The sequence below is a fragment of the Bubalus kerabau genome, chromosome 1 (genome assembly GCF_029407905.1).
Source record: "Bubalus kerabau isolate K-KA32 ecotype Philippines breed swamp buffalo chromosome 1, PCC_UOA_SB_1v2, whole genome shotgun sequence".
Taxonomy (NCBI): domain Eukaryota; kingdom Metazoa; phylum Chordata; class Mammalia; order Artiodactyla; family Bovidae; genus Bubalus; species Bubalus kerabau.
In genome coordinates, this window is record NC_073624.1 from 179,192,865 (window position 1) to 179,255,955 (window position 63,091).

At 39.0% G+C, this 63,091-nt stretch overlaps 2 pseudogenes; one reads left to right on the forward strand and one right to left on the reverse strand.

The window, feature by feature from the left end:
- Positions 1 to 1,870: 1,870 nt before the first annotated feature.
- LOC129624589 (olfactory receptor 7A17-like) lies at positions 1,871 to 2,806 on the forward strand (annotated as a pseudogene).
- Positions 2,807 to 45,212: 42,406 nt separating this feature from the next.
- On the reverse strand, positions 45,213 to 59,791 carry LOC129621671 (olfactory receptor 7A17-like; annotated as a pseudogene).
- Between the last annotated feature and the right edge of the window lie 3,300 nt (positions 59,792 to 63,091).

Here is a 63,091-nt window from a genome sequence, read left to right on the forward strand (position 1 = left end):
TTCTGCTTTGGCCAGTGGATTCTTTGCAATCTAGAACCACCTGGGAAGCCCAAAGAATATCTGTACTTGTGATATTTACAGCTCTGTTTGGGTTGTTTAATACTTTATGTTTATACTAGCAAAATTAGAGTACTGCCTTTGCTACCAGTTTAAAAGTTCCAACCTCAACCATCACAACGGTTCTTAATCCCAGTCTTTTTCCCAGGCTGATAGGTAAAGACGTTTCATGTTTTCTTAAAATATTGCTCAGTTAATCTTCATTTCCAGGGTCAGTCTGTTCCCATGTCCTTGAGGCCAGTTCTTGGAATTGTGGCAGCTTTTATGTCACGGCTACAGTCTGGTCCTCATGTAGTTAACTTCTTTCACCTGGTGAGGGTTTCAGTATCTATAAGACAACTCACAGGATACAGCTCAGAATATTATCTATAAATCTTTTTTTTTTAATCTATAAATCTTGAGAAGGAACTAAAGGTCCTTGACTGATTGTGCTTAATGACTAAACTACTATTATTTAGTCTGTTGGACTGGTTTCCTTTGTTTCTGCATTTTCTCACTGCTCTAAGTTCTTCTCCAGCTGAAGTTTTTCTACACACAGAAGACAGGTGGAACACAAGGTGAAGGTGAAGACCATAGGGCTCTCCTCCATTTCAGTATCACTTGTAACATCTCCTCTTTCAGTTCTGATGTCATTTATTTGAGTCCTTGCCATTCTGTCTGCTGGGTACACACTTACACACATACCTTTGCATCTCCCTCCCATTCTTACTAGAGGTTATGATTCACGTGTCACCATGTTTGCCAGTCTTACCCAAAGCACATGAAAAATAGAATGCTGTACTCTTTCCTTTATGCTTGCTTTCTTGCTCATCATACCACTTGTCCCCATCAGAAGTGATAGATAATCTTATGTTTGTGTATATATTTTTCGATCAGTGAATTGTAGGGAGTGTTGCTTTTCAACATCTTATATTCATAGCCTAGGCAGTGGTGAAAATATGGTCATATTACAATTTACATTCCTGATATAGATGGGTTTCTCATTAAAACTGTAAAATTCATCCTGCCCTCCTAGGGAAAAAGCTGATTGGGAAAGCAATTTCATATCAGAAATGGTACAGGGGGATTCACTAAAGAAAATCAGATACATACAACAAATACAAAAATTAATTTTTATATATATATATATATTTACTTTATAATATTGTATTGGTTCTGCCACACATCAACATGAATCCGCCACGGGCGTACGTGTGTTCCCCATCCTGAACCCCCCTCCCACCTCCCTCTCCATACCATCCCTCTGAGTCATCCCAGTGCACCAGCCCCAAGCATCCTGTATCAAACTTGGACTGGTGATTTTGAATAGGTTCTAATGAGGTGGATGAAACTGGAGCCTATTATACAGAGTGAAGTAAGCCAGAAAGAAAAACACCAATACAGTATACTAATGCATTTATATGGAATTTATAAAGATGGTAACAATAACCCTGTATGCGAGACAGCAAAAGAATCACAAAATTAATTTATTGACTGCAAAGTATACATTATATAATTTAGAATATGTGAATAATGCAAGTTTGTGTGAATATTGGGGCTTCCCTGGTGACTCAGCAGTAAAGAATCTGCCTGAAATGCAGGAATCGCAGGAATCACAGGTTCGATCCATGGGTTGGGAAGATCCCCTGGAGAAGGGCATGGAACCCATTCGAGTATCCTTGCCTGGAGAATTCCGTGGACAGAGGAGCCTGGCAGGCTATAGTCCATAGTGTTATAAAGAGTCAGACACAACTAAAGCAACTTAGCACACACACCCTCACATATTTGTATTAGTCATGTTATTTCCTTCTTTCCTAGAAGTTACTTCCATCATATGCAACCAGGCAATGATACATGGATTTCAAGATTTCTTCTTCTGAGATTTTCACAGGAACCACAAGTGCAGCCTCTCATATTTGGGCTTTTCTTATCCATGTACCTGATCACTGTGTTTGGAAACCTGCTCATTATCTTAGCCATCAGTTCAGACCCTGACCTCCACACCCCTGTGTACTTCTTCTTCTCCAACCTGTCCTTTGTAGACATCTGTTTCACCTCTACCACCATCCCAAAGATGCTGTGGAACATCCAAACCCAGAATAAAGCTATAATCTATGAAGGCTGCATCACGCAGATTTATTTTTTCACACTCTCTGCAGTGTTGGACATTTTTCTCCTGACCGTGATGGCCTATGACTGCTTTGTGGCCATCTGCCACCCCCTGCACTACACAGTCATCATGAACCCCCGGCTCTGTGCACTTCTGGTTCTAATGTCCTGGATCATATGTCTCCTGAATTCCTTGTTACAAAGCTTAATGGTATTGCGAATATCCTTCTGCACAAACTTGAAAATCCCCCACTTTTTTTGTGAACTCAATCAAATGATCCAACTTGCCTGTTCTGACACCTTTCTTAATAACATGGTGATGTATTTTGCAGCTGTCCTGATGGGTGGTGGTCCTTTCACTGGTGTCCTTTACTCTTACTCTAAGCTAGTTTCTTACATACGTGGAATCTCATCACTTTAGGGGAAGTATAAAGCATTTTCTACCTGTGTGTCTCACCTCTCAGTTGTTTCCTTATTTTATTGTACAGTGCTACGGGTGTACCTTAGCTCTGCTGGTACCCATAGCTCACAGTCAAGTGCAACTACCTCAGTGATGTACACTGTGGCCACACCTATGCTGAAACCCTTCATCTACAGTCTGAGACATAAAGATATAAAGAGGGCTCTGAAAGCATTCTTTGTGAAGCAAACTACAAAATGATCAATTGTCAGAATACTGAGGGAATGCACATGATAGCAGAAGACAAAACCCCAGAGTCAGAAATTTTGATTATTTAACCAGATTGTTAAAGTAATATTTTTCTCTATTTATTTCCTAATTTTTTTCCTTGATCTCAACTTCTTTATAAAGTTTAAATAACTGACTTTATCAACCTTTCTGCTTTCTGATATCCAACAGCTTTGCTCGTTGTTGTTTTCATGTTTTCCCAAATTTATTTTCAACCATGGCTCAGAAATATTTGGAAATCCCCATTTACCTAATGAAACAACATTTTAGAATATTTCATATTATGTACATCATATTAAATACTTTTTCTTTTGTTTTACTACTGGAATTGTCATATATTATAGTACTCTGATGGAAAAAGGTACAACTGATGATGAAAGCAACTTATATAACAATAATAGAGGAAAATCTGAGACCACTCTTTGCCTTTTTATCTAACATTTCTTTCTATAGCTCTACCTTAACTGCTCCTATTTACAATGTCAATTTTAACAGAGTAATGTGTTAAAGCTGGCCACTTGGTATTATTCTCCTCATTAGAATTCTGATACTCCTTTCTTATTTTTTTTCTTGTTCTTAATTCAGTGTCCAAAATGCTAACTTTAGTCACTGGCAAAATTATTATCAAATATATTTCTTCAAGAGGAGTATTTATTATAAAATAAACTTTAATAAATATACTGACCTAATATGACCTTAGATTCATAAATGACCTTAAAAAAGATGAAGATTTTTAAATCATATACTGAGCTATTTTGCAAAATATTTACTTTTCATACTGTACATTTATTCATTGGAATATGGACGTTTTGGGTGTTGGTTAGTTGTGTTTGGGTGTTAGTTAGTTGTTTGGGTATTAGTTAGTTGTGTCCAACTCTTTTGTGACCCCGTGGACTGTAGCCTGCCAGGCTCCTCTATCCATGAGATTTCCCAGGCAAGAATGCTGGAGTGGGTCGTCCTTTCCTTCTCCAGGGGATCTTCCCAATCTACATCTCCTGCTTGGCAGGTACATTCTTCACCACTGAGCCACTTGGGAAGCCCAGAATATGGAGAACTGTTGTCCATATAATAGGGCTTTTATATATGGGTGGAAATTTGATTGGTACTTTTTATAGTTTTATTGATGTATCATCTTTTTTTTTTTTTTTAATTTTATTTTATTTTTAAACTTTACATAACTGTATTAGATTTGCCAAATATCAAAATGAATCCGCCACAGGTATACATGTGTTCCCCATCCTGAACCCTCCTCCCACCTCCCTCCCCATTCCATCCCTCTGGGTCGTCCCAGTGCACCAGCCCCAAGCATCCAGTATCGTGCATCGAACCTGGACTGGCAACTCATTTCATACATGATATTTACATGTTTCAATGCCATTCTCCCAAATCTTCCATCTTTTTACCACTTCAAAACGTTTAATGTTGCCTATAGTATGACTCCTTCTATTGCTATAAAGGAAATATGTCCCCTCTTCTACACTTTTTCATGAACACTAAAGTGATGGTGGATGAACATTATCAATGTCACCAATTATATGTTTCCATTATGCACAGGAATCTTTTCATGTTTATTTCCAAAAAGTGACTCAGGAGAGCATGGATTCCTATCAATTCACATGAATGAAGAGCACTAGTATTCCCACACACACATGCATGTCCTTTCAACTGCTTCTGGTGACCATAAGCGCTTTATAATAGAGTCATCAGAAATAACAGAATAATCAAGAGTACTGTCTTCAAATATAAGAAAAATGCCAAGAATAATTAGCAGATTACTGTCTTCATTCTTACTTCTGTTCACTTTGCTCATTGTATCTGTTAGTTTTGCTGCATAACTAGCTATCCTAAGAGCAAATGATATAATATAATTCCTTTCTTACCAAATGATAATATATGATGTGGTATATATTACATATATATAATCGGAGCTCCACTGCTCTATTCTTGAGTATAATAGTGAGCTAGGAGAATTTACATCTGTTTCTAAGGTTTGATAATAATACATGTAGTCAGATTGCACTTCTTTCTACAATCAGTTTATCATATTTTTATACCTAGGCTCATATTTTATTTTAGAAAAGAAAAAGTATCAAATGTGAATTTAATTTACTTATATCATTCCTGTATCTATATGGATACCATTTGTTTCTTCCCAGGTAGAAGAGATACCTCCTATCACTGCCCAGTCTGAGTCACCTACTAGTCCTCTAGATACTACTCTGCTGCATTCATTGTTACATTTTCCCTTCTGTAAAATGTATTGGACTTTAAGTATGACACAATATACACTATACATAATTAAAACATACAATTCAATAAATAAAAAGAGCCATACCAAAATTACAGTACCTACTTCATGTTTCCATTTGTATATAATTCAAGAAAGTCCCCAATAAATTTCAGTCTTTTTATGTGATTCTTAAATATATAACATTTCTGAGCCTGCTGCTGCTGCTGCTAAGTCACTTCAATTGTGTATGACACTGTGCGACCCCATAGACGGCAGCCCACCAGGCTCCCCCATCCCTGGGATTCTCCAGGCAAGAACACTGGAGTGGGTTTCCATTTCCTTCTCCAGTGCATAAAAATGAGAAGTGAAAGTGGAGTTGCTCAGTCGTGTCTGACTCTTTACGACCCCATGGACTGAAGCCCACCAGGGTCCTCCGCCCATGGGATTTTCCAGGCAAGAGTACTGGAGTGGGGTGCCATTGCCTTCTCCGATTTCTGAGCCTAAATTTTCTTATTTCTAAATGTCATGTAGTATTGTAAACATAATATCAGGCAAATATTACATGAAATAAATTAAATGTGAAGACATATTTTCTCAGGCCCAAAGAAAATATTCAAAAGAAAGTTGTGTGCATGTATACGTAAATTCATTTATATAAATTTTTATTGCAAATAAACATATTCACACATATTTGTACACAAAAACAGACTCCTGATCTCATATTTTGTCTTTAAAGGAAACTTGGAGAAGATTAAAATGTAAGAAATTATTCTAAAAATTAACATGAAATTGAAGAGTGTAGAAATTTACACAAAGATTTAAAGTAAATGGTATAAACAAATTTAAATGATTAATGACTTTCTTTACTTAATGTCTTAAAAATGAGAAATCCAAATCACATTTACATTTGTACATGAGAAATATTCTACTGATTAAAGAGACTGAATATCACCAAATTAATTTTTAATTTCTTCTTCTGCTTAAGATGGGGGTCACAACATTAAATGCCTTTACAGGGGAAGCTAAATGAATGAACTGAGACACTTATTATCAATTTCCTCAGCAAACTTTCATTAGTTAAATGCTTATATTAAATTCCCAATGCTAATTTTAAATACCATACTAGTGATAGAAAGCAAACACATGTATATATCTTTTCTTATTTTTGGTAAATGTCTTTATTTTTTTAATTTTTATTGGGGCAGAGTCACTCCACAATGTTGAGTTAATTTCTGCTGTACAATGAACCCCAACTCTAACCCTATACAGTGAAGTGAATCAACCATATGCATATGTACATCCAAGGAACTCTACTCAATGCTCTGTGATGACTTAAATGGGAAGGAAACACATATATGCTCTTACAATTCTAGGGTCAGAAGCCTGAAATGGGTCTCATTGGGCTGAAATCAAGAGGTTTGAGGGGTGTGGCTAAAATGGCAGAAAAGAATGACCCTGAGTTCATTTCCTCCCATGGTAAAACCAAAACTATAATTCACAGAGCAGCTATTGATGAGAACTATCCATGAGAAGACTAAGCAAAATGATTTTCATGACTAAAGATATAAAGAAGGAAACACAGCACAATGAGTAAGAAGGGAGGAATGCAATATATGCCCAAGATTTCATTTCCAAGGAGGTGACTCACACAGGGAGATAATCACAACTTCAAAGGTTCTCCCCAAGAGTGCTGGGTCTGAGCCCCACAACAGGCTCTCCAGACCAAGAATCCTACACTGGGAAGACAAGTCTTCAAACCATCTGGCATTGGAGTCCAGTGGGGCTTGCATATGGGAGAGTCAGAGGGCTACCGAATAAAGATGTCCCTCTTAAAGGGTGCATGAAAAATCTCAGTTGCTCTGAGTGAGACAGCACAGTTCAGTTCAGTTCAGTTGCTCATTCGTGTCCGACTCTTTGCGACCCCATGAATTGCAACACGCCAGGCCTCCCCGTCCATCACCAACTCCCGGAGTTCACTCAAACTCATGTCCATCGAGTTGGTGATGCCATCCAGCCATCTCATCCTCTGTCGTCCCTTTCTCCTCCTGCTGCCAGTCCCTCCCAGCATCAGTCTTTTCCAATGAGTCTGTGAGGCAGCACAGAGACAGTAATTTGAGAAAAGACTGGGTCAGACCCACATGCTTAAATTGACGAGCTTTTCAGATAGTCAAGAAACTCCTGGAACTGACCCTGAGGATATAGACCCCATCAACAGTCATACTGGGGACCTCATTCTAACATGAGGACACTGCTGCTTGCAAACACCATTTTGGAGCCCTCCTTCTAGCTTTCTAGCACAATAATCTTACCTATCTGCCAGTGGACCAGACCAGTCAGCTTCAGCCTCAGATCCAGCCACCCCAGGATTTGGTTCTGCTATCTAGTAGGCCTCACCAACCCTAATAATCACTGGGTTTTAAAGCCAACAGAACTGTTTGTGTTCTGTTTCCCTAGGAACTCTGTACAACTACATGTGCCAGGATCCAGACCTCCACACCAGCAACCTGGTATTAGCCCTTGAACCACACAATCAGTCATGCTGGAACCAGAGCATATAATTCTAAAATTTGTGTGTAAACACAAAAGACCCTACATAGCTAAGGCAATCTTGAGAAAGAAGAAGAAAGTTGGAGGTAACCCGCACTTTGATTTCAAACTACACTACAAAGTCACATATCAAAACAGTATGGTTCTGGCTCAAAACAGACATCTTGATCAATGAAACAGAATACAAGGTCCAGAAATTAACTCACATTGATATGGACAGCTAATCTATGGCAAAGGAGACAAAATGCACAATAAGGAAAAGAAAGCATTGTCAGTAAATGGTGTTGAAAAGTTAGACAGATAAATGCAAAAGAATGAAATTGGACTACTGAGAAATCAGACCATGTACAAAAATGAACTCAAAATGGATTAAAGACATATGTAAGATCTGAAAGTATAAAACTCCTAGAAGACATGGGCTGTATGCTCTTTGAATCTTGCCTGAGCAATATTTTTTTGATCTATTTTCTTGGAAGGCAAATGAAATAAAAAATAAACAAATTTGCACAGTGAAGAAAACTTTCAATAAAACGAAGAGGGGTCCTACTGTGTGTGTGTCTGTTTCTGATTAGTTGTGTTTGACTCTGCGACCCTATGGATTGTAGCCCACAAGGCTCCTCTGTCCATGGATTTCCTGGCAAGAACACTGGAGTGGGTTGCCATTTCCTCCTGCAGGAGATCTTCTCAACACAGGGATTGAACCTGCATCTCCTGTGTCTCCTGCATTGCAAGTGGGTTCTTTACTGCTGAGCCACTAGGTGAGAGAAGATAATTGCAAATGATATATCTGAAGAAGTGTGGATAGCCAAAATATAGAAAGATTTCAGTTAACTTAACATTAAAAAAAATGGGCAAGAAAGCCTGAATTGGCAGTTTTCCAAAAACACACACTGAGGCCAACAGGCATATAAGAATATGTTCAATATCAGTGTATGTGTGCTAAGTCGTTTCAGTCATATTTGACTCTTTGTGACCCCATGGGCTGTGGCCCACCAGGCTCCTCTGTCCATGGGATTCTCCAGGCAAAAATACTGGAGTGGGTTGCCATGCCCTCCTCCAGGGGATCTTCCCAACCCAGAGATCAAACCTAGGTCTCTTACATCTCCTGTCTTGGCAGGCAGATTCTTTACACCTAGTGCAACCTGGGAAGTCAATATCAGTAATTACCAGGAAAATACAGATCAAAACCACAATCAGATACCACTTGACTCCTATCAAAATGGCCACCTTCAAAGAGACAAGAAATAATAAGTATTTTGAGGATGTGGAGAAAAGGGAATCTTTGTGCCCTGTTGGTGGGATTGTATATTGGTACGGCCATTATAAACAACGGTATGAAGTTTTCTAAAAATAATTAAAAAGAGAACTTCTAGGGAGAACAAGATGGCAGAGGAGTAGGTGGATGTGGAGTACATCTCTCTCCACGGATATATCAGGAATACACTTTCAGACACAGAAGCGCACGCATAATACCAGTTGAGAATGAACAGGAGTACATGACCAGTGGGAAAGAATATATAAAACCAATCAAAACTAGGTAGGATGAAGGAATTAGGGGGGGAAATAGGAGTGTCAGTGGGACTGGACCTGCCCTTGGCTAATTGGGGAACTAAAGCAGGGCTCTGATCCCCAAATCAGGACAATTGTCTGAGTCAGAGGAGAAACATTTAAGGCTGCAAGTGAAACAGCTGATCTGTTGCAGCCTAAATGGAATGAGAATCAGATAGTTCTTGCCACAGCCATACATATCCTGCAGAGGGATGCAGGTCCCCTGGAAGGCACAGCAGCTGGGAGCTGGAGTTTAGGGATTGTGGAGCAATCCTTGGGCGAGGGCTGCTATTGACTGCAGAGAGATGGATCGAGCAGATGTGAGGGAGGAAATTGTGGTGGGAAATGCCTGTGGAGGAAAGCCAGGCAGCCATGGAAGCAAGGAGATACTGCTAGTCAAGCGTAGGGGGTGGAGCCATCACCATAGCCTCTCTCTCCCCACATGCCAGCATCGGAGGTGAACAATAGAGAGTCTGGCCCATCAAAAGCCTGACCCACTGAACTACAGAGTAGGACCCCATCCAGGGTGCTCTTTTAAGTGACTGATGCACAGAACTACAGAGTAGGACCCCACCCAAGGTGGTCCTTTAAGTGCCTGATGTGCCAGTCTACAGAGTAGGACCCCAGCCAGGGGAGCCCTCTAATTGCTTAAAGAGTTGATGCTAAGGAGAAAGGCTGGCCAAAGAGGCCTTCTGATTGCCAGCTACAAGAGGCTCAAAAAGACTATGATAGGGCCTTAATTCCTGCAGTGGAGGCAGTCCATGTCGCTGCACACTTGGTGCTGCCAGGGTCCCCGCAAGCCAAGTAGCTGTGCTACCTTCATGCTCAACCCTCACTGGGGCAGAGCTGTCACAGCCAAAAAAAATCTTGCATCTACACATGCAGGGTGGTTTTGATCATGTCAGAAACTTTGCGAACCTGTGGACTGTGGCCTGCCAGGCTTCTCTGTTGGGGAGGTCTCAAGGCAAGAACACTGGAGTGTATTAGCTAATACCAGTTGCCATACCCTTCTAGAGCACTATATTTCCTGCTTCCCTAGCCACCAACTCCTCTGAGTACCTGGTGCTGCCAGAACCCCTGCTACACAAGCATCTACACCACCTCCACTCCTGGCTCTTACTGGGGTAGACCCAAGTCCTCCAGGGAAGCCTCAGGGGCAAACCCCAGTGGATGACCCACATGCAGAGGTGGAAATAAAATCACAATTGAAACCCAGGGGCAATGTGTATAAGGAAGAAGACCCCAAACCTTCCCACCAACTGTACAAGCTGCAGATTAAATCCACATGACAACTAGGCAGACTCTGTGTCTATGGAATATATAAAAGGACCTTGAGAGCTCCCACAAAAGAAAATGCACTAGTTCTGATAGCTGTGGACATTGGAGGCAAGAACACACAGGAGTAGAACAAGATTCGAATCTGAACTGCCCCCCCACAGCAGTTCCAGAGACCAGCACAGTGTTGGAGGGCATTCTAGGGAACTGAGGTGGACTCTGACTCCCAGAGAGGAAAGGACACTGACAGCAATGACTCAAGAAAAACATTTATTATTCTTATGTTTTCACTTGTTCTGTAGAGTATTTTGGATTTTTTTTCTTTTTTTCTTTTTATCCCCCTCTGTTGTAGATACCAATTTTATTGGCACTATGAAATCTAATCTTTGCCTCGGTCACATTTTTTATTGTTGTTATCTACCTCTGCCTCTAAGTTGGGTTTTCACAGTTCTGTAAAGTTTTCCTTTTTAAAAAATTTTCTTTCTTCTTCCTTTTTTCCTTAATTTTAATTTTTTAGACCTATTATGTTTTTCTACAATTATTCCTTTGTTTGCTTTTCCTACTGTTCTTTTCCCCTTGCAGTTAATCTTGAATGTATATAAATTTTCTTCATCTACCTCTATTTATCTTTGCATATCTATTCTCTCTTTCTTTTTTTTCTGTCCTTTCATTTCAATATATTTGTTAATTTTGCTTCATTGCTTTATTCCCAACTTAGCACCTTGATTTAGTTTAGTTCTCCAGCTTGTGCTTTACTTAATTTTTACTTTAACTGATAAATATAATTTTAGATTTCCCTTGATCACCAGGTCAAGCTACTGTACTTTATTTTTGTTGGACAGTTTTGATTTTGCTTATGGGTTTTTATGTATATGTGTATATTCCATTATTTTAATTATTCTTTGCCTGATTTTGTAACTGCCATTTGTCTGGGGTTCATCTTTGGTTTCTCATTTTGGGGCATTTATTTTAATCTCACATAATGCCATAACAAACCAATTGTGGAATCTTTGTTTCTGACCAGAGATCAAGCCCTGAGCCTTTGAGGTTGGAGCACTGTCTCCAAGATTGTAGACTATCAGAGAATTAGCCCTAAGGAATATCAAATAGTGACAACTACCTGGAAAAGAGTTCAGAATAATGATGAAAGATGATAAAAAAAAAAAAAACCTTGAAAACAGAATGGAGAAAATTCAAGAATCAATTAACAAAGACCTAGAAGAATAAAGAATAAACATGCAGAGGCAAACAACACAATTACTGAAATTAAAAATACTCTAGAAGGAAAAATAGCAGAATATCTAAAGCAGAAGAGAATCAGTGAGCTGGAAGATAAAATGGTGGAAATAACCTCTGAAGAGCAGAATAAAGTAAAAAGAATGAAAAGAAGTGAGGATAGTCTCAGAGACCTTTGGGATAATATCAAATGCACCAACGTTTGAATTATGGGGGGTCCCAGGGGGTGGTCTTAAGATGCCGGAGGAATAGGAGGGGGAGACCACTTTCTCCCCAACAAATTCATCAAAAGAACATTCAAACGCCAAGTAAATTCCACAAAACAACTTCTGAATGCAGGCAGAGGACATCAGGCACCCAGAAGAGCAGCCTATTGTCTTCAAAAGGAGGTAGGAAAAATATAAAAGACAAAAAAAGAGACAAAAGAGGTAGGGATGGAGCTCCATCCCAGGACGGGAGTCTTAAAAAGAGAGAAGTTTCCAAACACCAGGAAACACTCTCACTGCCGAGTCTGTGGCGGGTCTTGGAAGCGTAGAGGGCAACATAATAGGGAGGAAAAATAAGTAAATAAATAAAACCCACAGATTATGAGCCCAACAGTAACTCCGCCCGCAGAGAAGCAGCGGAGACGCCTGCACCCGCCCCTAGCAAGCGGGGGCTGGGCAGGAAGTCGTGGGCTGCACTGCTTAGAGTAGGGATTGGGCCTGAATGCCCCAAGGGTAATCAGAGCGAATTAATGTGGGCTAGCAAACCAGACTGTGGGATAGCTACCACGTGAAAAGCCCTAAGACACCACCAGGCCCGCACACAGAACAAAGGGCTGAACAGAACTAGCCGGCTGCAGACCATCCCCCTCTGGTGACAGGCAACCAGAGCTGGAAGGGGGCCATTGCAGCCCCAGAGAGACATTATCTACCTAACTGCAACCAGGCTTCTTTGCTATCTAAGACTTCTTGGGATTCTGGACAGTCATCATCTGTCTGAGAAGGTGTGCTGGTGGTACACCCAGAAAACCGAGCAGCAGGGATGGGAGAGGTGATAAGTCGCAGTGACCATGCTCGCCAAACACCTCATCACCCAAGCTGCTCAGAGCTGGGAGGGCACAAAACTCAGGCCCAATGGAGTCTGCGCCTCTGAGGACTACCTGAGTGCCTGAACCTCAGTAGCTTAGACCTGGGAGGTGCATGCAGCCCAGGGCCGGCCTCAGACTGTTCCTGGCAGAGCAACCTAGAGCCTGAGCTGTGTGGGCAGGGAGGGTGTAAGAGCCATGAGTGGGGGCAGGCCAAGTGTGGCTTAGACACTGGGAGCACACACCAGTGTTATTTGTTTGCAGCATCCCTCCCTCCCCACAGCGCGACTGAACAAGTGAGCCAAAAAAAAAAGTGTCCACCACCGCACCCCTTGTGTCAGGGTGGAAATCAGACACTGAAGAGACCAGCAAATAGAAGAAGCTAAAACCAAGGGAACCACCTTGGAAGTGACAGCTGCAATAGATTAAAACCCAGTAGTTAGTACAGTCTACATAGGAAGGGGCCTGTAGATCTTGAGAAATATAAGTCGGACCAAGGAACTATTCTAGTGGAGGTGATGGAATTCCAGTTGAGCTATTTCAAATCCTGAAAGATGATGCTATGAAAGTGCTGCATGCAATATGCCAGCAAATTTGGAAAACTCAGCACTGGCCACAGGACTCGAAAAAGTCAGTTTTCATTCCAATCCCGAAGAAAAGCAATGCCAAAGAATGCTCAAACTACTACACAACTGCACTTATCTCACACACGAGTAAAGTAATGCTCAAAATTCTCAAAGCCAGATTTCAGCAATACATGAACTGTGAACTTCCAGATGTTCAAGCTGGTTTTAGAAAAGGCAGAGGAACCAGAGATCAAATTGCCAACATCCGCTGGATCATAGAAAAAGCAAGAGAGTTCCAGAAAAACATCTATTTCTGATTTATTGACTATGCCAAAGCCTTTGACTGTGTGGATCACAATAAACTGAGGAAAATTCTGAAACAGATGGGAATACCAGACCACCTGACCTGCCTCTTGATAAATTTTTATGCAGGTCAGGAAGCAACAGTTAGAAAGGACATGGAAGAACAGACTGGATCCAGATAGGAAAAGGAGTACGTCAAGGCTGTATATTGTCACCCTGCTTATTTAACTTCTATGCAGAGTACATCATGAGAAATGCTGGACTGAAAGAAACACAAACTGGAATCAAGATTGCTGGGAGAAATATCAATAACCTCAGATATGCAGATGACACCAGCCTTACGGCAGAAAGTAAGAGGAACTAAAAAGCCTCTTAATGGAGGTGAAAGAGGAGAGCGAAAAAGTGGCCTTAAATCTCAACATTCAGAAAAGAAAGATCATGGCATTTGGTCCCATCACTTCATGTGAAATAGTTGGGGAAACAGTGGAAACAGTGTCAGACTTTATTTTTGGGGGCTCCAAAATCACTGCAGATGGTGACTGCAGCCATGAAATTAAAAGACACTTACTCCTTGGAAGGAAAGTTATGACCAACCTAGATAGCATATTGAAAAGCAGAGACCTTACTTTGCCAACAAAGGTCCATCTAGTCAAGGCTATGGTTTTTCCAGTAGTCATGTATGGACGTGAGAGTTGGACTGTGAAGAAAGCTGAGTGCTGAAGAATTGATGCTTTTGAACTGTGGTGTTGGAGAAGACTCTTGAGAGTCCCTTGGACTGCAAAAAGATCCATCCAGTTCATTCTGAAGGAGATCAGCCCTGGGATTTCTTTGGAAGGAATGATGCGAAAGCTGAAACTCCAGTACTTTGGCCACCTCATGCGAAGAGTTGACTCATTGGAAAAGACTCTGATGCTGGGAGGGATTGGGGGCAGGAGGAGAAGGGGACGACAGAGGATGAGATGGCTGATGGCATCACTGACTCGATGGACATGAGTCTGAGTGAACTCTGATAGATGGTGATGCACAGGGAGGCCTGGCGTGCTGCGATTCATGGTGTGGCAAAGAGTCGGATACCCCTGAGTGACTGATCCGAACTGAACTGAACTGACTGAAGGAACTATCCGAAAATGAACTGACCCCATACTGCCCACAACAACACCACAGAAAGTCCTAGATATTTTTTTTTTTACTATTTTTAATATCTTTTTTTTACCTTTTTTAAATTTTTGAGTCCTATATTGCTCCTTTAATTTTCATTTTTATAACCTACTGCTACTGCTAAGTCACTTCAGTCATGTCCGAATCTGTGCGACCCCATGGACTGCAGCCTGCCAGGATTCTCTGTCCATCAGATTTTCCAGGCAAGAGTACTGGAGTGGGGTGCCATTGCCTTCTACAATAACCTACTACTACGTTTCAAAAATTAAAAAAAAGACTTTTTTAAAGCAAGCCTCATATATATTTTTTTTTTTTATTAATTTTTTTTATTTTTTTTTTTATTTTTTTTTTTTTTAATTTTATTTTATTTTTAAACTTTACATAACTGTATTAGATTTGCCAAATATCAAAATGAATCCGCCACAGGTATACATGTGTTCCCCATCCTGAACCCTCCTCCCTCCTCCCTCCCCATTCCATCCCTCTGGGTCGTCCCAGTGCACCAGCCCCAAGCATCCAGTATCGTGCATCGAACCTGGACTGGCAACTCATTTCATACATGATATTTACATGTTTCAATGCCATTCTCCCAAATCTTCCCACCCTCTCCCTCTCCCACAGAGTCCATAAGACTGTTCTATACATCAGTGTCTCTTTTGCTGTCTCGTACACAGGGTTATTGTTACCATCTTTCTAAATTCCATATATATGTGTTAGTATACTGTATTGGTGTTTTTCTTTCTGGCTTACTTCACTCTGTATAATAGGCTCCAGTTTCATCCACCTCATTAGAACTGATTCATATATATTTTTTTATTAATTTTGGGACTTTTTTTTCTTCTTCTTTTATATAATATTGTATTTTTGAAAATCCATCCTCTAGAATTTTAATCTTTGCTTTTTGTTATTTGTTATCAATTTTGTACATTCAAGAACCCAAACTTCAGTACCAATTTTTACTTAGGAGCAAGATTACCGGCTTGACTGTTCTCTCCCCCTTTGGACTCTCCATTTTCTCCACCAGGACGCCTCTGTCTCCTCCCTGCCCCTTCTCTTCTCTACCCAACTCTCAAAATCTCTGTCTGTTCCAGACTGTGGAGAACACTTAGGGAACTGATTACTGGCTGGATCTGTCTCTCTCCTTTTCATTCCCCCCTTTTATTTTCCTGGCCACCTCTGTCTCCTTCCTCCCTCTTCTCTTCTCTGTATAACTCCTTGAACATCTGTGAGCATCCAGACTGTGTAGCGCACATAAGAAACTGATTACTGGCTAGCTTGCTTTCTCCTCTTTTGATTCCACCTGATCTCATTCGGGTCACCTCTAACTCCCTCCTCCCTCTTCTCTTCTCCATGTAACTCTGTGAAACTTTCTGGGTGTCTCTCACTGTGGAGAAACTTTTCGTATTTAACCTAGATGTTTTATCAACAGTGCTGTACAGAAGGAGAAGTCTTGAGATTACTGTAAAAATAAGATTGAAAACCGAAAGCAGGAGGCTTAAGTCCAAACCCTGACTCCAGAGAACTCCTGACTCCAGGGCACATTAATTGACAGGAGCTCATCAAATGCCTCCATACCTACACTGAAACCTAGCACCAACAAAGGGCCAACAAGTTCGAGAGTAAGACATACCACACAAATTCTCCAGCAACACAGGAACACAGTCCTTAGCTTCAATATACAGGCTGCCCAAAGTTACTCCAAAACCATTGACATCTCATAACTCATTACTAGACACTTCATTCCACTCCACAGAGAAGAAATCCAGCTCCACCCACCAGAACACTGACACAAGTTTCCCTAACCAAGAGACCTTGACAAGCCACCGATATAACACCACCCAGAGCAAGGAGACTCCATAATAAAGAGAACTCCACAAACTGCCAGAATACAGAAAGGTCACCCCAAACTCAAAAATATAAACAAGATGATGAGACAAAGGAATACTCAGCAGGTAAAGGAACAGGATAAATGCCCACCAAACCAAACACAAGGGGAAGAGATAGGGAATCTACCTCATAAAGAATTCCGAATAATGATAGTGAAAATGATCCAAAATCTTGAAATCAAAATGGAATTACAAATAAATAGCCTGGAGACAAGGATTGAGAAAATGCAAGAAAGGATGAACAAGAATCTAGAAGAAATAAAAAAGAGTCAATGTATAATGAATAATGCAAGAAATGAGATCAAAAACACTCTGGAGGGAACAAATAGTAGAATAACGGAGGCAGAAGATAGGATTAGTGAAGAAGAAGATAGAATGGTAGAAATAAATGAATCAGAGAGGAAAAAAGAAAAACGAATTAAAAGAAATGGGGACAATCTCAGAGACCTCCAGGACAATATTAAACACTCCAACATTCGAATAATAGGAGTCCCAGAAGAAGAAGACAAAAAGAGAGACCATGAGAAAATACTTGATGAGATAATAGTTGAAAGCTTCCCTAAAATGGGGAAGGAAAGAATCACCCAAGTCCAAGAAACCCAGAGAGTTCCAAACAGGATAAACCCAAGGCAAAACACCCCAAGACACATATTAATCAAATTAACAAAGATTAAACACAAAGAACAAATACTAAAAGCAACAAGGGAAAAACAACAAATAACACACAAGGGGATTCCCATAAGGATAACATCTAACCTTTCAATAGAAACTCCTCAGGCCAGGAGGGAATGACAGGACATACTTAACATGATGAAAGAAAATAACCTACAGCCCAGATTACTGTACCCAGCCAGCATCTCATTCAAATATGAAGGAGAAATCAAAAGCTTTACAGACAAGCAAAAGCTGAGAGAATTCAGCACCACCAAAACAGCTCTCCAACAAATGCTAAAAGATCTTCTCTAGACAGGAAACACAAAAAGGGTGTATAAACTCAAACCCCAAACTTTACTTTATTAAGTAAATGGCAATGGGGTCATACTTACCAATAATTACCTTAAATGTAAATGGGGTGAATGCTCCAACCAAAAGACAAAGACTGGCTGAATGGATACAAAAACAAGACCCCTATATATGTTGTCTACAAGAGACCCACCTCAAAACAGGGGACACATACAGACTGAAAGTGAAGGGCTGGGAAAAGGTATTCCACGCAAATAGAGACCAAAGGAAAGCAGGAGTAGCAATACTCATATCAGATAAAATAGAGTTTAAAACAAAGGCTGTGAAAAGAGACAAAGAAGGACACTACACAATGGTCAAAGAATGAATCCAAGAAAAAGATATCACAATTATAAATATATATGCACCCAACATAGGAGCACCACAATATGTAAGACAAATGCAAACAAGTATGAAAGGGGAAATTAACAATAACACATTAATAGTGGGAGACGTGGAGAAGGCAATGGCACCCCACTCCAGTACTCTTGCCTGGAAAATCCCATGGATGGAGGAGCCTGTTAGGCTGCAGTCCATGGAGTCGCTAAGAGGCGGACACGACTGAGCGACTTCACTTTCACTTTTCACTTTCATGCATTGGAGAAGGAAATGGCAACCCACTCCAGTGTTCTTGCCTGGAGAATCCCAGGGAGGGGGGAGCCTGGTGGGCTGCCATCTATGGGGTTGCACAGAGTCGGACATGACTGAAGTGACTTAGCAGCAGCAGTGGGAGACTTTAATACTGCACTCACATCTATGGATAGAACAACTAAACAGAAAATTAACAAGGAAACACAAACTTTAAATGATACAATAGACCAGTTAGACCTAATTGATATCTATAGGACATTTCACCCCAAAACAATGAATTTCACCTTTTTCTCAAGCCCACATGGAACCTTCTCCAGGATAGATCACATCCTGTGTCATAAATCTAGCCTTGAGCCATAAATTAAAAAAAAAATTGAAATCATTCCAAGCATCTTTTCTGACCACAATGCAGTAAGATTAGATCTCAATTACAGGAGAAAAACTATTACAAATTCCAACATATGGAGGCTGAACAACACACTGCTGAATAACCAACAAATCACAGAAGAAATCAAAAAAGAAATCAAAATTTGCATAGAAACAAATGAAAATGAAAACACAACAACCCAAAACCTATGGGACACTGTAAAAGCCGTCCTAAGGGGAAAGTTCATAGCAATACAGGCATACCTCAAGATAGAAGAAAAAAGTCAAATAACCTGTGGCGGATTCATTTTTATATTTGGCAAAACTAATACAATTATGTAAAGTTTAAAAATAAAATAAAATTTAAAAAAATGAAATTATTAAAAAAAAAGACAAAAGTCAAATAAATAACCCAACTCTACACCTAAAGCAACTAGAAAAGGAAGAAATGAAGGATCCCAGGGTTACTAAAAGGAAAGAAATCTTAACAATTAGGGCAGAAACAAATGCAAAAGAAACAAAGGAGACCATGGCAAAAATCAACAAAGCCAAAAGCTGGTTCTTGAAAGGATAAATAAAGTTGACAAACCATTAGCCGGACTCTTCAAGAAACAATGGCAAAAAATCAAATCAATAAAATTAGAAATGAAAATGGAGCGATCACAACAGACAACACAGAAATACAAAGGATCATAAGAGACTACTATCAGCAATTATATGCCAGTAAAATGGACAACGTGGAAGAAATGGACAAATTCTTAGAAAAGTACAACTTTCCGAAACTGAACCAGGAAGAAATAGAAAATTTTAACAGACACATCACAAGCACGGAAATGGAAACTGTAATCAGAAATTTTCTAGCAAACAAAAGCCCAGGTCTAGACGGCTTCACAGCTGAATTCTACCAAAAATTTAGAGAAGAGCTAACACCTATCCTACTCAAACTCTTCCAGAAAATTGCAGAGGAAGGTCAACTTCCAAACTCATTCTATGAGGCCACCATCACCCTAATACCAAAACCTGACGAAGATGCCACAAAAAAAGAAAACTACAGGCCAATATCACTGATGAATATAGATGCTAAAATCCTTAGCAAAATTCTAGCAATCATTAAAAAGATCATACACCATGACCAAGTGGGCTTTATCCCAAGGAAGCAAGGATTCTTCAATATCTGCAAATCAACCAATGTAATAGACCACATTAACAAATAGAAAAATAAACAGCATATGATTATCTCAATAGATGCAGAGAAAGCCTTTGACAAAATTCAACATCCATTTATGATAAAAACTCTCCAGAAAGCAGGAATAGAAGGAACATACCTCAACATAATAGAAGCTATATATGACAAACCCACAGTAAACATTATCCTCAATGGTAAAAAATTGAAAGCTTTTCCCCTAAAGTCAGGAACAACACAAGGGTGACCACTTTCACCATTACTATTCAAAATAGTTTTGGAAGTTTTGGCCACAGCATTCAGAGCAGAAAAATAAATAAAGGAATCAAAATTGGAAAAGAAGAAGTAAAACTCTAACTGTTTGCAGACGACATGATCCTCTACACAGAAAACCCTAAAGACTCCACCAGAAAATTACTAGAGCTAATCAATGAATATAGTACAGTTGCAGGATATAAAATCAACACACAGAAATCCCTTGCATTCCTATACACTAATAATGAGAAAATAGAAAGAGAAATTAAGGAAACAATCCCATTCACCATTGCCACGAAAAGAATAAAATACTTAAGAATATATCTACCTAAAGAAACTAAAGACCTATATATAGAAAACTATAAAACACTAGTGAAAGTAATCAAAGAGGACACAAATATATGGAGAAATATACCATGTTCATGGATCGGAAGACTCAATATAGTGAAAATGAGTATACTACCCAAAGCAATCTATAGATTCAATGCAATCCCTATCAAGCTACCAACGGTATTTTTCACAGAGCTAGAACAAATAATTTCACAATTTGTATGGAAATACAAAAAACCTCGAATAGCCAAAGCAATCTTGAGAAAGAAGAATGGAACTGGAGGAATCAACCTGCTGATTTCAGGCTCTACTACAAAGCCACAGTCATCAAGACAGTATGGTACTGGCACAAACAGAAATATAGATCAATGAAACAAAATAGAAAGCCCAGAGATAAATCCATGCACCTATGGATACCTTATCTTTGACAAAGGAGGCAAGAATATGCAATGGAGAAAAGACAATGTCTTTAACAAGTGGTGCTGGGAAAACTTGTCAACCACTTGTAAAAGAATGAAACTAGAACACTTTCTAACACCATACACACAAAAAAAAAAACTCAAAATGGATTAAAAATCTAAAGGTAAGACCAGAAACTATAAAACTCTTAGAGGAGAACGTAGGCAAAACACTCTCCGACATACATCACAGCAGGATCCTCTATGACCCACCTCCCAGGATATTGGAAATAAAAGCAAAAATAAATGAATGGAATCTACTTAAACTTAAAAGTTTCTGCACAACAAAGGAAACTATAAGCAAGGTGAAAAGACAGCCTTCAGAATGGGAGAAAATAATAGCAAATGAAACAACTGACAAACAACTAATCTCAAAAATATACAAGCAACCCCTTCAGTTCAATTCCAGAAAAATAAACGATCCTATCAAAAAATGGGCCAAAGAACTAAATAGGCATTTCTGCAAACAAGACATACAGATAGCTAACAAATACATGAAAAGATGCTCAACATCACTCATTATCAGAGAAAGGCAAATCAAAACCACAATGAGGTACAATTTCACGCCAGTCAGAATGGCTGCGATCTAAAAGTCTACAAGCAATAAATGCTTGAGAGGATGTGGAGAAAAGGGAATGCTCTTACACTGTTGGTGGGAACAAAAACTAGTATAACCACTATGGAGAACAGCGTGGAGATTCCTTAAAAAAACTGGAAATAGAACTGCCTTATGATCCAGCAATCCCACTGCTGGGCATACACACTGAGGAAACCAGAAGGGAAAGAGACACGTGTACTCCAATGTTCATCACAGCACTGTTTATAATAGCCAGGATATGGAAGCAACCTCGATGTCCATCAGCAGATGAATGGATAAGAAAGCTGTGGTACATATACACAACGGAGTATTACTCAGCCATTAAAAAGAATACATTTGAATCAGTTCTAATGAGGTGGATGAAACTGGAGCCGATTATACAGAGTGAAGTAAGCCAGAAAGAAAAACACCAATACAGTATACTAACGCATATATATGGAATTTAGAAAGATGGTAACGACAACCCTGTATGTGAGACAGCAAAAGAGACACAGATGTATAGAACAGTCTTTTGGGCTCTGTGGAAGAATGGGGGGGTGTGGTTATTTGGGGAGAATGGCATTGAAACATGTATAATATCATAGGTGAAATGAATTGCCAGTCCATGTTCAATGCAGGATACAGGAAGCTTGGGGCTGGTGCACTGGGATGACCCAGAGGGATGGTATGGGGAGGGAGGTGGGAGTGGGGTTCAGGATTGGGAACATGTGTACACCCATGGTGGATTCATGTTGTTGTATGGCAAAACCAATACTGTGTCATAAAGTTATCATGGTTTTTAAACTAGCTTTAGATTCTCATTTGTTTCTATTTCATAAAGTTTTTTGGACCTCTATGTTGTTGTTGTTCTGTTGCTAAGTCATGTCTAACTCTTTATGACCTCATGGACTGCAGCACACCAAGCTTCCCTGTCCTTCACTATCTCCTGGAGTTTGCTCAAACTCAGGTCCATTGAGTCAGTGATGTCATCCAACCATCTCATCCTTTGTCATAACTCTGTGTAACTCAATGAAACTATGAACCATGCCATGCATGGCCAACCAAGATGGACAGGTCATGGTGGAGAGTTCTGATAAAACATGGTGCACTGGAGAAGGGAATGGCAAACCACTTCAGTATTCTTTAAGAACCCCATGAACTGTGTGAATCCTCTGTACTTAACCTAATTTCATTCCTACTAATGGTCTTTATTTCATAAATTCTTAGCTTCTTTTAACACTCTCTTTTTTTGTGTTATGTATATATTCATAGGTATGCTGCTGCTGCTGCTAAGTCGCTTCAGTTGTGTCCGACTCTGCGCGACCCCATAGACGGCAGCCCACCAGGCTCCCCCGTCCCTGGGATTCATAGGCATACAAACACACAAATAGCATTCTGTGGCATCACAATTGTTCTTCATGTCTTAGTGCAGTCCTTTTTTCTACATGTCCAGTCTTTCTTTTACTCAATAATACCTCAAAGACTAAACCTCCATTCAACTAGTGTAATGCTAATTCATTATTTCAGTGGCTCCATAACATTTCATGGTGTGACTCTGCTATTCACCTGTGTAAAGCTTGTTCTGCCGAAAGTTTTCACTTTCATCTCAGGTTCAAAGGATTTGTTAACAAAATGAGTCACTCGTTATATGCAAACAAATAATACAAATATTTACTAGAGAATTATCTTGCTTACTTTCAATATACTAACATTAAAAGAAAAGAGAAATAGAAAGAGCAGAGGATACAACACCAAATTGGGTTCTTAACAACATCCAGACTTAAACAGTGCTGGGAAGTCTCATTACAGAGCACTTCTGGAGTCCCAACTGGGAAAGGGTCCCAGGCAGCAGTGTGTCCAATTTGTGGGTGAAACTTCAAAGATTGCAGTTCCAGTTCATTTCAAATTCCAGGAAGCAAACTGATATCATCATCAATCTGTGAGCAAATTTCAGCTCTGGTTTCATGTTATTGCTGTTTGCCTTGTTGTGTAAAACTTGGAGTGTAGTCAAGCCTGGGGCTTGGTTGACCAGGTCTCCTCCAGGGGCTCAAAAATCTCAAGATTTTTCACCCATTTTATCTATGGTGTTTTAGTCTTGCACTCACAGCAGGCAGTCACTCCCAGTCAGGTCAGTGTCCAGGCAGGTTATAAGAAAGGTCAGTGATCTGCTCTGCTTTGTCTCTGAAGCCTAAATAAGACTATCTATTTAATTTCCCTAACAAAGCTTTACATAATTTTTCTCAATTGTTGCTGTTATTCACTAAGTCATATCCAATCCCATGGATATTGCCATTATGACAATCATACAAAAATATTTTAAGATTGCTATGTTAAAACTCTGATTCCCCACCAAATGCAATATCATTCCTTCAAGGGACATTGAGCACTGTCCAGAGACATCTTGAACTAACATCCTACAATGCACAGGATAGTCCCCACCACAAAGAATAATCAACTGGCCCAGGATCCCAATGGTGCCAAGATTGAGAAATCACAATTAAAATATCTGTATTTTAATGTTAACAGTCTCTTCAGGTTATTTCCCCCATGTGTAACATGTCACCTTTCTGCAGAAAAAGTAAAGAATCCTTGTTTACTACCTGTTTAAAAACTCCAACCCCAATCAATGTGAGAGATCTTTAAGTTGTCTCACAGACTGACGGATGTGAAAGAGATTTTTGTTTGTTTGTTTGTTTCTTTAAACTATTAATCAACTTGAATAAATATTCATGTAGTTGATCAGCATGTTCATTATTACATGTCCATTGTTATTACATGTCCATAAATTACATGCCTTCTATTCTTAGCAGCATTTTTAATGATTTTTACAGATCTTTCTTCATTAACTCTTAGTTGAATATATTGTCCATAAAAAGTTTTAAATTTTATGTAGTCAAATATATCCATCTTCTTACATATGATTTTCTTGTTTTAATTATGATGATTTTTCCCACATGTAGCTTTATGTGTATTGTTCAGTCACTCAGTCATGTCTGGCTCTTTGTGATCCCACTGAATACAGCGCGCCAGGCTTCCCTGTCCTTCACCATCTCCTGGAGCTTGCTCAAACTCATGCCCATTGAGTTGCTGATGCCATCCAACTATCTCATCTCCTGTTGTCCCCTTCTTCTCCATATATTTTTATCTGTAGATCTTTACATATTCACCTAAGAGGTCTTCTGTCTGTTTACACTGAGGTCTATAATCCTTCAGAAATTTTTAAGATGTGTGAAGTAGAAACCCACATAATTTCCTTCTAGATGGATAACTACTTGTGCCAACTTCTTTAAAACAATCACGCTTTATCACTTTATCATATATTAAAGGCCCAAATGCACGGAAACCTAATCCCTGATTCATTCAACAAATAGTAATAGAACATCTGTTTCAAGTCAAAGTGGTATCAGTTCAGTTCAGTCACTCAGTTGTGTCAGACTCTTTATGACCCCATGAATTGCAGCACACCAGGCCTCCCTGTCCATCACCAACTCCAGGAGTTCACTCAGACTCAAGTCCATCGAGTCAGTGATGCCATCCAGCCATCTCATCCTCTGTCGTCCCCTTATCCTCCTGCCCACAATCCCTCCCAAAGGGCCAAAGTACTGGAGTTTCAGCTTTAGCATCATTCCTTCCAAAGAAATCCCAGGGCTGATCTCCTTCAGAATGGACTGGTTGGATCTCCTTGCAGTCCAAGGGACCCTCAAGAGTCTACTCCAACACAACAGCTCAAAAGCATCAATTCTTCAGGGCTCAGCTTTCTTCACAGTCCAACTCTCACATCCATACATGACCACAGGAAAAACCATAGCCTTGACTAGACGGACCTTTGTTGGCAAAGTAATGTCTCTGCTTTTCAATATGCTATCTAGGTTGGTCATAACTTTTCTTCCAAGGAGTAAGCGTCTTTTAATTTTGTGGCTGCAGTCAACATCTGCAGTGATTTTGGAGCCCCAAAAAATAAAGTCTGACACTGTTTCCACTGTTTCCCCACCTATTTGCCATGAAGTGATGGGACCAGATTCCATGCCCTTTGTTTTCTAAATATTGAGTTTTAAGCTAACTTTTTCACTCTCCTCTTTCACTGTCATCAAGAGGCTTTTTAGTTCCTCTTCCCTTTCTGACATAAGGGTGGTGTCATCTGCATATCTGAGGTTATTGATATTTTTCTCAGCAATCTTGATTCCAGCTTGTGCTTCTTCCAGCCCAGCATTTATCATGATATACTCTGCATAGAAGTTAAATAAGCAGGGTGACAATATACAGCCTTGATGTACTCCTTTTCCTATTTGGAACCAGTCTGTTGTTCCATGTCCAGTTCTAACTGTTGCTTCCTGACCTGCACACAAATTTCTGAAGAGGCAAGTCAGGTGGACTGCTAGTCCCATCTCTTGAAGAATTTTCCACAGTTTATTGTGATCCACACAGTCAAAGGCTTTGGCATAGTCAATAAAGCAGAAATAGATGTTTTTATGGAACTCTCTTGTTTTTTTCTGATCCAGCAGATGTTGGCAATTTGGTCTCTGGTTCCTCTGCCTTTTATAAAACCAGCTTGAACATATGGAAGTTCACAATTCACGTATTGTTGAAGCCTGACTTGGAGAATTTTGAGCATTACTTTACTAGCGTGTGAGATGAGTGCAATTGTGTGGTAGTTTGAGCATTCTTTGGCATTGCCTTTCTTTGGGATTGGAATAAAAACTGACCTTTTCTAGTCCTGTGGCCACTGCTGAGTTTTCCAAATTTGCTGGCATATTGAGTGTAGCACTTTCACAGCATCATCTTTCAGGATTTGAAATAGCTCAACTGAAATGCCATCACCTCCTCTAGCTTTGCTCGTAGTGATGCTCCCTAAAGCCCACTTGACTTCACATTCCAGGATGTCTGACTCTAGGTCAGTGATCACACCGTCGTGATTATCTGGGTCGTGAAGATCTTTTTTGTAGTTCTTCTGTGTATTCTTGCCACCTCCTCTTAACATCTTCTGCTTCTGTTAGGCCATTACAATTTCTGTGCTTTATCGAGCCCATCTTTGCATGAAATGTTCCCTTGGTATCTCTAATTTTCTTGAAGAGATCTCTAGTCTTTCCCATTCTGTTGTTTTCCTCTATTTCTTTGCATTGATCGCTGAAGAAGCTTTCTTATCTCTTCTTGCTATTCTTTGCAACTCTGCATTCAGATGCTTATATCTTTCCTTTTCTCCTTTGCTTTTCACTTCTCTTCTTTTCACAGCTATTTGTAAGGCCTCCTCAGACAGCCATTTTGCTTTTTTGCATTTCTTTTCCATGGGGATGGTCTTGATCCCCGTCTCCTCTATAATGTCACGAACCTCCATCCATAGTTCATCGGGCACTCTATCTATCAGATCTAGTCCCTTAAATCTATTTCTCACTTCCACGGTATAATCATAATGGATTTGATTTAGGTCATACCTGAATGGTCTAGTGGTTTTCCCTACTTTCTTCAATTTAAGTCTAATTTGGCAAGAAGGAGTTCATGATCTGAGCCACAGTCAGCTCCCAGTCTTGTTTTTGGTGACTGTATAGAGCTTCTCCATCTTTGGCTGCAATGAATATAATCAGTCTGACTTCAGTGTTGACCATCTGGTGATGTCCATGTGTAGTCTTCTCTTGTGTTGTTGGAAGAGGGTGTTTGCTGTGACCAGTGCACTTTCTGGGCAAAACTCTATTAGTCTTTTCCCTGCTTCATTCCATAATCCAAGGCCAAATTTGGCTGTTACTCCAGGGGTTTCTTGACTTCCTACTTTTGCATTCCAGCCCCTATAATGAAAAGAACATCTTTTGGGGGTATTAGTTCTAAAAGGTCTTGTAGGTCTTTATAGAACCATTCAACTTCAACTTCTTCAGCATTACTGGTTGGGGTATCTACTTGGATTACTGTGATACTGAATGGTTTGCCTTAGAAATGAACAGAGATCATTCTGTTGTTTTTGAGATTGCATCAAAGCACTGCATTTCAGACTCTTTTGTTGACCGTGATGGCTACTCCATTTCTTCTGAGGGATTCCTGCCCTCAGTAGTAGATATAATGGTTAAAGATGACCAAAGAGGTATAGATACACTTTATGTTATATTCTTTTATGTCAAAATCTTTGCTTACTTAATTATTGATCATGTTGATATTGTTCAATAACTGCTATTGTACATCATATTTCAATAAGTTTTCAATGCTCCATTCATTTGCTGAAGACAGTTGTATAACCATAACTCTACTTAACTGGTTTTATTATCTCTGCAAATCATTTTATTTCATAGTTTTTCAGTTTCATAGATTTGTTTCTATATAAGCACACTTCCCAAAAGATGATGCTGTGAAAGTGCTACACTCAATATGCCAGCAAATTTGGAAAACTCAGCAGTGGCCACAGGACTGGAAAGGGTCAGTTTTCATTCCAATTCCATACAATGGCAATGCCAAAAAATGTTAAAACTGCCACACAATTTCACTAATCTCACTCATCTAGAAAAACAATGCTCAAAATTCTCCAAGCCAGGCTTCAACAGTACATGAGCCATAAACTTACAGATATTCAAGCTGGATTTAGAAAGGGAAAAGGAACCAGAGATCAAGTTTCCAATGTCCATTGGCTCTTTGAAAGAGCAAGAGAGTTCCAGAAAAACATCTACTTCTGCTTTATTGATTATGCTAAAGACTTTGACTTTGGATCACAACAAAATGTGGAAAATTCTTCAAGAGTTGGGAATACCAGACCACTTGACCTGCCTCCTGAGAAATCTATACGCAGGTCAAGAAGCAACAGTTAGAACTGACATAGAACAACAGAATGGCTCCAAATCAGGAAAGGAAGACGTCAATGTTGTATATTGTCACCCTGCCTATTTAACTTCTATGCAGAGTGCATCATGTGAAATGTCAGGCTGGATGAAGCACAAGCTGGAATAAAAATTTCTGGGAGAAATATCAGTAACCTCAGATATGCAGATGGCACCATGCTTATAGCAGAAAGTGAAGAAGGACTAAATACCCTTTTGATGACAGTGAAAGAGGAGAATGAAAAACCTGGCTTAAAACTCAATATTCAGAAAACTAAGATCATGGCATCTGGTCCCACCACTTCATGGCAAGTAGATGTGGAAACAATGGAAACGGTGACAGACTTTATTTTGGGGGGCTCCAAAATCATTGTGGATGGTGACTGTGGCCATTAAATTAAAAGATGCTTCCTTCTTGGAGGAAAAGGTATGCCCAAACCAGACAGCCTATTAAAAAAGCAGAGACATTACTTTGCCAACAAAGATCTGTCAAGTCAAGGCTATGGTTTTCCCAGTTGTCATGTACGGATGTGAGTTGGATTATAAAGAAAGCTGAGCACTGAACAATTGATGCTTTTGAACTGTGGTGTTGGAGAACACTCTTGAGAGTCCCTTGGAAAGAAAGGAAATCCAACCAGTCCATCTTCAAGGAAATCAGCCCTGAATATTCATTGGAAGGATTGATACTGAAGCTGTAATACTTGGGCCACCTGATGCGAAGAATTGACTCGTTGTAAAAGACCCTGACGCTGGGAAAGGTTGAAGGCATGAGGAGAAGGGGATGACAGGATGAGGTGGTTGGATGATGTCACTGACTCAATGCACATGAGTTTGAGCAAGCTCCAAGAGTTGGTGATGGTCAGGAAGCCTGGTGTGTTGCAATCCATGGCGTCACAGAGTTGGACAAGACTAAGTAACTGAGGTGAACTAGTGTACAAGTATTTATATGAGTATATTTATCTACAGTAAAAATATATATACATTTGAGCACACACATACATGCACATGACTTTTGCCTTGAATATTTTCTTTGGACTCAGCAAAATATATCCCACATTTCATTTATTTCATGCAATATTCATCTGAAATCATGTATGCTATCCCACATAATGTTCATAAATAAGAAAATTGAGGTTCATAAAGAGTATGTTTTAATAATTACATAAAAGACATGAAATATATTGTGCACTTTCTTGAATTTTACACAAATTGAAGCATTAGATAAGTACTATAATATTAGTATGGCTCATGTTACTTACAAAATAAAAATTTTAGTTCTGTGTTCTTTATACAGAGATATGCTCCAACTATAGTACAACAAACATCTTAGAAGGAAAAAATGTAACATCATAGAATCTAGAGCACTGGTAAGTGATTCATACTACTGGTATGTGATAGGAGATACCTCTTCTGCCTGGGAAGAAAGAAAATTGATATATAGGTATAAGAACATTAGAAGTAAGTTAAGGACTTCATTGAATATGCCAAAGCCTTTGACTGTGTGGATCACAATAAACTGTGGAAAATTCTGAAAGAGATGGGAATACCAGAAAACCTGACCTGCCTCTTGAGAAACCTATATGCAGGTCAGGAAGCAACAGTTAGAACTGGACATGGAACAACAGACTGGTTCCAAATAGGAAAAGGAGTACGTCAAGGCTGTATATTGTCACCCTGCTTATTTAACTTCTATGCAGAGTACATCATGAGAAATGCTGGACTGGAGGAAGCACAAGCTGGAATCAAGATTGCCGAGAGAAATATCAATAACCTCAGATATGCAGGTGGCCCCAACCTTATGGCAGAAAGGGAAGAGGAACTAAAAAGCCTCTTGAGGAAAGTTAAAGAGGACAGTGGAAAAGTTGGCTTAAAGCTCAACATTCAGAAAACGAAGATCATGGCATCTGGTCCTATCACTTCATGGCAAATAGATGGGGAAACAGTGGAAACAGTGTCAGACTTTATTTTGGGGGGCTCCAGAATCACAGCAGATGGTGACTGCAGCCATGAAATTAAAAGATTCTTACTCCTTGGAAGGAAAGCTATGACCAACCTAGATAGCATATTCAAAGGCAGAGACATTACTTTGCCAACAAAGGTCCATCTAGTCAAGATTATGGTTTTTCCAGTGGTCATATATGGATGTGAGAGTTGGACTGTGAAGAAAGCTGAGGGCCAAAGAATTGATGCTTTTGAACTGTGGTGCTGGAGAAGACTCTTGAAAGTCCCTTGGACTGCAAGGACATCCAAGCAGTCTATCCTAAAGGATACCAGTCCTGCCTGTTCATTCGAAGGACTGATGCTGAGGCTGAAACTCCAATACTTAGGCCACCTGATGCAAAGAGTTGACTCATTGGAAAAGACCCTGATGCTGGGAGTGATTGGGGGCAGGAGAAGGAGACGACTGAGGATGAGATGGCTGGATGGCATCACCAACTCAAAGCACATGAGTTTGGGTGAACTCTTGGAGTTGGTGATGGACAGTAAGGCCAGGTATGCTTCGATTCATGGGGTTTCAAAGAGTCAGACACAACTGAGCAACTGAACTGAACTGAACTGAAGGAATTCACACTTGCTATTCTTTCTTTCCTGTAAAATATAAGATGAACATAATCATAAAATAAACTGATTGTATACTGATCCTAAGGAGAAGTGCAACCTGGTCACAAATTTGTTGTTGTTGTTGTTTTGCTGTTCTTGTTTTTAGTATTTTTTAATTTATTTATTTTAATTGGAAGCTAATTATTTTACAATATTGTAGTGGGTTTTGCCATACATTGACATAAATCAGCCATGGATGTACACGTGTTCCCCATCCTGAACCCCCCTCCCACCTGCCTCCCCATCCCATCCCTCGGGGTCACCCCAGTGAAACAGCCCTGAGCACCCTGTCTCATGCATTGAACCTGAACTGGCAATCTGTTTCACATATGTTAATATACATGTTTCGATGCTATTCTCTCGAATCACATCCTCGCCTTCTTTGACAGAGATCAAAAGGCTGTTCTATACAACTGTGTCTCTTCTTGTCTGGCATATAGGGTCATCTTTCAGGTCAGTTCAGTAGCTCAGTCGTGTCCGACTCTTTGCGACCTCATGAATCGCAGTACGCCAGGCCTCCCTGTCCATCACAACTCCAGGAGTTCACTCAAACTCTTCTCCATGGAGTCGGTGATGCCATCCAGCCATCTCATCCTCTGTCGTCCCCTTCTCCTCCGGCCCCTAATCCCTCCCAGCATCAGAGTCTTTTCCAATGAGTCAACTCTTCACATGAGGTGGCCAAAGTACTGGAGTTTCAGCTTTAGCATCATTCCTTCCAAAGAACACCCAGGACTGATCTCCTTCAGAATGGACTGGTTGGATCTCCTTGCAGTCCAAGGGACTCTCAAGAGTCTTCTCAAACACCACAGCTCAAAAGCATCAATTCTTCAGTGCTCAGTTTTCTTCACAGTCCAAATTTAACATCCATACATGATCACTGGAAAAACCATAACCTTGACTAGACGGACCTTTGTTGGAAAAGTAATGTCTCTGCTTTTTAATAAGCTATCTAGCTTAGTCATAACTTTCCTTCAAAGGAGTAAACATCTTTTAATTTCATGGCTGCAGTCACCATCTGCAGTGATTCTGGAGCCCCCAAAAATAAAGTCTGACACTGTTTCCACTGTTTACCCATCTATTTCCCATGAAGTGATGGGACCAGATATCATGATCTTAGTCTTCTGAATGTTGAGCTTTAAGCCAACTTTTTCACTCTTCTCTTTCATTTTCATCAAGAGGCTTTTCAGTTCCTCTTCCCTTTCTGACATAAGGGTGGGGCCAGTTGCATATCTGAGGTTATTGATATTTCTCTCGGCAATCTTGATTCCAGCTTGTGCTTCCTCCAGCCCAGCATTTATCATGATGTACTCTGCATAGAAGTTAAATAAGCAGGGTGACAATATACAACCTTGACGTACTCCTTTTCCTATTTGGAACCAGTCTGTTGTTCCATGTCCAGTTCTAACTGTTGCTTCCTGACCTGCACACAGATTTCTGAAGAGGCAGGTCAGGTGGTCTGGTATTCCTATCTCTTGAAGAATTTTCCACAGTTTATTGTGATCCACACAGTCAAAGGCTTTGGCATAGTCAATAAAGCAGAAATAGATGTTTTTCTGGAATTCTTTTGCTTTTTCCTTTTCCAGCGGATGTTTGCAATTTGATCTCTGGTTCCTGTGCCTTTTCTAAAACCACCTTGAACATCTGGAAGTTCACAGTTCACGTATTGCTGAAGCCTGGCTTGGAGAATTTGGAGCATTACTTTACTAGCGTGTGAGATGAGTGCAATTTTGTGGTAGTTTGAGCATTCTTTGGCATTGCCTTTCTTTGGGATTGGAATAAAAACTGACCTTTTCCAGTCCTGTGGCTACTGCTGTGTTTTCCAATTTGCTGGCATATTGAGTGTAGCACTTTCACAGCATCATCTTTCAGGATTTGAAATAGCTCCACTGGAATTCCATCACCTCCACTAGCTTTGTTCATAGTGATGCTTTTTAAGGCCCACTTGACATCCCATTCCAGAATGTCTGGCTCTAGGTGAGTGATCACACCATCATGATTATCTGGATCATGATGATCTTTTTTTGTACAGTTCTTCTGTGTATTCTTGCCACCTCTTCTTAATATCTTCTGCCTGTGTTAGGTCCTTACCATTTCTGTACTTTATCGAGCCCATCTTTGCATGAAATGTTCCCTTGCTGCTGCTACTGCTAAGTCACTTCAGTCATATCCGACTCTGTGTGACCCCATAGATGGCAGCCCACCAGGCTCTGCCATCCCTGGGATTCTCCAGTCAAGAACACTGGAGTGGGTTGCCATTTCCTTCTCCAGTGCATGAAAATGAAAAGTAAAAGTAAAGTCACTCAGTCATGTCTGACTCTTCGCGACCCCATGGACTGAAGCCTACCAGGTTCCTCTGTCCATGGGATTCCAGGCAAGAGTACTGGAGTGGGGTGCTATTGCCTTCTCCCGAAATGTTCCCTTGGTATCTCTAATTTTCTTAAAGAGATCTCTAGTCTTTCCCATTCTGTGATTTTCCTCTATTTCTTTGCATTGATCACTGAGGAAGGCTTTCTTATCTCTCCTTGCTATTTTTGGAACTCTGCTTTCAGATGCATATGTCTTTCCTTTTCTCCTTTGCTTTTCACTTCTCTTCTCTTCACATCTGTTTGTAAGGCCTCCCCAGACAGCCATTTTGCTTTTTTGCATTTCTTTTCCATGGGGATGGTCTGATCCCTGTCTCTTGTACAATGTCACGAATCTCATTCCATAGTTCATCAGGCACTCTGTCTATCAGATCTAGGCCCTTAAATCTATTTCTCACTTCCACTGTATAATCATAAGGAATTTGATTTAGGTCATACCTGAATGGTCTAGCGGTTTTCCCTACTTTCTTCAATTTAAATCGAATTTGGCAAGAAGGTGTTCATGATCTGAGCCACAGTCAGCTCCTGGTCTTGTTTTTGCTGACTGTATAGAGCTTCTCCATCTTTGGCTGCAAAGAATATAATCAATCTGATTTTGGTGTTGACCATCTGGTGATGTCCATGTATAGAGTCTTCTCTTGTGTTGTTGGAAGAGGGTGTTTGCTATGACCAGTGTGTTCTCTTGGCAAAACTCTATTAGCCTTTGCCGTTTCATTTCGTATTCCAAAGCCAAATTTGCCTGGTACCCCGGGTGTTTCTTGACTTCCTACTTTTGCATTTCAGTCCCCTATTATGAAAAGAACATCTTTTTGGGGTGTTAGTTCTAAAAGGTCTTGTAGGTCTACATAGAACCGTTCAACTTCAGCTTCTTCAGCATTACTGGTTGCGGCATAGACTTGGATTACTGTGATATTGAATGGTTTGCCTTGGAAACGAACAGAGATCATTCTGTCGTTTTTGAGATTGCATCCAAGTACTGCATTTCGGACTCTTTTGTTGACCATGATGGCTACTCCATTTCTTCTAAGGGATTCCTGCCTGCAGTAGTAGATATAATGGTCATCTGAGTTAAATTCATCCATTCCAGTCCATTTCAGTTCTCTGATTCCTAGAATGTCGACATTCACTCTTGCCATCTCCTGTTTGACTACTTCCAATTTTCCTTGATTCATGGACCGAACATTCCAGGTTCCTATGCAATATTGCTCTTTACAACATCAGACCTTGCTTCTATTACCAGTCACATCCACAACTGGGTATTGTTTTTGCTTTGGCTCCATCCCTTCATTCTTTCTGGAATGATTTCTCCACTGATCTCCAGTAGCATATTGGGCACCTACCTACCTGGGGAGTTCCTCTTTCAGTATCCTATTCGTTTGCCTTTTCATACTGTTCATGGGGTTCTCAAGGCAAGAATACTGAAGTGGTTTGCTATTCCCTTCTCCAGTGGGCCACATTCTGTCAGACTGCTCCACCATGACCCTCCCATCTTGGGTGGCCCCACACAGCATGGTTTAGTTTCATTGAGTTAGACAAGACTCTGGGCGTGTGATTAGATTGACTAGTTTTCTGTGATTATGGTTTATGTGTCTGCCCTCTGATGCCCTCTCACAACACCTACCATCTTACTTGGGTTTCTCTTACCTTGAACGTGGGTTATATCTTCACCGCTGCTCCAGCAAAGCAGAGCTGCTGCTCCTTAGCTTGAACGAGGGGTGTCTCCTCACAGCACCCCTTCCTAACCTTGAATGTGAAGTAGATCTTCTCGGCCCTCCTGAGCCTGTGCAACCACCGCACTTTGGATGTGGGGTTGATCCTCTCGGCTGCTGCCCCTGACCTCGGCCGTGGGGTCATCATTACCATCATTCTGAATTCCATATATATGCGTCAGTATACTATATTGCTATTTTTCTTTCTGACTTACTTCACTATTTATGATAGGCTCCAGTTTCATCCACCTTATTAAAACTGATTCAAATGAATTATTTTAAATGGCTGAATAATACTCCATTGTGTATATGTACCACAGCTTTCTTATCTATTTGTCTGCTGATGGACATCAAGGTTGCTTCCGTGTCCTGGCTATTATAAACACTGCTTCAATGAACATTGGGGTACACGTGTCCCTTTCAATTCTGCTTTCCTTGGTGTGTATGCCCAGCACTGGGATTGCTGGGCGGTATGGCAGTTCTATTTTTGTTTTTTTTTAAGAAATCTCCACACTGTTCTCCATAGTGGCTATACTACTTTGCATTCCAACCAACAGTGTAAGAGGGTTCCCTTTTCTCCATACCCTCTCCAGCATGTATTGCTTGTAGACTTTTGGATAGCACCCATTCTGACTGGCGTGAAATGGTACCTCATTGTGGTTTTAATTAGCATTTCCCTGATAAAGAGTGATGTTGAGCATCTTTTCATGTGTTTGTTAGCCATCTGTATGTCTTCTCTGGAGAAATGCTGTTTAATTCTTTGGCCCATTTTTTGATTGGGTCATTTATTTTTCTGGAATTGAGCTTCAGGAGTTGCTTGTATATTTTTGAGATTAATTCTTTGTCAGTTGCTTCATGTGCTATTATTTTCTCCAATTCTGAAGGCTATCTTTTTCACCTTGCTTATAGTTTCCTTTGTTGTACAAAAGCTTTTAATTTTAGTTAGGTCCCATTTGTTTATTTTTGCTTTTATTTCCAATATCCTGGGAGGTGGGTCATAGAGGATCCTGCTGTGATTTATGTCGGAGAGGATTTTTGCCTATATTCTCCTCTAGAAGTTTTATAGTTTCTGGTCTTATGTTTAGATTTTTAATCCATTTTGACTTTATTTTTGTGTATGGTGTTAGAAAGTGTTCTAGTTTCACTCTTTTACAAGTGGTTGACCAGTTTTCCCAGCACCATTTGTGAAAGGGATTGTCTTTTCTCCATTGTATATTCTTGCCTCCTTTGTCAAAGTTATGGTGTCATAGGTACATGGATTTATCTCTGGGCTTTCTATTTTGTTCCATTGATCTATATTTCTGTCTTTGTGCCAGTACCATACTGTCTTGATGACTATGGCATTGTAGTAGAGCCTGAAGTCAGGCAGGTTGATTCCTCCAGCTCCATTCTTCTTTCTCTATTCGAGGTTTTTTGTATTTCCATACAAATTGTGAAATTATTTGTTCTAGCTTTGTGAAAAATACTGTTGATAGCCCGATAGGGATTGCACTGAATCTATAGATTGCTTTGGGTAGTATACTCATTTTCACTATATTGATTCTTCCAATCCATGAACACGGTATATTTCTCCATCTATTAGTGTCCTCTTTGATTTCTTTCACCAGTGTTTTATAGTTTTATATATATATATAGGTCTTTTGTTTCTTTAGGTAGATATATTCCTAAGTACTTTATTCTTTTTGTTGCAATGGTGAATGGAATTTTTTCCTTAATTTCTCTTTCTATTTTCTCATTATTAGTGTATTGGAATCCAAGGGATTTCTGTGTTGATTTTATATCCTGCAACTTTACTATATTCATTGATTAGGTCTAGTAATTTTTTGGTGGAATCTTTAGGGTTTTCTATGTAGTGGTTGATGTCATCTGCAAACAGTGAGGGTTTTACTTGTTCACTTCCAATCTGCATGCCTTTTATTTCTTCTTCTGTTCTGATTGCTGTGGCCAAAACTTCCAAAACTATGTTGAATAGTAGTGGTGAAAGTGAGCACCCTTGTCTTCTTCCTGACTTTAGAGGAAATGCTTTCAATTTTTGACCTTTGAGGATAATGTTTGCTGTGGGTTTGTCATATAGAGCTTTTATTATGTTGAGGTATGTTCCTTCTATTCCTGCTTTCTGGAGAGTCTTTATCATAAATGGATGTTGAATATTGTCAAAGGCTTTCTCTGCATCTATTGAGATAACCATATGGCTTTTATTTTCCAATTTGTTAATGTGGTGTATTACATTGATTGATTTGCAGATATTGAAGAATCCTTGCTTCTCTGGGATAAAGCACAGTTGGTCATGGTGTATGATCTTTTTAAGTGTTGTATTCTGATTGCTATAATTTTGTTAAGGATTTTTGCATCTATGCCCATCAGTGATATTGGCTTATAGTTTTCTTTTTTGTGTGTGTGGCATCTTTGTCAGGTTTCGCTACGAGGGTGATGGTGGCCTAATAGAATCAGTTTGGAAGTTTACCTTCCTCTGCAATTTTCTGGAAGAGTTTGAGTAGGATAGGTGTTAGCTCTTCTCTAAATTTTTGGTAGAATTCAGCTGTGAAGCCGTCTGGACCTGCACTTTGTTTGCTGGAAGATTTCTGTTTACAGTTTCAATTTCTGTGCTTGTAATGGGTCTGTTAAGATTTTCTATTTCTTCCTGGTTCAGTTTTGGAAAGTTGTACTTTTCTAAGAATTTATCCATTTCTTCCACATTGTCCATTTTACTGGCATATAATTGCTGATAACAGTCTCTTATGATCCTTTGTATTTCTGTGTTGTCTGTTGTGACCTCTCCATTTTCTTTTCTAATTTTATTGATTTGATTTTCCTTTCTTTGTTTCTTGATGAGTGTGGCTAATGGTTGTCAATTTTATTTATCCTTTCAAAGAACCAGCTTTTGGCTTTGTTGATTTTTGCTATGGTCTCTTTTGTTTCTTTTGCATTTTTTTCTGCCCTAATTTTTATGATTTATTTCCTTCTACTAACCCTGGGGTTCTTCATTTCTTCCTTTTCTAGTTGCTTTAGGTGTAGAGTTAGGTTATTAATTTGACTTTTTCTTCTTTCTTGAGGTATGCCTGTATTGCTATGAACTTTCCCCTTAGCACTGCTTTTACAGTGTCCCATAGGTTTTGGGTTGTTATTTTTTCATTTTCATTCGTTTCTAGCATATTTTGATTTCTTCTGTGTTTTGTTGGTTATTCAGCAGTGTGTTGTTCAGCCTCCATATGTTGGAATTTTTAATAGTTTTTCTCCTGTATTTGAGATCTAATCTTACTGCATTGTGGTCAGAAAAGATGCTTGGGATGATTTCAATTTTTTTTTTAATTTATGGCCCAAGGCTAGATTTATGACCCAGGATGTGATCTATCCTGGAGAAGTTTCCATGTGGGCTTGAGAAGAAGGTGAAATTCATTGTTTTGGGGTGAAATGTCCTATAGATATCAATTAGGTCTAACTGGTCTACTGTATCATTTAAAGTTTGTGTTTCCTTGTTAATTTTCTGTTTAGTTGTTCTATCCATTGGTGTGAGTAGGGTAGTAAAGTCTTCCACTATTAATGTGTTATTGTTAATTTCTCCTTTCATACTTGTTAGCATTTGTCTTACATATTGTGGTGCTCCTATGTTGGGTGCATATATATTTATAATTGTGATACCTTTTTCTTGGATTCATTCTTTGACCATTATGTAGTGTCCTTCTTTGTCTCTTTTCACAGCCTTTGTTTTAAACTCTATTTTATCTGATATGAGTATTGCTACTCCTGCTTTCCTTTGGTCTCTATTTGCGTGGAATAACTTTTCCCAGCCCTTCACTTTCAGTCTGTATGTGTCCCCTGTTTTGAGGTGGGTCTCTTGTAGACAACATATATAGGGGTCTTGTTTTTGTATCCATTCAGCCAGTCTTTGTCTTTTGGTTGGAGCATTCACCCCATTTACATTTAAGGTAATTATTGGTAAGTATGACCCCATTGCCATTTACTTAATAAAGTAAAGTTTGGGGTTTGAGTTTATACACCCTTTTTGTGTTTCCTGTCTAGAGAAGATCTTTTAGCATTTGTTGGAGAGCTGTTTTGGTGGTGCTGAATTCTCTCAGCTTTTGCTTGTCTGTAAAGCTTTTGATTTCTCCTTCATATTTGAATGAGATGCTGGCTGGGTACAGTAATCTGGGCTGTAGGTTATTTTCTTTCATCATGTTAAGTATGTCCTGCCATTCCCTCCTGGCCTGAGGAGTTTCTATTGAAAGATCAGCTGTTATCCTTATGGGAATCCCCTTGTGTGTTATTTGTTGTTTTTCCCTTGCTGCTTTTAGTATTTGTTCTTTGTGTTTAATCTTTGTTAATTTGATTAATATGTGTCTTGGGGTGTTTTGCCTTGGGTTTATCCTGTTTGGAACTCTCTGGGTTTCTTGGACTTGGGTGATTCTTTCCTTCCCCATTTTAGGGAAGCTTTCAACTATTATCTCCCCAAGTATTTTCTCATTGTCTTTCTTTCTGTCTTCTTCTGGGACTCCTATTGTTTGAGTGTTGGAGTGTTTAACATTGTCCCAGAGGTCTCTGAGATTGTCCTCATTTCTTTAATTCGTTTTTCTTTTTTCCTCTCTGATTCATTTATACCATTCTATCTTCTACCTCACTAATCCTATCTTCTGCCTCCGTTATTCTACTATTTGTTCTTTCCAGAGTGTTTTTGACCTCATTTCTTGCATAATTCATTATACATTGACTCTTTTTTATTTCTTCTAGGTCCTTGTTAATCCTTTCTTGCATTTTCTCAATCCTTGTCTCCAGGATATTTATTTGTGATTCCATTTTTATTTCAAAATTTTGGATCATTTTCACTATCGTTATTTGGAATTCTTTATGAGGTAGATTCCCTATCTCTTCCTCTTTTGTTTGATTTGGTGGGCATTTATCCTGTTCCTTTACCTGCTGGGTATTCCTTTTTCTCTTCATCTTGTTTATATTGCTGAGTTTGGGGTGGCCTTTCTGTATTCTGGCAGTTTGTGGAGTTCTCTCTATTATGGAGTTTCCTGACTGTGGGTTGGGTTGAACAGGTGGCTTGTCAAAGTTTCCTGGTTAGGGAAGCTTGTGTCGGTGTTCTGGTGGGTGGAGCTGTATTTCTTCTCTCTGGAGTGCAATGAAATGTCCAGTAAATGAGTTATGAGATGTCAATGGGTTTGGAGAGAGTTTGGGCATCCTGTATATTGAAGCTCTGGGCTGTGTTCCCGTGTTGCTGGAGAATTTGTGTGGTATGTTTTGCTCTGGAATTTGTTGGCCCTTGGGTGATGCTTGGTTTCAGTATAGGTATGGAAGCGTTTGATGAGCCCCTGTCAATTAATGTTCCCTGGAGTTAGGAGTTCTCTGGTGTTCTCAGGATTTTGACTGAAGCCTCCTGCTTCTGGTTTTCAGTCTTATTTTTACAGTAGCCTCAATTCTTCTCCATCTATACAGCAAAATTGATAAAACATCTAGGTTAAATACGAAAACTGTCTCCACAGTGAGGGCCACCCAGAGAGGTTCACAGAGTTACATGGAGACAAGAAGAGGGAGGAGGGAGAGAGAGGTGACCAGGTGGAGAAGAGGGGGAATCAAAAGGGGAGAGAGCAAGCTAGACAATAATCACTTCCCTATGTGCTCCCCACAATCTGGACTGCTCAGAGATGTTCACAGAGTTATACAGAGAAGAGAAGAGGAAGAAAGGAGACAGAGGTGGCCAGGAGGATAAAGGGGGAATCAAAAGGAGAGAGACACACCCAGCCAGTAATCAGTTCCCTAAGTATTCTCCACAGTCCTGAACACACAAAGAGATTCACAGAGTTAGGTAGAGAAGAGAAGGGCGAGGGAGGAGGTAGAGTCGACCTGGTGGAGAAAAAGGAGAGTCCAAAGTGGGAGAGAGCAGTCAAGTCAGTAATCTCGGTGCCAAGTAAAAATGGATACTCAATATTAGGTTCTTAAAGGTACAAAATTGATAATAAATACCAAAAAGCAAAGATTAAAAATCTAGAGTAGAAGTTGGATTTTCAAAAATTTAATATTAAAAAAAGTCACAAAAATTATAATATATTATGAAATTTGCTTTAAAAAATAGGGTCTCTCTTTTTTTTTTTAAGTAATAGTAGATTATAAAAATGAAAGTTGAAGGAGTAATAGAGAACTTAAAATTAAAAAAAATTTTAATTAAAGAATGGTAAATCCCATGGATGGAGGAGCCTGGTGGGCTGCAGTCCATGGGGTCACGAAGAGTTGGACATAACTGAGCGACTTCTCTTTCACTTTTCACTTTCATGCATTGGAGAAGGAAATGGCAATCCACTCCAGTGTTCTTGCCTGGAGAATCCCAGGGATGGGGGAGCCTGGTAGGCTGTCATCTATGGGGTCACACAGAGTCAGACACGACGGAAGTGACTTAGCAATAGCAGTAGCAGCAGTAAAAATATATCTAGGATTTTCTCTGGTGGTGTTGTGGGCAGTGTGGGGTCAGTTCATTTTCGGATAGTTCCTGGATCTGGCTTACATTTCTCAAGATCTATAGGCCCCTTCCTATGTCGTCAGTACTAACTACAGGGTTTTAATCTATTGCACCTGTCACTTCCAAGGAGGTTCCCTCTGTTTTAGTTTTTTCTGTTTGCTGGTCTCTTCAGTGTCTAATTTCCATCCTGACACAAGGGGACAGTGGTGGACACTTTTTTAGGCTCACTTGTGAGAAGTAACAGGCAGGAAGGCCAGCGGTCTCCAAACGGAGGAAGTAGCCTACAAGTGTCAGACATTTTTATCTCTCTTAAGCAGCAGGAGGAAACCAACTAGCGATATTTTTTTCCTTCTCTATATAAATTTAAAAGGAGGTTTCTCTTAAAATACTGTGTTGCCATAATGATACCTGGTTTCATCTGAAGTTAACTATTCTCAAACCTTGAGATAACCAATGCAGTTTTCTTACAGAAATGTCTGTCTTAAGCTATGCTAATGTGTCATGCATTTACCCCAAACTCTGTCTTCAAGTCAGTTCCGCCTCATGGCTCAGAACCTACTTGACAAACCAGTATGTTATACTCAGATATTGTTCTCCTAATCTATGTAAATGAAACTATTTTTATGGTAATCTGTCCTTCTACAAAATTCAAGTTAATCATTTTATGGCCTAGGATGAACCATTTGGTGCCAAGATTATCCCCAAATGCATCTTATTGGTGAAGGGCCTGGTGCCATTCTGAGTTTTAAGACATTCCTTTCTTTCATTAACAGACTGCTAGTGACTATATAAGATCCAGCTGAAAACTAGCAGGGGGGTACTTTTTCTGCCCCCTCTGATACCTATGTCAGAAGCTTTCACTATCTCCTTTATACTTTAATAAAACTATATTACATAAAAGCTCTGGGCGATTAAGCCTCATCTTCCAAGGAGTTTAATGAAATCCTATGACTCACAAGCTAAAACAACATTGCAAAATGTTTACATTAAAACCAGGGCTCCTTTTTGTGCACAAACCAATTATGGTATCAGTTTGCAGCCCAGAAATATAAATGGGAACCCCCAAATTTGCAATTTTAAGTCTCACTTATGGAGTGGACACACTGCCCAAGACCCTCTCCCAACTGGGACTCCAAGTTGCTTTTAATGAGGGAATTCTCAGTGCTGTTTAATTCTGATTGTTGGTTGGCCAAATGTGGTGATATATGTGCTGTTATGTCTCTCTATTGTTTCTATGTTTTTTTTCTTTTAATGACTGTACATTGAAATCAAATAATCTTATTTAAAAATTGATATTGTTTATCTGTGTGTAATGAGTGGTTTCTTTTGTTAACAAATCCATTGAACGTGAAACAATGTAAAAACTTCAGCAAAACAGCCATGGTGTCAATAATTTAATAGGATTGGCAGCCTTATAAGAATAGAAAGAGCTTTCTCTTTCTCTCTCCCTCGCTCTCTCTCTGTGTTTCTATACTCATGAAAAGGCCGTTTGAAGATGCAGCAAGAAAGCAACCACATGCAAGCCAGGAAGAGTGTTCTCATCAGAATCCAACCATTTTGGCACCTGATCTCAGACTTCTATCCTCCAGAAATGTGAAAAATAAATTCTGTTGTTTAAGCTGTCCAGTCTCTTGTGTTTGTTACAGCATCCCAAGCTGATGAATGCAATGTGTAGTGACCACTTGAGGAATGGCTGAGCAATCTCCCTTAGACAAATTCCCGAAGTGTTCTTCAATTTCTCAGCAAAGTATGTTTCCGTATTAGTCCCTGTCCTTTGATGAAGAGATATTATGGTGTAAGCAGTAAAGTCCTGTGTGCCCTGATTCTGGTTCTGACTCCTGGGAGAAGCTTTCTTTGTTTTCTCAGAGTTACACTTCAGGAAGAATTGTCTCCTATAGTAGAATGTCATCTATGTAAATAATCTCTCCCTGGCCAGTCAGTGGGTCTGAAGGCATGGGTACAATGTTGGTTTTACAGAGGGCCCAAGTTTAGATTTCCTCCAGGTTTTAAGCCAATTCTTTAAGGATGTGATTTCTTCCATCATGTCCTACTGAAATAGGTAACAAGAGGAAACAAATCTACTCTAGTGAAAATGCTTTAAGTCTGGCCAGTGCTCAGAGAAGACCTTTCAGGATACCTGTTGTTTTCACTTGTCACCCTTGACAGTCTTTCAAAAATATTTTTAAAAAAATGTCTTCACAAATACATGCATAGACAATGTACAATATTTCCATCTCCTCTGAAAAGTTCCTCATGGTTTTGTAGTTAGTATGTCCTAAGCCCCCACTTTGGCACAGGCACCACTGATCTTCTTCCAATCACCTTAACATTGATTTTGATTATTGTATACCTTCATAGAAATTGCTTCTCTTGGTGAAGTTTGAGGCATTACTCATTCAAAATAGATTTTTTTAATTCATTTAAATCGTTGTTTGTATTTCCCTGGTGGCTCAGATGGTAAAGTGTCTGCCTACAATGAGAGAGTCCCAGGTTCAATCCCTGTATCGGGAAGATCCCTTGGAGAAGGAAATGGCAACCCAATCCAGTACCCTTGCCTGGAGAATCCCATGGATGGAGGAGCCTGGTGGGCTACAGTCCATGGGGTTGCACAGAGTCGGACATGACTGAGCAACTTCATTTTATATCTATAGTTGGGTTATTTTTATTGCTTAGTAGATGTCATTGTTTGAATATATAATTTTTTATAATTATGTATCAATGGCTATTTCAGTTTTTCTTCCATTTTATCTACTATGAATAAGCTTGATATAAACATTTGTGACCAAGTCTTTGTGTGGACATGTTTTCATTTACCTTAAATGAAAACCTAGAAGCAGAATTGCTGAGTCCTACATATAAATATGTGGCCTTCCCAGGTGGTGCAGCAGTAAATAATTCACCTGCCAATGCAGGAGATGCAAGAGATGTGGGTTCAATCCCTGGGTCAAGAAGATTCCCTGAAGAGAAAAATGGCAACCCACTCCAGTATTCTTGCCTGGAAAATTCCATGGAGAGAGGACCCTGGAGGACTAAAGTCCCTTGGGTTGCAAAGAGTTAGGCATGACTGAATGACTAAGCAGGCACACATACCCTGTAAATATGTATACTTTTATAAGAAATAACCGATTTTTTTCAAAGGGTTGGTTCTTTTTGCCATCTTATGTAAATATATAAAAATTATACTAGTTTTCCACATCTCTGTATCATTTATTCATATTTTTGTGTAACAGATTCTCCCACAAAACTTAAAAAATGTACACACATCAATTATCTTAAAGTTTCTATGAGTCAAGAATCTGGACATAGCTTAGTTGGGTTCTCTGAGCCCTGGTCTCCCACAAAGCTGCAATCTACCTGTCAGTCATTGTAGGAAAGTACATACAGATTATTGTAAACTTCATCAGATGGTGACTCCAATTGTTCCTGTTGTGGATGTGATATAGTCACAAATTGGATTAACAGAAACCCTGGCCATTAGTGTACAGCCTCTGATATGTCAAATGATTTGTCATCAACAGAAGATCATATGAAGGACAGTTGCTTTCATCTGGTAGAGAAAGCGTTACACGATGATTCCTCCAGCGAGTTCTATACTATTTTAGCATTAAATTTTCTGTATTATATACTTCTGAAAACTTATGTGGTAGATTCTATTCCCCACACTGAATCCAGAGAATATAATAAGAGATGAAATTTTTAGAGAAAGTACAGGAAGAAGCCATTGCTTATAATATATGAAAAATGAAAGAAACTGAACTCTTTAAATAACTTAAGTTTCAGATTGTCTTTCTGGTCACTGATGATATTAATCATGATTTAGATCTTTTAGGGTTTCGAGAACTGTTACTCATGAAAAAGTCTCTATCTTCAGACAAATATTTCTCTTATACTGAGAATGTTTCTCTACTGAAGAGTGTTTTAAGGGCTTGCTTTATGTCTTTGTTTTTAAGAATGTAGATAAAAGGGTTCAGCATGGGTATGACCACAGTGTACATCACTGAGGCTATTGCAGTTGCCTCGGACTTTTGTGTGTCAGCAGAGCTAACATACACCCCATGGCTTGTACCGTAGAACAAGGAGACAGTTGAGAGGTGAGACACACATGTGGAAAATGCTTTATACTTACCTCTCATGGATGAAACTTTCAAAATGGAGGATACAATCTTAGAGTAAGAGAACAGGATACCAGGATACAATAACCAGAACTCCACTTGCAAAATACATCATCAGGTCATTAAGTAAAGTGTCAGAACAAACAAGCTGAACCACCTCATAAAGTTGGCCAAAAAAATGGTGAATTTCCAATTCTGTGAAAAAACAGAGTTACAAAATCATTAAGCCATGTAACAGAGAGTTGAGAAAACTCACTAACCAGGATGTCAGAAGCAGGAGGTCACAAAACTTCAGGTTCATGATGATCATATACTGCAATGGGTGACATATAGCTACAAACTGGTCATAAGCCATCACAGTCAAGAGGATGTTGTCTAATATCCCAAAAAGCATGAAAAAATGCATCTGTATGATGCAGCCTTCATAGGTGATAACTTGACTCTGAGTCTGGATGTTCCACAGCATCTTTGGGATGGTGTTACAGATGAAACAGATGTCTGGAAAAGATAACATTGAAGAGAAAGAAGTACATGGGTGTGTGGAGGAGGACATCAGTGATAATGGCCAAGCTGATGAGAAGATTCCCAATGAAAGATTCCCAATGAAAGGTACATGAACAGGAAGAGCCAAAAGAGGAGAGGCTGCAATAATACCTCTTCTGAGAGTCCCAGGAAGATAAACTCTGAAATACGAATTTGGTTTCCTGTAGCCAGTGAAACTGCAGAAATAGAAACAGGAACAATGCAAATTTAACTAAAAGAAGCCATCGAGATATTAACAGAGAAGGAAGCAAGATGTTTTTCAGTAGGTGAATGGATATGTAAACTTTGGCACATTCAAACAATGCACTATGGTGTCACTGAGTCTGCCTGCATTTGAAGCAGAGTGATAGGGTCAGCAGAAGTCTTCTATAGGATAAATCTATTAGTTTGCTTTCGTCTGAGAATGCCAGTTTTTAGTTCAAGTATCCTAATGAGGTAGCCGTGTCTAGGGATCTCAAGAATGAGCCAGACGTTAAGCAGGGAACTTTACAAGTCTTCTTCTATGTGCATGAAAAGAGATAGAAAATACAGAGAAGGAGAGAGAAATGAAATAGACAAAAAGGGAGGAAAAGAAACAAAAGACTGTATTCCACTGAAAGAAGAAGTGAGGGGGAATCACCTTCTTTGGGTGATAGCAGTATTGTACATCTATCTTATAGCTCCCTGAATGCCCCCAATAATAATAATATGCATACCCAACTAGATAAATGTTTTCAATCTTTATGACCTAAAATTATTCATAACCTCACACTACCATTTCTCCTCACACTACTATTTATTTGTATAAAGATCAATAAATAATTTTAAATACATATAGAAAAACTGATAGAAATAAAACAAAACATTTTAAAGCTTTTGTTTTTCAAAATCCAGTGACCTGGGAAAATGTTTTGATGGGTGAAACAGTTATTTTTTTTTTTTTAGACTTTATTGCTGAAATGATAGTGAATTCTAACAAAAACTTCAGAAAGAAATTATTTACATTCCCCATAATATTTCCAGAAAGCAGAAGCAGTTAGAATACTTCCTAACTCATTCTGTAAAGCCAGCCTTAACTAACAGAAAACTAGGTCAGCATATTACAGGAAAAGAAAACTACAGAACAATATAATTCACAAATATAGGTACAGAAGTCCTCAGCAAAATATTAGCAAATCAAAACAAGCAATAGAGAGAATTTTACACCAAGACCAAGAAGAATTTATTCCAGGTATGCAGGATAGGCTCAAAATTTGAAAATAAATGTAATCTATTCCTTCCTTCAGTTAACAATTAAGTTAACTTTAAATTTTGTTAATAATCTCATGTTAACTTTTTAAAATACTAAGTGAAAAAGAGAAAATCAATGTAATCAACCATGTCAAGAAGCTAATGAAGAGAAATTATATCAATTGATGTAGAAAGAGCAGTTGACAAAATCCAACAAACATTCATTAAAAAAAAAAAAAAAATCAGTAGATTGAGAATAGGAACTTCTTCAGTTTGGTAGAGAACATGCGACACAAAACCACTAAGATCCTCCTTGATGGTGAGAAAGTATCACAAAGACCATTCACAAAAATTATCTCAAAAGATATCATATACTCAAAACAAAAAAACTTAAGTCTTCTAGAAGAAATCACTGAGGGAAATCTAGAGTGTCTTAGGTTTCACAAGGAACTTTTATATACAGCACAAAAATAATAATTCATGAAAAAATAGGTTGCATTTCATTAAAATAAAAACTAAAAAACCTTCTGCTTTACAAAAGGCATTGTTAAGAGAAACAATAGATAAACCACAGTCTTTGAAAAAGTACATGAAAAAACTGTATCTAATAAAGGACTTGTATCCCCAAAATACATAGAACTCTTAAATTCACCAAAGAATCAAATAACAATTTAAAAATGGGCTAAAGTTCTGAAGGGCTTCCCAGGTGGTATTAGTGGTAAAGAACCCTCCTGCCAACACAGGAGACAAATGGGGGTTTGATCCCTGGGTCAGGAAGATCCCCTGGAGGAGGGCATGGCAACCCACTCCAGTGTTCTTGCCTGCAGAACCCCATGGACAGAGGAGCCTGACAAGCTACAGTCCATGGAGTTGCATAGAGTCAGACATGACTGAAGTGACATCCCACCCATGAACGCAAAGACCTCTCACCAGAGAAGAAACACTGATGGCAAGAAAGTTTCAGGGGAAATGCACAGCATCATTTATCATTTAGATAATTAGAATTTACAACAATGAGATACCAAAATATACCAATTAGAATGGCTCAAAACAAAACAAAAAAACTTGACATACCAATTACTGACAAGTAGTTGGAGCAACACAAACTCTCATTCATTGCTACTAGGATTAAAAAATAGCATAGCCATTTAGAAGGACAGTTTTGTAGATTCTTCTGAAGCTAAGTATAATCTCACCATACAATCCAGCAGTAGTACTACTAGGTATCTGCGTGCTTGTGTAGTTATTCAGTCATGTCCGACTCTTTGCAACTCCACGGACTGTAGCCCAGCAGTCTCCTCTTATCATGGAATTTTTCAGTCAAGAATAATGGAGTGGGTTGTCATTTCCTCCTCCAGGGTATCTTCCCAATCCAGGGATCAAAACCACGTCTCCTGCACCTCCTGCATTGACAGACAAGTTCTTTACTACTCTGACACCTGGGAAGCAGTACTAAGTTATATACCCAAGTAATCCAAAACTTATGCCCACACAAAATCTTCAATCATGAAAGCAGCTTTATTCATGGTCTCTAAAACTGAAAACAACCAAGATGCCCTCAATTAAGTAAATGTATAAACACACTGTGGTATGCCTGTACAATGTAATATTTCTCAGTGATAAAAAGAAACTAACAGCCCCCAAAAAGACATGAAAAAATCTTAAATGCTTGTTTTTTGATGAAAGAAGCCAAACAGAAAGTTTAAGTTTCTGTGACTCCAAGGAAGAAAGGGTTGAAAGGGTAAAAGAAAGGGATTTTTTGGAGCAGTGAAACTATTTTATAAGATACTGTAATTGTGAACATGTGACATTATGCATTTGCTAAAATGCATTAAACTTTACAGCACAAAGAGTAAACCTCAATGTATGCAAATAAAGACATCATTTAGAAGGTTCAGCGAATTCCAGGATGGAATGCAGACTGTGGGCAAAAATATTTAATTGTATTCAAATGAATGGAACACCTTCACTGAAGGAAGAGGGAGAAACAGTGGTGAACTAAGTAATATTGGAAATGAGTTCAGTTCAGTCTCTCAGTCGTGCCTGACTCTTTGTGACCCCATGGACTGCAGCACGCCAGACTTCCCTGTCCATCACCAACTCCCGGAGCTTACTCAAACTCATGTCCATAGAGTTGGTGATGCCATTCAACCATCTCAGCCTCTGTCATCCCCTTCTCCTCCTGCCTCCAATCTTTCCCAGCATTATGATCTTTTCAAATAAGGTGGCCAAAGTATTGAAGTTTCAGCTTCAGCATCACTCCTTCCAATATGAATGTTCAGGACTGAACTTCCCTTAAGATGGATTGGTTGGATCTGCTTGCAGTCCAAGGGACTCTCAAGAGTCTTCTCCAACACCACAGTTCTAAAGCATCAATTCTTCAGTGCTCGGGTTTCTTTATAGTCCAACTCTCACATCCATACATGACTTCTGGAAAAACCATAGCTTTGGCTAGATGGACGTTTGTTGGCAAAGTAATGTCTCTGCTTTTTTTATAGTAGAGATTATAAAATTAAAGGCAAAGGAATTGTACATAATTACTGTAATCAAGTTGATAAAGTTGTATTCCACCATAATGTAGATTACCAGTTATTATGCTTCTGTATGTGTATACTGTAACAGAACAATTTAGTGGATGATAGATGGGAAAACCCAGAATCTCAGTATTGCACTGGTGTTTACACATAAGAAAGGGGACTGGGTTGGAGTAAGCTTTATGCTAATAAATTTGAGTTAGAGACATAAATACACAGGCTATATATATAGATACATACACAGACTAGTATATGCCTTTCCTGGTAGTACAGTGGTAAAGAATCTGCTTGCCAATGCAGGAGACCTGGATTTAATTCCTGGGTCAGGAAGATCCCCTGGAGGAGAGCATGGCAACCCACCCCACTGTTCTTGCCTGAAGAATCTCATGGACAGAGAAACCTGGCAGGCTATAGTCCACAGGAGCCCAAAGAGTTGGAACAACTGAGTGACAAAACATGTATGCATGCACACAAGTTAGTATACACACATGTTGTTATTTAGTTTCTAAGTCATATCCAAATCTTTTGTTATGCCGTGGAGAGTAGCCCACCAGACTCCTCTGTCCATGGGATTTCCCAGGCAAGAATACTGGAATGGTTTGCCATTTCTTCCTCTAGGTCCTCTTCTCTCCCCAGGGAGTTAAACCTGTGTTCCCTACATTGCAAGCAGATTCTTTACCAATGAGCCATCATGGAAGCCAAGCACACATACATATATCTCCTTGTTTATCAACTAGAGGGCCCAAAGACTCCAGTAGAAACAAACAACTGGAGTCCAGATTTGTTTTTGTTTATTAGTTTGTTTTGGCTATGTTGCACAATATGTGGGATCTTAGTTCTGTGCCCAGAGTTCTCAGTTCCCCAACCAGGGATCAAGCTCCTTTGCACTGGAAGCTTTCAGTCTTAACCACTGAACCACCAGGAAAGTCCCAGATCTTGATTTCTAATACAACTCACCAATAGAATGAACCAGGACTTCTTGGAGGAATGACTATTTTTAAGCCTGGAGCTGGAAATATGCAAGATGAGCCTGGATCTACCTATTACTGCTTTAATTTTCGTTTGTATAACAGACTATTACTTTAAAAAAAAAAAAAAGAGAGAGAGAGAGAGACCCTATTTTTTTAAGCAAACTTCATATATATATTGATTTTATGATTTTTGTGACTTTTTTTTCCTTTAATATTGTATTTTTTAAAATCCAACCTCTACTCTAGATTTTTAATCTTTGCTTTTTGGTATTTGTTATTTGTTAGCAATTTTGTACCTTTAAGAACCCAATCTTCAGTACCCATTTTTACTTGGGAATGAGATCACTGGCCTGATTGCTCTCTCCCCCTTTGGACTCTCCTTTTCTCCACCAGGTCGCCTCTATCTCTCTCCTCCCTCTTCTCTTCTCCATGTAACTCTGTGTACGTCTTCAGCTGTCCCTCACTGGAGAAACGTTTTATCATTAACCTAGATGTTTATCAACAGTGCTGTATAGATGGAGAAGTCTTGAGGCTACTGTAAAAATAAGACTGAAAACCAGAAGCAAGAGGCTTACGTCCAAATCCTGAGAACACCAGAGAACTCCTGACTCCAGGGAACATTAATAGACAGGAGCTCATCAAACGCCTCCATACCTACACTGAAACCAAGCACCACACAAGGGCCAACAAGTTCCAGAGCAAGACATACCACGCAAATTTTCCAGCAACACAGGAACATAGCTCTGAGCTTCAATATACAGGCTGCCCAAAGTCACTCCAAAACCATAGACATCTCATAACTCATTACTGGACACTTCATTGCACTCCAGAGAGAAGAAATCCAGCTCCACCCACCAAAACACCGACACAAGTTTCCCTAACCAGGAAACCTTGACAAGCCACCCGTACAACCCCACCCACAGCAAGGAAACTCCACAATAAAGATAACTCCACAAACTGCCAGAATACAGAAAGGCCACCCCAAACACAGCAATATAAACAAGATGAAGAGACAGAGAAATACCCAGCAGGTAAAGGAACAGGATAAATGCCCACCAAACCAAACAAAAGAGGAAGAGATAGGGAACCTACCTCATAAAGAATTCCAAATAATGATAGTGAAAATGATCCAAAATCTTGAAAATAAAATGGAATCACAGATAAATAGCCTGGAGACAAGGATTGAGAAGATGCAAGAAAGGTTTAACAAGGGCCTTGAAGAAATAAAAAAGAGTCAATATATAATGAATAATGCAATAAAGGATTTCAAAAACACTCTGGAGAGAACCAATAGTAGAATAACGGAAACAGAAGATAAGATTGGTGAGGTAGAAGATAGAATGGTAGAAATAAATGAATTAGAGAGGAAAAAAGAAAAATGAATTAAAAGAAATGAGGACAATCTCAGAGACCTCTGGGACAGTGTTAAATGCCCCAATATTTGAATCATAGGAGTTCCAGAAGAAGAAGAAAAAAAGAGAGACCATGAGAAAATACTTGAGATAATTGCCGAAAACTTCACTAAAATGGGGAAGGAAATAATCACCCAAGTCCAAGAAACCCAGAGAGTCCCAAACAGGAAAACCCAAGAGAAACACTCCAAGACACATATTAATCAAATTAACAAAGATCAAACACAAAGAACAAATATTAAAAACATCAAGGGAAAAACAACAAATAACACAAACAGGGATTCCCATAAGGATAACAGCTGATATTTCAATAGAAACTCTTCAGGCCAGGAGGGAATGGCAGGACATACTTAAAGTGATGAAAGAAAATAATCTACAGCCCAGATTACTGTACCCAGCCAGGATCTCATTCAAATATGAAGGAGAAATCAAAAGCTTTACAGACAAGCAAAAGCTGAGAGAATTCAGCAACACCAAACCAGTTCTCGATATTCTCTAGACAGGAAACACCAAAAGGGTGTATAAACTCGAACCCAAAACAATAAAGCGAATGGCAATGGGATCATACTTATCAATAATTACCTTAAACATAAATGGGTTGAATGTCCCAACCAAAAGACAAAGACTGACTGGATGGATACAAAAACAAGACCCTTTTATATGTTGTCTAAAAGAGACCCACCTTGAGACAAGGGACACATACAGACTGAAAGTGAAGGGCTGGGAAAAGGTATTCAACACAAATCGAGACTAAAGGAAGCAGGAATAGCAATACTCATATCAGATAAAATAGACTTTAAAACAAAGGCTGTGAAAAGAGACCAAGAAAGACACTACATAATGATCAAAAGGTCAATACAGGAAGAAGATATCACAATTATAAATATATATGCACCCAACAGGAGCACCACAATATGTAAGACAAATGCTAACAAGTATGAAATGGGAAATAACAATAACAAAATAATAGTGGGAGGCTTTAATACCCCACTCACATCTATGGATAGATCAACTAAACAGAAAATTAACAAGGAACCACAAACTTTAAATGATACAATACACCAGTTAGACCTACTTGATATCTATAGGACATTTCACCCCAAAACAATGAATTTCACCTTTTTCTAAGCGCACAGAGAAATTTCTCCAGGATAGATCACATCCTAGGCCATAAATCTACACTTGGTAAATTAAGAAAAAAATAATAAAAATGAAATCATTCCAAGCATATTTTCTGACCACAATGCAGTAAGATTGGATCTCAATTACATGAGAAAAAATATTAAAAATTGCAACATATGGAGGCTGAACAACATTTGTCTTCACTTGTCTTCCTGAAAGCATTCTGATGAATAACCAACAAATCACAGAAAAATCAAAAAAGAAATCAAAATATGCATAGAAATGAATGAAAATGAAAACTCAAAAACCCAAAACCTATGGGACACTGTAAAAGCAGTGCTAAGGAGAAGATTCATAGCAATATAGGCATACCTCAAGAAACAAGAAAAAAGTCAAATAAATAACCTAACTCTACACCTAAAGCAACTAGAAAAGGAAGAAATGAAGAACCCCAGGGTTAGTAGAAGGAAAGAAACCTTAAAAATTAGGGCAGAAATAAATGCAAAAGAAACAAGAGAGACCATAGCAAAAATCAACAAACCAAAAGCTGGTTCTTTGAAAGGATAATACAGTTATGTAAAGTTTAAAAATAAAATAAAATTAAAAAAAATAAAATAAAATAAAATTGACAAACCATTAGCCAGATTCATCAAGAAAAAAAGGGATAAAAATCAAATCAATAAAAGTAGAAAAGAAAATGGAGAAATCACAACAGACAACACAGAAATAAAAGGATCACAAGACACTACTATCAGCAATTATATGCCAATAAAATGGACAACTTGGAAGAAATGGGCAAATTCCTAGAAAAGCACAACTTTCCAAACCTGAAAGGCAAGAAATAGAAAATCTTAACAAACCCAACACAAGCACGGAAACTGAAACTGAAAACAGAAACCTTCCAGCTAACAAAAGTCCAGGTCCAGATGGCTTCACAGCCAAATTCTACCAAAAATTTAGAGAAGAGGTAACACCTATCCTAACTCAAACTCTTCCAGGAAATTGCAGAGGAAGGTAACTTCCAAACTCATTCTATGAGGCCACCATCACCCTAATACCAAAACCAGACAAAGATGCCACAAAAAAAGAAAATTACAGGCCAATATCACTGATGAGCATAGATGCAAAAATCCTTAACAAAATTCTAGCAATCAGAATCCAACAACACATAAAAAAGATCATACATCATGACCAAGTGGGCTTTATCCCAGGGAGGCAAGGATTCTTCAATATCCACAAATCAATCAATGTAATACACCACATTAACAAATTGAAACATAAAAACCATATGATTATCTCAATAGATGCAGAGAAAGCCTTTGACAAAATTCAACATCCATTTATGATAAAAAAAAAAAAACTCTCCAGAAAGCAGAAATAGAAGGAACATACCTCAACATAATAGAAGCTATATATGACAAACCCACAGCAAACATTATCCTCAATGGTGAAAAATTGAAAGCATTTCCCCTAAAGTCGGGAACAAGACAAGGGTGCCCACTCTCACCACTACTATTCAACATAGTTTTGGAAGTTTTAGCCACAGCAATCAGAGAGAAAAATAAATAAAAGGAATCCAAATTGAAAAAAAAGGAGTAAAACTCTCACTGTTTGCAGATGACATGATCCTCTACATAGAAAACCCTAAAGACCCCACCAGAAAATTACTAGAACTAATCAATGAATATAGTAAAGTTGAAAGATATAAAATCAACACACAGAAAGCCCTTGCATTCCTATACACTAATAATGAGAAAATAGAAAGAGAAATTAAGGAAACAATTCCATTCACCATTTCTATGAAAACAATAAAATACTTAGAAATATATCTACCTAAAGAAACTAAAGACCTATATGTAAAAAACTATAAAACATTGGTGAAAGAAATCAAAGAGGACACTAATAGATGGAGAAATATACCATGTTCATGGATCAGAAGAATCAATATAGTAAAAAAGAGTATACTACCCAAAGCAATCCATAGGTTCTATACAATCCCTATCAGGCTACCAACGGTATTTTTCACAGAGCTAGAACAAATAATTTCATAATTTTTATGGAAATACAAAAAACCTCAAATAGCCAAAGCAATCTCGAGAAAGAAGAATGGAACTGGAAGAATCAACCTGCCTGACTTCAGGCTCTACTACAAAGCCACAGTCATCAAGACAGTATGGTACGGGCACAAAGACAGAAGTATAGATCAATGGAACAAAATAGAAAGCCCAGAGATAAATCCATGCACCTATGGACACCCTATCTTTGACAAAGGAGGCAAGAATATACAATGGAGAAAAGACAATCTCTTTAACAAGTGGTGCTGGGGAAACTGGTCAACCACTTGTAAAAGAATGAAACTAGAACACTTTCTAACACCATACACAAAAATAAACTCAAAATGGATTAAAGATCTAAACATAAAACCAGAAAATATAAAACTCCTAGAGGAAAACATAGGCAAAACACTCTCTGACATAAACCACAGCAGGATCCTCTATGACCCACCTCCCAGAATATTGGAAATAAAAGAAAAAATAAACAAATGGGACCTCATTAAACCTAAAAGCTTCTGCACAACAAAGGAAACTATAAGCAAGGTGAAAAGACAGCCTTAAGAATGGGAGAAAATAATAGCAAATGGAACAAATGACAAAGAATTAAACTCAAAAATATACAAGCAACTCCTGTAGCTCAATTCCAGAAAAATAAATGACTCAATTAAAAAATGGGCCAAAGAACTAGAAAGACATTTATACCAAGAAGACATACAGATGGCTAACAAACACATGAAAAGATGCTCAACATCACTCATCAGAAAAATACAAACCAAAACCACAATGAGGTACCATTTCACGCCAGTCAGAATGGCTGTTATCCAAAAGTCTACAAGCAATAAATGCTGGAGAGGGTGTGGAGAAAAGGGAACCCTCTTACACTGTTGGTGGGAATGAAAACTACTACAGCTACTATGGAGAACAGTGTGGAGATTCCTTAAAAAACTGGAAATAGAACTGCCATATGACCCAGCAATCCCACTGCTGGGCATACACACCAAGGAAAACAGAATTCAAAGAGACATGTGTAACCTAATGTTCATCACGGCACTGCTTATAATAGCCAGGGCATAGAAGCAACCTAGATGTCCATTAGCAGATGAATGGGTAAGAAAGCTGTGGTACATATACATAATGGAGTATTACTCAGCCATTAAAAAGAATACATTTGAATCAGTTCTAATGAGGTGGATGAAACTGGAACCTATTATACAGAGTGAAGTAAGCCAGAAAGAAAAACACCAATACAGTATACTAATGCATATATATGGAATCTAGAAAGATGGTAATGATAACGCTGTATGCAAGACAGCAAAAGAGACACAGATGTATAGAACAGTCTTTTAGACTCTGAGGGAGAGGGTGAGGGTGGGATGATTTGGGAGAATTGCATTGAAACATGTAAAATATCATAGGTAAGGTGACTCACCAGTCCAGGTTCAATGCATGATACAGGATGCTCAGGGCTGGTGCACTGGAAAGACCCAGAGGGATGGTATGGGGAGGGAGGTGGGAGGGGGGTTCAGGATGGGGAACACATGTACACCCATGGCGGATTCATGTTGATGTATGGCAAAACCAATACAATATTGTAAAGTAATTAGCCTCCAATTAAAATAAATAAAATTATATTTTTAAAAAACTCTAAAATTTACAATTAACTCCTATAAACTCAATACTTTACTCAATTCTACATTTTCATGACTGTAAAAAGAAAACAAATACAACCAAATGGAGAATTGAGTAAAGTATTGTTTCACAGAAGATATGCAAATGATCAATACGTGTATAAAGGTGTGTGAAACATTGTTCAGATTAGATCAGATCAGTTGCTCAGTCGTGTCCTACCCTTTGCGACCCCATGAATCGCAGCACGCCAGGCCTCCCTGTTCTTCTCCAGCTCCCGGAGTTCACTGAGACTCACGTCCATCGAGTCAGTGATGCCATCCAGCCATCTCATCCTCTGTCGTCCCCTTCTCCTCCTGCCCCCAATCCCTCCCAGCATCAGAGTCTTTTCCAATGAGTCAACTCTTCGCATGAGGTGGCCAAAGTACTGGAGTTTCAGCTTTAGCATCATTCCTTCCAAAGAAATCCTAGGGCTGACCTCCTTCAAAATGGGCTGGTTGGATCTCCTTGCAGTCCAAGGGACTCTCAAGAGTCTTCTCCAACACCACAGTTCAAAAGCATCAATTCTTCAGCACTCAGCCTTCTTCACAGTCCAACTCTCACATCCATACATGACCACTGGAAAAACCATAGCCTTGACTAGAAGAACCTTTGTTGGCAAAGTAATGTCTCTGCTTTTGAATATGTTATCTAGGTTGGTCATAACTTTCTTTCCAAGGAGTAAGCGTCTTGTAATTTCATGGCTGCAGTCAACATCTGTAGTGATTTTGGAGCCCAGAAAAATAAAGTCTGACACTGTTTCCACTGTTTCCCCATCTATTTCCCATGAAGTGATGGGACCGGATGCCATGATCCTAGTTTTCTGAATGTTGAGCTTTAAGCCAACTTTTTCACTCTCCACTTTCACCTTCATCAAGAGGCTTTTTAGTTCCTCTTCACTTTCTGCCATCAGGTTGGTGTCATCTGCATATCTGAGGTTATTGATATTTCTCTCGGCAATCTTGATTCCAGCTTGTGCTTCCTCCAGCCTAGCATTCCTCATGATGTACTCGGCATATAAGTTAAATAAGCAGGGTGACAATATACAGCCTTGATGTACTCCTTTTCCTATTTGGAACCAGTCTGTTGTTCCATGTCCAGTTCCAACTGTTGCTTCCTGATCTGCATACAGGTTTCTCAAGAGGCAGGTCAGGTGGTCTGGTATTCCCATCTCTTTCAGAATTTTCCACAGTTTATTGTGATCCACATGGTCAAAGGCTTTGGCATAGTCAATAAAGCAGAAGTAGATGTTTTCCTGGAACTCTCTTACTTTTTCCATGATCCAGCAGATGTTGGCAACTTGATCTCTGGTTCCTCTGCCTTTTCTAAAACCAGCTTGAACATCTGGAAGTTCACGGTTCACGTATTGCTGAAGCCTGTCTTGGAGAATTTTGAGCATTACTTTACTAGCGTGTGAGATGAGTGCAATTGTGCAGTAGTTTGAGCTTTCTTTGGCACTACTTTTCTTTGGGATTGGAATGAAAACTGACCTTTTCCAGTCCTGTGGCCACGCTGAGTTTTCCAAATTTGCTGGCATATTGAATGCAACACTTTCACAGCATCATCTTTCAGGATTTTAAATAGCTCAACTGGAATTCCATCACCTCCACTAGCTTTGTTCATAGTGATGCTTTCTAAGGCCCACTTGACTTCACATTCCAGGATGTCTGGCTCTAGGTCAGTGATCACACCATCGTGATTACCTTGGTCGTGAAGATCTTTTTTGTACAGTTCTTCTGTGTATTTTTGCCACCTCTTCTTAATATCTTCTGCTTTGTGATAGTAGATAATAACTATTAAAGGGAGACTAGATCAGGGTAGGAATGGATCATATATGTCCTGTGTTTTGGGTTTATTTTTTCAACCAAAATTTATTCATGTCTTTGCTATCAAAAATATTTTTTTCAATTTAAATAATGCAAGAATATAGCTACTGAAAAGCACCATTTAATGCATGACATACCTCAACTCTGTGTGTGCTCTGCCAAATTCCTTATGCATACAGAATATCAGATACCTTTTTCTTAAATTGCAATTTATAACTCAATAACCATTGAACTTTTACCAGTAAGGGAGCAAGACTTATTGTGGTGCAACCTCATGGACCATTATTAAATGTTCAACTCAAAATATTTGAACGCTGATGCTTGAGTTGTCTCACAAATCTTTATCCCATCTCCAAACTCACACAAGTGTGATGAAAAAAGAAAGATACAAGTGCTTGAAAGAAATACACAAAAGAGTCTTTATTTGCAGAGGGCAAGTTGTCTATCAAAGAAACTTCACATAGTTTATTGAAAAATATTGAGTTCTACATATATAGCAAGATCAACTTGCAAAATGCAATGTTATTTCTGTCTAAAGAAAAAACAATTTTAAAATACTATAGGAAAATTGTTTGAAATTTAAGAATAATACTAGGAATAATCCTCCAAGAATGCATGAAGTTCTTAAGCAGAAAACTGGAAAGTATAATTGAAAGAAATCATAAGCTACATAGGGTGTTATATTGGAGGGGTTGGGAAATCTCAGTTTTATAAGGAATCTATTACCTCCAAATTAATCTACAGAGCCAGTTCAATCAAAATCAAAGTCCCAAGACATTTTTTTATGGAACTTACTAATGTTTATATAGTATAAAAAATGTTTATATAGTATAAAAAATGTGAAAGAGGAAATAGCACAGTTGTAAAGAATGACATTTATCAATTGTTATTTCTTACCCTTTGCTTTGTCTTGGTCAAGCTTGAAACAAGTGTTTCTCTTTTTCCCACAGGTCTCTGAACTAAGTTTATCCACAAGCCTGAGTAAGAACCAAAATAAAGTAGAACATGCCTTCATTTTTAACTTCTCCTGGGAAATGGCTGATCACATTAAAATCAATTTCCTGTCACAAACTGAGGATGATTTCCCCTTACTTGTCCAGCTTCCCCTTCCAAAAATTAAGTTTATCTCTGCCTGCTTCCTCCTTTACACTATAAAAGAAAAACTTTTTTCAGTATGATTTTGAGATCCTCACAGATTTCTGAGATCAGAGCATTCTCCCTATTACAATAGACTTTCTGATGAAACTCTATTCTTATCCAACCAGATTCACACATTTAACAGGAAATACAGAAATTTGCTTCATAGCACTTATAAAAACAAAACTAAAGCATTTTAACTGTGTTACTGGTCTGGAAATGGGAAAATGTATTCATGAAACAAATAACAAATACACCATGTATAGAAATTTAATGTTCGGTAGATATGATATTTCAAATCAATGTATGGAAGATGGCATGTGAAGTCAGGAAAGTCACAATAACTCCTGCAATAAATCACATCAAGATAGCAGGTTATTTATTCAGGAAAAATTATTGAATGAACAAATTCCAAGTATACTAACAATCTACCAAATAAACATTGGAAGATGAAGAACAATGCCCTAGGCAAGGCTAAAGCAAAATCCACATAGTAAATAATTGAAAACTAGACCAAAATAAAAGTTTGTAACGACATAGCTGTCAATTTCATCTTACTTCAATTGGAATGAGGATGATGTTTACCCTGTTTACTATCAACGTGAGCACAGACATGCAGCATCATCAAGTGAGCCTGATGTTCACAGATAACTCCTATCTGCAGAGGTCAGAAAATGTGCAGTGAATAGAGTGTGAAAGTCATCTTGGACCCATTGCACAGCATTCAGCTTTTTGATAGGTGCATTCTTAGTATCTGGCTTTCCTGCCAACATAGTTACTGATTCCCATCACTGGAGGCAGCTGTGAGCTAGACAGGTCCATCAGCAATCAAATCCCAGTTTAGAAGGAGTGACTTGACGGTATCTGGTTAATAATGCCTTTGTTCTTCATGTTCCTGGGGCTCCTACTATGGGTAGAAGACCAGCTGAATTCAAAGAGAATACAACTGTGACTTATACACATATTTTCATTTTAAAAAACTGCATTTGAAAGGAGTAACCTCACCTTAATTTCTTTGTTAAAACACTATTTGGTGTTACTGAGCTTGCTTTTCTTCATTCTTTTATCCCAGTGAAAATGGATGATCTTGCTCTAGTCTCCAAAGTAAGATGATTCAGCATTCCCTTTACTGAGAATATTCTTAGGGGCTTAAAATTACTGACACTGTTGCTTCCAGCATAGCTGCCTCTCAAATTAAAGTGAATATCTTCTCTCTTTCGTTTACCCTTCTCCAGGAATAAAATAGGTAACAGGTTTTCGGGGGCGGGGAGGCGGAAATATGGTAACAAAAGACACCACAATCAGAGTTTAAAGGTGTGATACCATTAAAAATTTTGCATTTTGTTTTTTCAAAACAAAGATATATACACACATCATGCACATGTATATATTCTTAACAATTTAAGTAAATACAATGAATAAAATAGTTTGCAAAAGATCAGATCAGATCACATCAGTCACTCAGTCGTGTCCGACTCTTTGGGACCCCATGAATCGCAGCACGCCAGGCCTCCCTGTCCATCACCAATTCCTGGAGTTCACTCAGACTCACATCCATCGAGTCAGTGATGCCATCCAGCCATCTCATCCTCTGTCGTCCCCTTCTCCTCCTGTCCCCAATCCCTCCCAGCATCAGAGTCTTTTCCAATGAGTCAACTCTTCGCATGAGGTGGCCAAAGTACTGGAGTTTCAGCTTTAGCATCATTCCTTCCAAAAGAAATCTCAGGGCTGATCTCCTTCAGAATGGACTGGTTGGATCTCCTTGCAGTCCAAGGACTCTCAAGAGTCTTCTCCAACACCACAGTTCAAAAGCATCAATTCTTCGGTGCTCAGCCTTCTTCACAGTCCAACTCTCACATCCATACATGACCACAGGAAAAACCATAGCCTTGACTAGACAAATCTTTGTTGGCAAAGTAATGTCTCTGCTTTTCAATATGCTATCTAGGTTGGTCATAACTTTCCTTCCAAGGAGTAAGTGTCTTTTAATTTCATGGATGCAGTCACCATCTGTAGTGATTTTGGAGTGCCCCAAAATAAAGTCTGACACTGTTTCCACTGTTTCCCCATCCATTTCCCATGAAGTGATGGGACTGGATGCCATGATCTTCGTTTTCTGAATGTTGAGCTTTAAGCCAACTTTTTCACTCTCCACTTTCACTTTCATCAAGAGGCTTTTGAGTTCCTCTTCACTTTCTGCCAAAAGGGTGGTGTCATCTGCATATCTGAGGTTATTGATATTTCTCCCGGCAATCAAAGTACCATGAAAATACAAAAATACATGAAAATTTCAACTACACTGATAATCAAAGAAATACAAATTTTTCTGAGATTAAAGTAAATTGTTTATCCATCAAATTGGGGAAGTTGAAAACATTTGATAATGTATAATTACAAGATTCCTAAGTCTCTTAATGTTTAAATGCAAACCTCACAGAATCTTATAAATGTAAAGTTGAAAATTCCTTTACACGTTATCTAGACTGATTCTTTACAAATTATACTGTCATCTATTAAGGGGGAAAAAAAAAACACCTGTGCCTCCTTCAGAGACAGTGGCTCATAAGCTTGAAGTTTTGACCTTTTTGTACCCACTGGAGAAGGGAAAGGCTACCTACTCAAGTATTCTGGCGTGGAGAATTCCATGAACTGCATAGTCCATGGGGTCACAAAGAGTGGGACACGACTGAGCGACTTTCACATAGTATTTGTACAGAAATACTCATTGAAGGTGGTTTTTGAATCTTTTTGGTATCAGCTCAGTTCAGTTCAGTCACTCAGTCGTGTCCGACTCTCTGCGACCTCATGAACCGCAGCATGCCAGGCCTCGATGTCCATCACCAACTTCCAGAGTCCACCCAAACTCATTTCCATAGAGTCAGTGATGCCATTAGATCAGTTTATTTTTCTCCCTTAGTTCTTATCTCATCATAACAAAGATTTGAAATGACAGAATAGTCACAGTTCAAGAAGGCAGGGTTTCTCAGCTCTTGTATCATCATAGCATGGATTTGAGATAATAGCCTAGTTATAGCTCAAGTAGGCAGGATTTATTAAGGAGACAGCAGATAGTGCGCCCTCAAGGTTATCGTCTCATCAACAGACTAGTTACAGCTCAAGTAGGCTAGTTTGAGCTCAAGAAGGCAGCAGGCAGTAGACAGTACACCCTCAAGATGGG